At 53.2% G+C, this 60,596-nt stretch overlaps 2 protein-coding genes and 1 pseudogene across 9 annotated transcripts; 2 read left to right on the plus strand and 1 right to left on the minus strand.

Annotated features, from left to right (window-relative positions):
• The first annotated feature begins 2,502 nt into the window (after positions 1-2,502).
• Slc12a3 (solute carrier family 12 member 3) lies at positions 2,503-34,368 on the plus strand. 6 transcript variants are annotated; one of them, XM_026395670.2, is made up of 26 exons: positions 2,503-2,784; positions 3,628-3,774; positions 5,026-5,101; positions 5,819-5,914; positions 6,175-6,314; positions 6,604-6,714; positions 7,867-7,978; positions 8,177-8,307; positions 11,536-11,620; positions 13,131-13,285; positions 13,431-13,538; positions 13,939-14,062; positions 15,539-15,640; positions 16,377-16,532; positions 17,007-17,106; positions 17,451-17,562; positions 17,949-18,089; positions 19,333-19,439; positions 20,597-20,679; positions 21,709-21,786; positions 22,448-22,549; positions 23,804-23,915; positions 26,724-26,810; positions 27,460-27,595; positions 28,921-28,988; positions 34,105-34,368. In XM_026395670.2, the coding sequence occupies exons 1-26, from the start codon at positions 2,503-2,505 to the stop codon at positions 34,244-34,246; spliced, it is 3,093 nt and encodes a 1,030-aa protein (XP_026251455.2). In that variant the 3' UTR covers positions 34,247-34,368. The 6 variants fall into 6 exon arrangements, with proteins under 6 accessions (XP_026251455.2, XP_026251457.2, XP_026251456.2 ...); XM_026395672.2 differs by having other exon boundaries at positions 21,709-21,757; positions 22,446-22,549; XM_026395671.2 differs by having other exon boundaries at positions 3,631-3,774.
• Positions 34,369-37,219: 2,851 nt separating this feature from the next.
• On the minus strand, positions 37,220-38,125 carry LOC113187735 (cyclin-dependent kinase 4 pseudogene; annotated as a pseudogene).
• An 11,270-nt stretch (positions 38,126-49,395) lies between these two features.
• On the plus strand, positions 49,396-59,724 carry Herpud1 (homocysteine inducible ER protein with ubiquitin like domain 1). 3 transcript variants are annotated; one of them, XM_026395684.2, is made up of 8 exons: positions 49,396-49,649; positions 52,464-52,541; positions 52,635-52,709; positions 54,178-54,308; positions 56,329-56,451; positions 56,978-57,328; positions 58,567-58,669; positions 59,443-59,724. In XM_026395684.2, exons 1-8 carry the CDS (start codon positions 49,503-49,505, stop codon positions 59,605-59,607), a joined length of 1,173 nt encoding a protein of 390 aa, XP_026251469.1. In that variant the 5' UTR covers positions 49,396-49,502; the 3' UTR covers positions 59,608-59,724. The 3 variants fall into 3 exon arrangements, with proteins under 3 accessions (XP_026251469.1, XP_026251470.1, XP_077649022.1); XM_026395685.2 differs by having other exon boundaries at positions 52,638-52,709; XM_077792896.1 differs by lacking the exon at positions 59,443-59,724 and having other exon boundaries at positions 56,978-57,171; positions 58,567-58,662.
• The last annotated feature ends 872 nt before the right edge of the window (positions 59,725-60,596 follow it).

Raw genomic sequence — 60,596 nt, forward strand, 5'->3', positions numbered from 1 at the left:
TTCTGCCAGTCAATGGCAGTTTAAGGGCCACAGGGCGATAAGATCTGCTCCCCATCAACGCCCTGCCAGCCCCAAGGGAGGGAACGAGAACCAGCAGGCAGGGGACCCACAAGTCCTCTCCCCCCAGACCAGGGTGGAGCCTGCCCAGAAGGTACAAAATTGACCCTAGCCTGGAGTCCTAGGCCTGGAGTCTTTGCTTTCTGGGCCCTTACCCCTTCCGCTGCTGGCATGGAGCTGGGGACACGTCCTGAAGAGGGAGGGGCTGGAAGTCCAGGGAAGGAGGGTGGGTGAGCCTAGGTGTTACCAAGAACCGGGAAGATTCGTTACAAACATCACGTGGTGAACATGAACTTTGCAAAAAGGCGCACAGTGCTCGTGACCTTGTGTCATGGAGGTCTGGTCTGGGTTTCCTGCGCTCGCCTCTTAACGGCCAACTCGAGGCAGGGTCCCGGGCCGGGGGACCCAGCAGAGCCTTTGCATGACCCCCTTTGGGGTGATTCTGTCAGCCCTGGTGTCCACAGCAGCTGCCCTTGGCCTCCTTGGCCCTGGGTCGCCTCATTGTATATTCAACCAGCATTTATGGAGCTGGTCTAGTTGCCGGGATTGTCACCCACACACCAGGCCAGGTCCTAGCGAGCTGGATGAACACTTGCTAGAAAGTGCGCCAAGGTGTGTGCACTCCTCTGCAATTCTGTGGGCCTCCTGGATCCTCATCCTGCAGAGTGACCCCCTGATCCAGTGACTCCAACATAGTCCCAGCACGCCACCTGCCCCTTCTGCCTGCCCCATGGCCAGGCGCGCCCATCCTGTGCCTCTCTGGCCCAGGGCAGCAAGGGGCAGCACAAGCCTCTCTAAGTTCCAATCAGTTCATACAGCTCATGGGGCTCAGAGTCCCTGGGAGCGGGGTGAGGAAGGGAAGGAAAGCGTGTCCCTCTGTCTTCTCCAGGGGATGAATGGAGCCTGAGTATGAGCAGAGTTCAGGTGACAGAGCAGGCAGTGGCCTTCTGGCCTCCCTCTGTCTCCTGCCTCTAGTAGGATCAGCTCATCCTCAGGTCAGGGGCCCCCTCCTCCAGGAAGTCTTCCCTGGCTGTCCCCACCCTGACCCTCCTCCAGGGCCTGTCGCATTGCTGTGCTAGCAGCACAGCTGGGCTGGACCGTATCCATGTCCAGTGTCTGCACTAACTCCCAGCACGGTGCCCCGTCCATGTCCCAGGCTCCCACCTCCGCCCATGAGGATGGTCAGTAAGGGTTTGTTGGAGAGGTGAACAAAGATCAATGGTTTTCTTGGGAGCAGCGAGCCCCGCCCCCTTCAGAAGCAGGAGGAGATAGGTCGAGCTCAGGGCCCCCACCAAGGAGGGCTCTAGGGTCAGATTGTGGGCAGAAGGAGGGAAGTAGCACCAGGCAGAGGAGAAGCGGGCTGCGGTGTAGACGCCACGCCTCAGCTGACCTGAGGGGAGCCGGGTGTCCTGGAGGGAACCAGTGCAGGGAGCCAGACCTTTCTGCCCCACATCCGTCAGTCCCTGGATGCCCTCCTGTTGGGGGAAACGTAGCCATGGGGGAGGGGAAGCAGTGGGGTGGACAGTCCTGCAGCAGCTGGAGAAATAAGTCCTTCATTTCTGGGGATGCACCAAGCCTCCATCCATCTCATCTCTTAAAACCCTGATCCACCTCTTTCAACCTGCTGCAGCTCAAATTCAACCACTGTCCCCCTGGTGACCAGGGCTTGCTTCCGTTGCCAATGTGCATCTAAGGTGTGGCCTCAGGGGACTGGCAAAACTGGACCCAGCCTGGCCCAGCCTGGCTCACCTCCCCCCTCGGGAGCGGGGGCTTGTGGGGAGGCTTTGGGAGGAAAGTGCTGGCTCTCCGGCTCCCACCTGTGCCCTGCAGGCAGCACCCAGGGAAGTGTGCTTCTGTGGTTGATGCTGACCGGCCCCAAGCCCTCAGGGCGCATGTGTCTGCTGGTGGCTGCAGGTGGTGGGGCTGCTTGCACACAATGACTTCTGGATGCTAAGACGTCTGTGGAAGGACAGACTTTGGTATTTGGAGCAGGGAGACTTCAATGTTCCACTCATGTATTAAGAATATTAAATACATCAAAATAAATACCACGCCCCACAACGAGAGGTTCGTGAGCCTGCTTGGTGGGATTCTCAGACCCCAGGCCATCTCTAGGTCCCCCGCCCCGGGTCCTCTCTGGTGGGTGCTTGCTCCTTCCTTGGTCCTGGCTGAGGATCTCACTGCCCCCAGACTGCAAAGAGCTGCCCCAGGACTCAGTGGGTGTCTCTGGGTGGCCCCGTCCTGCTGGTCTGGGCGGGGCCCTGTGTCTATGGCCGGGCGGCAGTGGGCACGTGCTCCACCTCCCACCCTGTCTGGGGACCCTGCTGGCCAGCCGAGGGCGGTTTGAGCCAACCTCCCCGCCCTCTCCCTGCCACAGCCCAGCCTATAAAGCCACCCCGTTTGTCCTTGCCGACCCTGGACCCCTCCCTGAGACCCAGAGCCACCATGGCCCAACTGCCCACCATGGAGACGCCCGGGGACCCTGCTCTGTGCAGAGGGCGCTTCACCATCAGCACACTCCTGGGGGGCGATGAGCCCCTGCCACCAGCAGCCTATGACAGTAGCCACCCCAGCCACCTGACCCATGGCAGTACCTTCCACATGCGCACCTTCGGCTACAACACCATGGATGCGGTCCCTGCCTATGAGCACTACGCTGACAGTGCCCTGCCCGGGGAGCCCCGCAAGGTCCGGCCCACACTGGCCGACCTGCACTCCTTCCTCAAGGTAAGGGCCGTCTCTCAGAAGATGAGCCACTTCCCTGCTGTGTGACCTTGACCCAGTTACCTAACATCTCTGAGCCTCAGTTCTGTCACCTGTGCTGTGGGGAAGGATAAGTGTCTTCCTCAAAGTCAGAGAGGTCCAAAAGAAATAGTGGGAGAGAGGGGGGTCGTGAAGCTCAGGGTGCATATTCTAATTCATCTTGTCCAGTCACTGGCCACCGAAAGAAGGGCAGGCTGCCTAGGGAGGAAATGGGCTTCCAGTCCCTGGGGGCACTCAGAGGGAGGTTGTGCAGCCTGGGAGGTGGGACAGGGAAGGGTGGAGGGCTGGGAGCTGGGCTGTCCATCCCCATGGGGTGTCCTTTTCCCATCTGACAATTGGGCAGAATCATTCTGGTTCTGGGCTGAGACTTGCTCAACTTGCAGGACTCCTTCTGTCCCCAGAGCAAACCTCCATCCTGGCCTCCGAGGTGGAGGCCCCATTGTCCCATGCAGGGCCTCTGAGTGGGGGGCTGGGAAGAAAGGCCCAGAGAAGAGCTGCCAGAGGGGGCACAAGCTGGGGGACCTACCTTGCCCTGGCCAAGTGGTTTCACCTCCCTGGGGTGACAGTAGCCCAGCCCACCCCTAGGCTGTGTGCAGCCTGCTCTGCCCCAAGGCCACTGCTCCCCAGCGGAGAGGAGGTGCCACCGTCAGGCGCGTCCAGAGCTTCCAGGGCTTTCTGTTTGGAGCTTTGTAAAATCCGGGGAGCAGCTCTGTGTGCAGTGAGCCGTGCTGGGGGCTGCTGGCCTGTGACACGTGGCGTGGTGGCACAGCTCGCTGCCCGCCTGACCTGTGGGCTCTGGGCTCCCAGCAGGAGGGCAGCCACCTGCATGCCCTGGCCTTCGACAGCCGGCCCAGCCACGAGATGACGGACGGGCTGGTGGAGGACGAGGCCCGCACCAACAGTGACAAGAGCCCCGGGGAGCCCGTGCGCTTCGGCTGGGTCAAGGGCGTGATGGTGAGTAGGGTGAGGGGGAGGGTGGAGCTCTGGGCCTCACACGTGAGTGGCAGCAGACCCAGGGCCCAGCCTGGAGCTCAGTTTCCCTAACAGGACAGCGACCTCAGTTTTTCTCTGGGTTTTCCTCCCCCCATTTCTGTCCCAGGTCCTGGGACCCAGATCTACACTTGGCCACAGTAGTCGTGTGGCCTTGGGCAAGTTACTTACCCACGGTGCCTCAGTTTCCTCATCTGTGAAATGAGCCTTAAATGAGAACGTGATCCATGCCTGTGGGAGTCAGTAGGAAAAAACTATGTCCCCCACCCGCCACCAGATGGCAGCACGAACACAGGCCACAATCGTGGGTTTTGTGTTTGATTTTTTCCCACTCCCCTTCCTGAGGAGGAAGGAAAGGTTGCTGCAGTTTACAGCACAAGTCAATCTGCAGGCGCAAAATAACCACGCTGACTCTGCCTTGGAGGACACTACGGGCTCTGCAGAGGGGACCACACGGGGTCTGCAGGAGAAAGTTCTGGCCTGGCGCTGGGGGCTGCAGGCCAGGTTCTCCTCTTAACCCTGCCCACTGTCACTGGCTGTGACTCTTTCTCCATCTAAACCCCAAGCCCTCCTCCGACCCCCAGAGAGGTTCAGAGCCTGGGTCTCCTTCCTGAGCTGGGTCGGCCAGAGCCTGGTGTGGTCCTCTTTAGCATCTCGCAGCAGACCCAGGACCTGGGAAATCTCCCCAGTTGTGCAAACCGCATGTCCCTACCCGCCCTGCAACCTGGTGGAACCGAAGACGTACCAGGCGCTCCCACCTGGAACTTGGGCCTCCATGGGGGCCTCTGGCTGGGCTTTAAATCTCGAAGCGGAGGTCACTGCAGCAGGAGCTTTGATTTCTGTTGTGAGCGGGAAGCAACTCAGCCGCGTTCGCTGGGCTGGCCTGGAATGTCAATCCTGGGCCAAGAGCTGGCCACTGGGGCCAAGGCTGGGCTGGGGGGCACATGCTCCTGGGCTAGGGATAGGGCGAGCAGCAATCATGCTGTAGCCCAGTTCAGGCCCTGATGGGCGGGGGACAGGAGTGGGCAAGAGGAAGCTGGATGTCCCCTCCTGCCCTTCTGCCCCACTGAACCTGCTGAGTGGGAATAGCACAGGAGGGATGCAGGTGTCCTGCAGCCAGCAGCCCAGGGCCATGCCATGACCGGGGACAGGGATTCGTGTGTTGGGCCTTGGGTATCGGCTCCCCGGGGTCCTCTGACCTGACTCTCCTCTCAGATCCGCTGCATGCTCAACATCTGGGGTGTGATCCTCTACCTGCGGCTCCCCTGGATTACGGCGCAGGCGGGCATTGGTGAGTGCCCCTTGGGGAAAAGGACCCCGAGGGAGTCCTGGTCCTCCACCTCCCAGGCCCCTTGGGAGCAGGCTTGAACGTGTGCTGCAGAGACCACAGGCCAGGCATGCTCCTCCTGGGCACAGCCTTGGACCCCTTCAGGGACCAAAGCGAGGATGGCATGGCACAGACTCAACAGACCTGCAGCCAGCCGTCCCAGGGCTCACCCTGCCCGGCCTCAGTGAGTCACTTCACCTCTCTGAGCCAATTTCTACAGCGCAGCACGCAGATTCGGGGCTTGCCTTTGGAAGACAGAGGTTCGGAAGCTAGTTCTGTACCATGCTGTGTGATCTTGGGCAAGTTTCTTCACCTCTCCGAGCCTTGGTCTCCTTATTAGCAAAATGGAGCTGATGGTAGTACCTGTTGCAGAGCCACTGTGGGGTTTATAGGGTGCAGGAAGAGCAGCCTAGGATTTGGCACCCAGAGGTGCTCATCAAGGGGTATGGATCACTTCCTTAAAGGAAGCTGCCTTCCCTTTCCTACGTAGCAATCCCTTCATGTGGATCCTGAGCTCCCTGACTAGTCAGAATAGGCCAGAAGGAGAGACCCATCCTTCAGATGACAAAACCAAGACTCAGGAGGAAAGTGACTTGGGTGGCACTGAGTAGTAGGCAGATTCAGGTCCCCCCAGAGCTCCTCGCCTGGGAACCCCACTGAGCTCTGGGGCTCCCCCCACAGTGCTGACCTGGGTCATCATCCTGCTCTCCGTCATGGTGACCTCCATCACAGGCCTCTCCATCTCGGCCATCTCCACCAACGGCAAGGTCAAGTCAGGTGGGTCCGCGGCTCCTCTTCTCCAAGGCTGCCCCAGTCCCCACCCTGGGAACGGACTCTGAACTGCTCCCCACCCGTGGGATGCCCCAGGCCGCTCCTGAGGTTCCAGGTGGGGGCTCGGGAGGGATGGCCTCGGTTACTCCTGCCCTGGGAGCCCCATGTCACCTCTCCTCAGCCTCGGCCTGCCCTAAGCACACCCCACCCCACCCCCCGGCTGACTCTTCTGGTCTCCTGGCTCCTGGCTCGGCCCTCCCTGCCAGGTGGCACCTACTTCCTCATCTCCCGGAGTCTGGGCCCTGAGCTGGGGGGCTCCATCGGCCTCATCTTCGCCTTCGCCAATGCTGTGGGTGTGGCCATGCACACGGTGGGCTTCGCAGAGACCGTGCGGGACCTGCTCCAGGTGAGGTGGCGCTGGATCCCCAACCCCGCCTGGATCCTTCCTCCCCCCCCCCCGCCCAGTCTCACCCTGCTGGCCACTGTGGGTGACGATGATGACCATCCCCACAAGTGCCCTCTTGGGGCATGTGCTGCCTTGGGGGCCATGTTGTCCAGGCCCATGCAGAGCCACCTTGGGGGACTGTGGGCCAGAAGGAGCTTGTATGGGGATTTTGCTATCAGGGGGCACCCACACAAAGGGGAGGGGTCTGGAGCAGTGGGGTGTTCAGAGGGCAGCCTGTGCCCCTCCCCAGGAGTACGGCACACCCATCGTGGACCCCATCAACGATATCCGCATCATCGGCGTGGCCACCGTCACGGTGCTGCTGGCCATCTCCCTGGCTGGCATGGAGTGGGAGTCCAAGGTAAGGAAGGCCCGGGGGAGAGGGGCTGGAGAGAAGCGGGTCAGCCCTGGTTCTGGCCCTTCTTATCTGTATTAGCTGGGCTCCAAGTTCTGCTGCTATGACAAAGAGACCCAAGTCAGCAGTGCCTCCAACAAGAGGGACTTTGATTCGCTTTCATGCAACAGTCCTGGTGGACGTGGTCCAGGGCCAGCATGGAGGCTTCCACGGGGGTAGTTGGACCCCCAGACTCCTCCCCTCTGTGGCCTCTGCATCCCTGGAGAGTGGCTCTCCTGGTCCATGGTGGCTGCCCTCACACTGCCCACAGTCCAGGCAGAGGGAGGGGGAAGAAGGGCGAGATGGAAGGGAGGAGCCCCTTCCCTTCCTTGATGGCTCAAGCTGAGAGCTGCCCCTGTTGCTCCTGTGTGGCCAGAACCTGGCCTCAGGCCACGTGCAGCTGCAAAACAGGCTCATTTGAGTCTCCTGTCCAGCCATGAGTCAGGGGCTCAGTATATGAAATAAGGAAGTGTTGGGTTACAGCCTGGGACTCAGCCAGAAGGGGCCCACGGGCAAGGCAGGACCCTGCCCTGGGCCTCCTGTCTGTGGCCCTCTGATCCCTTTCTCCAAGCACCAACTTAATCCCAGATCAGGCTCACTCATCCTTCTCCTTTATGCATCTGCTCAAAAGTCTTCTTGAGCCTGGGGCAGTGGTGCACGCCTGTAATCCCAGGACTCGGGAGGCTGAGGCAGGAGGATCACAAGTTCAATGTCAGCCTCAGCAACTTTGCAAGGCACTTAGAAACTAAGTGAGATTCTGTCTCAAAATAAAATGTAGAAAGGGCTGGGGATGTGGCTCAGGGGTGAAGCATCCTGGGTTCAATCCCTGGCACCAAAAAAAAAAAAGTCTTTTCCTTGGCGTCACCTCCCCAGGCCACCTTGCTCAAGTAGCCCCAGCTCAGTCCCATCACACTCCTGTTGCTGCTCTAAATTCATCCCACCCATCAGCCAAGACAAGAGGCCGGGGCCACCTTGCCCGCTGCTCTATCCCAGCTCCTCCAACAGGCCTACTGCGGAATGGCCGAGAGTGTCTGCTGGGGTGAGGGGTGGGCACATCCCCCCGTGGGGCCCCCGGAAGATGCGGAACTGCAGTCTCACCTCGAGGTCCTTCTCCCCCAGGCCCAGGTGTTGTTCTTCCTTGTCATTATGGTCTCCTTTGCCAACTACTTGGTGGGGACCCTGATACCCCCGTCAGAGGACAAGGCCTCCAAGGGCTTCTTCAGTTACCGGGGTATGTGAAGTTTGGGGTCCCTGGCCATGGCTCTGGGGACGGGGACAGTTTGTCCACAGACCTGGCCCACTGTGGGGCACCAGGAGGACGGGCTCCCCTTCGCCCACAGCTAGAAGCTGCTGGGGAGTCGACGGCCTGCCTGGCTGGTCCTATACAGCCACGCGGTCCAGGCAGCCCTGACTCAGGGTTGTGTTCCAGGGGACATTTTTGTTCAGAACTTGGTGCCCGCCTGGAGGGGCATCGATGGCAGCTTCTTCGGGATGTTCTCCATCTTCTTCCCCTCGGCCACCGGGATCCTGGCAGGGGCCAACATCTCTGGGGACCTCAAGGTGAGCAGAACACCTGTTCCTCCTGCATCCCGCCACTGCAGGGGGCTGTGAGGACAGTCTTGCGCCTTGTCCCAGCAGGATCTGCTGCCGGGCAGCATGGAGGTTGGCATGAGCTGGGGCAGGGAAGGGGGTCAGAGCTTCAACCAGCGCAGCCCAGTTCTACTTGGTCCAATCCAAACCAGTCCCTTTCTATTCTATTCTGAGGCTGTTGTTGATACACCTGGGCTTGAGACCTGTGCAGCACCCCAGTATGTGCTGGTCCCCCGCTAGTTCCTGGGTCTCTGGGCCTTAGGGAAGACCCGCCCAGCAGCCACATTCTGAAACTCAGTCTTGAACGTGAACACCTGTGCTGGGCTGACCTCCCGGGATCTCTGCAGCTCCTTGGCCTGGTGATCCAGGCTCCAGGCACCTGTCCAGCCTCATCCCCAAATGCTGTTACTGTCCCCGTGACCCTTGCTCTACCCCAGGATCTGCTGCCCTCAGCCCCACTGCCCACGTGGTTTTGACTGTGCTGGACTCGCCACCTGGGGATCCCTGGCCTGTTTCTTCACCTCCCAAGTTTCCGTTTGTCTCTGGCCGTTCTCCCAGGGGTCGTGGGTCTCCTAGAGTAACGTCGTCCACCCATCCGTGTGTCCCTGTTCCCAGCTTTCAGTCAGACTGTTTGTTGATTGAATTGTGGTGGAAGGTGGTGTGGGAGGAGAAGTTCGAAGCCATACCGTGGGGAGGACAGAGGATGTCAGCAGAGACCCCAGGAAACCTTCTGGGTGGAGCAGGGGCTGGGGCTGGGCTTTCAAAGCTGAGAAGCAGAGGCGGTGGGGCAGGGAGCTTTGCTGGCAGGAAGATCCAAGGAGATGGTGCGCAAGAGGGGGTGACCGGCGGAGGCTGGTGCCCTGCTGGAAATCAGTCGCCCTCCCTGCAGTCTGCAGCCCCCAAAGGGTTCTTGAGTGGATTAAGACAATCCTCAGATCAGCCCAGCTCTAACTGGCTATGCCCCGGGCGTGTACCGTGGGGCCGGATGTGGGAGCCTTGTCCAGCCCTCTCCTTCCCCTGGACAGCAGCCAGCAGAGGCCTGGTCAGCCTGCCCTGAGCTCCCGCCTGTGCTCAGATAAAGCAGTTCATCTAGCTGCTGTGTCAAGCTTCTCGGTTACTGAGTGGCCCAGGGTGCCAGCAGTTGGGCCGGGCCGCTGCCTCTGAGCCGGTAAGGGGTCACCGTTGTGCTGTCCCAAGTGCTGCCAAGCCTTAAAAGGGACACTGGCTCCTGGTTCTGTTCACTCAGCAGCAGAGGTCCCATTTATGGCCTCGCTGTGGGACTTTGGGCAAGTGTCCCTACATCTCCCTGGGCCCAGCTTCCCCAGATGTACAGGGGGCAGGGCAGGGTGACAGCGCCTGGTCCCAGGAGGACGTGCTAAGAGCTAGCTGCAAACATTGTCACTTCCTGATGCCACAGACAAGCAAGCCCTCAGAGAGGTGCAGTGGTGGCCCAGCCACACCGACAGCACGGACTCTGGAGTGCCAGTGTGTAGAGCAGAGCCCCAATTCAATCACAATCATTTTGTCACTCGACAGACATTTTTTGTGCTGTTCCAAGACCTGTCCATGTGCGGGATGCTGCCCCCGCCTCTAAGAACTCCCATTTAGGGTCCTTGCTGGGGCAGGTGGTTTTGTGTTTCATAGATGAGGAAACTGGGGCTCAGAGACAGGAAGGGGCTTCTCCCAGGTCACACAGCTAGGACGGGACGGGCTGGGACGTGGACCCACCTGTGCCTGACTTGTGAGCCACCCCTGAGATCTCAGACCGAGACATGGGGGTGGGTGGGGGGTGAGAATACAAAAGTGTCTCCTCTCACAGCTCAGGAGTCTAGAAATTGAAAACCAAGGTCATGACAGGGCCACGTTCTATGTGAAGGCCCCGGGGAACTTCCTGTCCTCATCCTAGCTCTGGTGGCCCCTGACCATGGCGTTCCCTGACTTGGAGTCCCTCGCTCTAGGCTCTGCATCTCTGATGACGTGGCCGTCTCTCCTCTGTGTCTCTGGGTCCTTTCCTCCTCTTACAACAACTCCGTTACTGCATCTGAGGCCACTGTGATCCAGCCTGACCTCACCTCAGCTAATCACACCTGCAAGGGGCTTGTTCCCAACCAGGCCACGTTCTGAGGCTCCAGGTGGATGTGAATTTGATGGCGTGGGAGGCTGGCCTGGCCTTTGGGGCCAGGACTCCATGTCATGACCCAGTCAGTCCATCCAGACATTGGGTCGGGCTGGCAGGACCAGGGCTGCAGAGCCCCCAGGTCAGAGACCCCAGCAGAGACCAGACCTGGAGGCCCTGAGACACCAGCCTCCCTCTGGGCCTCCCCTCCCCTTTGCTCCGGCCTGCCACACCTTTCTTCCTCTTGACTTATCTCTACTCTCTGGTTCCACCTGTTGACAGGGCAAACTGGGGAGGTCCCAAGTAGGCAGACCTGACACCCGCCCCGCTCTGTGTCTGGAGCACGGAGCTGGTTTTGAAGTCACTGTAACAGTCCCAGCCTCTTGTGCTCTGGATCAGTGGGCAGATCCTGAGGCTGTGGACACCAGTGTCAGGGGCAGGATGGAGCCACCAGAAGCCCTGTGACTGGGTCCCCTCACAACCCTGCCCTCAGTTCCCCAGGACCCAGGTGCAGGGGCGCAGGCCACTTCTTAGGAAATTATGTTTGAGAAAGTGCCTGGGAGGGGGACCGCACAGGGGAATCCGTCCCCACTGTTGGGAAAACACCAGCAGGAGGCGTGAGTCTGGGGCTTGTCCTCACTCCTGTTTACTGGACAAGTCAGTCACGCAGGATGTCACATGTGGTGGCAGCTGGTGGAGCTGGGCCGGGTCAGGAGCTTGGTGTGGGTCCACTCATTTTCTCATATGTTACAGACGAGGCCAGGCATGGAACAGTAGCCACTGCCCAGCCGGTCACCTGGAGTCCACCCCAGGCAGGCTCACCCAGGGCCTGCCGTCCTGGCCCCTCCTCCCATATAGCCAGGGTCCTCCAAGCCCAGGTGTGGAGCTGTGGGATCTTTTGTCCCACCCTGGGCTCCCTATGCCTTAGATGTGGCCCTGTCCCCTGATTGTGGTCACATCCCTCCTGTTCGAGTCCTCAATCCCAGGTGTCTCTCTGTGCTGAAAGGGGGCTCTGAGGGGCCAAGGTCAGGGGTTGACCTTGACAAAGGGTGGGGCTGCCTGACGCACCCCTCCTGCTGCAGGACCCTGCTGTGGCCATCCCCAAGGGCACGCTCATGGCCATCTTCTGGACCACCGTCTCCTACCTGGCCATCTCAGCCACCATCGGTGAGTGGCCTGCCAGCTGGTTGGGGCAGGGAGGACCCTGGTGCCACCCTGCAGAGTTGGTGAAGCCCAGACACTGGAGGGGGCCCCAGGGTGGGGTCTGACCCTAACAGGAAGACATGGCAACCCAGGAAGTGGGTCCCTGAGTCCTACCTCTGGGGCATCTGTCACCTTGGCAGTGACCAGAGCAACTTCATAGCGACTGGGGCCAGGCCCGGTTCTTCTGGTCCCGTCAACGTTAAGGTTCTGGACTTGCGAAGGTGAAGACCCTACAGGTCCAGTCGTGCTCTGGGCCTCCCGTGGAGCCCGTGGTGATGATGCTAGCAAGTGACTTGCCACTGCCCAGCCCTTTGCTTGGCTCACCACACTTCATCTGGTCCCAAAGGAGAAAATGAGGGGCTCAGAGAGGTGGAGGGACCTGCCCAAGGTCACACAGCCTCTGAGCAGTGGAGCCAAGCTTTGAATCCAGGCCAGGGCAATACCTGACTTGAGCGGAAGCCCTCACAGAAGGAACCCTCCTTCCCAGGGACCACCTGTGAGGCAGGTGTCCACAGACGGCCAGGGGATTTGGCCTAGTTTATGACCACTCAGGGCTCGAGATCCAGGTCTGTGCTTTCAAGAGGACGTTGGGCAGAAGCTCTCTGTGCCTCTGTAAGACAGGAGGACAGCGGAAGGGCAGCACCGCTCTCCCAGGGTGGTCGTGAGGGGCTGAGTGCAGTGTCCGGCATGTGGCGGTTCACTTAGGCCTTAGCTGTGCAGCCCCCTCCTCCCCCTCTCCCTCCTCCTGATCCCCCTCCCCCTCTCCCTCCTCCCACTCCTTCTCCCCCTGCTCCCCCTCCCCCTCCCTCATCTCCCTCATCTCCCCCTGCTCCCTCTCCTCCTCCTCCTTCCCATCTCCCCCTGCTCCCCTCCACCCCTTCCCCCTCCCTCATCTCCCCTTGCTCCCCTTCCTCCTCTTTCTCCCCTCCTCCTCTCCCCTCCTCCTCCTCTCTCTCCCCCTCCCCTCCCCATCTCCCCCTGCTCCCCTCTCCTCCCCACTCCTCCCCTCCCCCTCCCTCATCTACCCCTGCTTCCCCTCCTTCCCCTCCCCCTCCCTCATCTCCCTCTGCTCCCCCCTCCTCCTTCTCCCCCTGCTCCCCCTCCTCCTCCCCCTCCCCTCTCCCTCCCTAATCTCCCCCTGCTCCCCCCTCCTCCCTTCTCCCTCCTTCATCTCCCCCCTCCTCCCCTCTCCCTCCCTAATCTCCCCCTGCTCCCCCCTCCTCCCTTCTTCCTCCCTCATCTCCCCCTGCTCCCCCCTCCCCCTCCCTCATCTCCCCCTGCTCCCCCTCCCTCTCCCTCATCTCCCCCTGCTCCCCCTCCCCCTCCCTCATCTCCCCCTGCTCCCCCTCCCCCTCCTCCTGTGATAAAGGGAGAGCTGACCGCCCACAGCTTCTCATCCCTGCAGCCGTGGCCAGCATGCTGGGGGCAGGGGAGTTGGGAAGGGAGACCACCTCACACCCCTGCCTCCTCTCAGGCTCCTGTGTGGTGCGTGACGCCTCCGGGGACCTGAACGACACGGTGACCCCTGGCTCTGGTGCCTGTGAGGGGCTGGCCTGCGGCTATGGCTGGAACTTCACCCAGTGTGCCCAGCAGCACAGCTGCCATTACGGCCTCATCAACTACTATCAGGTACCCGCTCTGGCTCTGGGGGACCGCTGCTGGGACTGGACAGGTGGACAGGGGACGAGTGGGCCTCCTGTGCTCCCTGAGAGGGCACCAGGAGCCCCAGGTGAGGTGGCAGCCGTGGCCCCAGCTCAGGCCCTCGTCCCTGCAGACCATGAGCATGGTGTCGGGCTTCGCGCCCCTGATCACCGCCGGCATCTTCGGGGCCACCCTGTCCTCTGCCCTGGCCTGCCTGGTCTCTGCTGCCAAGGTCTTCCAGGTGAGGCTGCAGACAGGGCCCAAGGTAGGGACAGACCGGGCTGGAAGACCCAGGAGGAAGGGTCCCCAGTGATTGCTGAGGGGTCACGTGACAGGGACGTCTAGAGGAAGGAGAAAGGGCCAGGCAAAGGCTCCTGCAGGGAGCGGCCCCTCCCAGTGGGTGGCCTGAGGCTCACCTGCCCTCTGCCCGCTGCCCGACCCCCTGGGTTTGGCCCTGGTCCTATCTCCATGGTGACAGGGAGGGCTCACCCATTTAGCAGAACTAGAAATGGGGACCCAGATGGAGGAGGTGCCCTCTGATACTACAGAGGGGACCAAGCAGGAGCTAGAGCCCAGAGGGCCCTGGGAGGCCGGGGGGCACGTGGCAGCCAGGGAGTGGCCACGGTGTCCGGTGCCCACAGTGCCTGTGCGAGGACCAGCTCTACCCACTGATCGGCTTCTTTGGCAAAGGCTACGGCAAGAACAAGGAGCCGGTGCGCGGCTACCTGCTGGCCTACGCCATCGCAGTGGCCTTCATCATCATTGGTAAGAGGCTGCCGAGCCCGGCTGCCCCCTCCCAGCCCGGCTCCTCTCCCCGCTTCTCCCCCAGCCAGGCCTGGTCCGTGAGCACCCAGAGAGGGGCACTTTCTTTGCTGCTGGGCGTCCAACCTGGGGCACGCCACACCTCTGAGCCAACCTGGAGAATGGCCCCCGAGTGGGCTAGCCCCGCCTGGAAGGAGCCCCCCTCCTCCAGACAGCGAGATGGCCCTCATGCCAGCGTCCTGGCAGCTGGGATCCTCTTCCCCTGAATTCCCAGGCTTAAATGAACCCCCAGGCTGCCTTGGGAGCCAGGCCACTCTGACGGGTCCCTGACTGGAGCTGATACAAATGGCCTGGTCGGTGTCTTTGTGGGTTATGAGCTAGAAAAGCCACTTTCTTGGCCCTTGGGCTTCACGGTGGGAAACACCTGGTACATCAATCAGGTAGATCCATTTTTTGCCCTGGCTTTGCCAAGTGGTGGCTGTGGGACCTTGGACACATGACTTCACTTCTCTGGGCCTTGATTTCCTCATCTTCAGAATGGGAGCAAGATTGTGTAACAGGTGTGCCACAGGTGGGCAGGAAGAGACTTCGAGTAAGCACAGCACAGCACACACACACTCATATGCACACTCACACACTCACACACACACGTGCACACACCCAGTACTTCCTGATAACTCAGCTAAGGAAACACCAGGAGAGAAGTGGCCACACCCAGCATGGACAGTGGCCAAGTGGGGATGTCCATAGTCCTTGCTCCCTATGTCGCAGCTTGTGGGGACCTTCCTGCCACAGCCAGACCCCTGCCTCCCAGCCTGGCCTCACCCATTACCAACCGGAGACCTGCCCTTCTGGTCACTGCTACCGAAGGGAAGCTTTCCAGGGGATGGAGGAGTCTAGACAGGGCTGCCATGGCACGAACCCACCCCTGCTGCCTGCTCACCCCGCCCCTGGCTCGGAGCCCATGCCTCTGCTCTGGGCGTCCAGGCTGGCTAAACTGCAGACCATGATCTCAGGTGCTCTGGGGCCTGGGTCTCGCAGCGATTAGATGGGATCATGGGCAGAAGGACCAACACATAAGAGGTGCTTGCCTTGTTTGGGGGATCCCCAGAGAGGCCCTGTGCTTCACGTGCACAGGTTTATCTGGGGACAGTGACAGGGAAGGGGTGACAGTTCTCAGGCTTCCTGGGTGTATTCCTTACCGTAATTTGTGGTCAAAAATGTCCCAGCCACTGCCGCTGGTCATCCCGTAGCCTGACGGGAGCACTCCCACGCTGCCCTCGTCCACTTAAAAGTTGACAGCTTTCAGCTTAGAAGACTCCATCCCTTGGAGCTTCCCAAGAGGAAGGACCCACTTCACAGAGGAGAAGGTTGAGACTGACGGAGCCGAGCAGCCTGCCTGGGGTCCCATCTCTGAGGGAGGGTACCGTGGCAGGTGGGTTGCCCGACAGATCTTCCTTTCTCCCCGGGTCCCTGAAGCTGAGCTCAACACCATCGCGCCCATCATTTCCAACTTCTTCCTGTGCTCCTACGCCCTCATCAACTTCAGCTGCTTCCACGCCTCCATCACCAACTCACCGGGTGAGCAAACCCTGCGCCCTGCACCCAGAGGCTCCCGAGGGCTGGGGTTGGAGGTGGGCTGGCAGGCGGGCAGCCCCGGGACCCTCTTCAGGTGGAATGGTAGAGAGAGAGCTTCCTCTACCAGCACCAGCAAGGAACCTCATCCCCAGAGAGGGAAGGGAGAACTTCCCAAAGTCAGACAAGGTCGTCACATACAGTGCTGTAGGTTGCGCACTGCACAGCTCTGGTTACACCGCTCATATCCCGGCAATGGGACGTCATGGATTTATATGTTTTCGATGAAAAACTGCTGGCAGATGGCAGTAAAGAGAAGTAAAGAGGAAGCCCACTTAGCCCCAAATTGCCACCTTTTACATCACCCACAAGTGCATGGTGCCCTGGGGCAGCTCTCCACTAGCAATGGTTCTGGCCTGGGGGAAGGGGTGTCAGGCAGAACCATGCCTCCCCCTCCCTCTAGCCTCGGGAACCTGGGGAGCTGGCACCCTTGCTGTTGTCAGATGTCCTGTGGCCGGAGTTGGCCAGAGTTGGATGCCTCCTCCCCGGTGGGCAGGCGTGCGGTTCTCCCCAGAGCCTCCAGGCCCAGCCGGGAAGAAAGGCCGGTGGGGCCCCTTGAGTCCCTGGCTAGCAGGCACAGTCTGGGACCCAGGCCTTGGGCACTTTGGACGACTGCTGCCCAGCGCTGTCCTGAGGAGGCTCCTTAGTGCAGGGCATGCTGCTGACCCCAGCCCCCGCCCAGGGTGGAGACCCTCGTTCCAATACTACAGCAAGTGGACGGCGCTGTTCGGAGCAGTGGTCTCCGTGGTCATCATGTTCCTGCTCACCTGGTGGGCAGCCCTCATCGCCATCGGCGTGGTCATCTTCCTCCTGCTCTACGTCATCTACAAAAAGCCAGGTACGTGGGCACAGGCCATCTGCGCTCAACCCTGCCCAGGGGCCAGGTGCCCTCTGCCCACCAGGAGCCCAGACCTCTGCATTAGAGACCCAGGACCAGGGATCTCCAGCACAAAGGGCCCTGGGTGGGCTTGTAGGGCCTCCCACCTAGGCCTGAGGGGTGGCCAAGGGGTGACTGTTGGAAGGACAGGTGGACCAAGCCTGGACTTGGAGGTGTGTCCACGTGTATGCAAGCAGCGATCCGGGGTGACAGGGATCCAGGACACACAGCTCCAAGAGAGAAGTCTGCGCTGGCACCTGGGCTCTCAGGGTCACGAGGTCTCTCCGGGCAGGAGTCCGTCTCCTGGAGTTCCATGCCTTGATGCATGGTGGGCCGCCAGCCCCGCACTCATTGGGCACCTAGCAGCCCCGCTGACCTGCCCTCCTGCCACAGGGATTTTCTAATCTCGTTGTCACCCCACACTCCCTCCCTCAGAGGTCAACTGGGGCTCGTCGGTGCAGGCGGGCTCCTACAACCTGGCCCTCAGCTACTCCGTGGGCCTCAACGAGGTGGAAGACCACATCAAGAACTACCGGTGAGCAGGGGTTCCGGGACCCACGGGGAGCTGGAGCCAGGGTCGCTTTGTTCTGTCCACCTCCATGGGCAGCTGGTCTGGGCAGGGCAAAGGAAGAGCACTGGGCGGGGTGTTTGGTGACCTGAGCAACAATGACAACGTAGATGAAGTCTGATGGCCTTCCAAAAATCTGGACCCGACCTTGACCCAGAGTCAAGAAGAGAAGTGGGAAAGTGTGCAGGGTCTTGTCTGAGGCCACACTGGGGCTCAGGGTGACCTAGGAGGTGGCAGAGCTCCCGGGGCACCTGCCGTCAGCGTCCCCGCGCACGCCCTCCTGAGCTCCTGCCCTTCCTGCTCCTCCTCAGCCCCCAGTGCTTGGTGCTCACCGGCCCCCCCAACTTCCGCCCGGCCCTGGTGGACTTTGTGGGCACCTTTACCCAGAACCTGAGCCTAATGATCTGTGGCCATGTGCTCATCGTGAGTGTCCCCTGTCGTGAGTGCCCTTGCGCTGCTGGGGGAGCCGCCTGGCTGGGGTGTCCATGCAGGGGGCAGGGGCAGAGGGGCCAGGGGCAAGCAGAGCCTGGCTGGGCGGCCCCTCTCTCGGGCTCCTCCCCGCCCGCCTCTCCTCTCCTTCTCCCTCTCCCTGCCTGGTTTCTTCCCCCAACTCTGTAAAGGAGAATGGGCCTCCCCAGATGCTCCTGAGGCTGTGGGCCAGAGGGGGACTGTGGGCCAGGAGGGGGACCGTGGGCCAGGAGGGGGACTGGATCCCAGGCCAGAGGGGGACTGTGGGCCAGGTGGGGGACTGGTTCCCAGGCCAGAGGGCGAAGGCAGCCCCTGATATCACCTGCCCCACCCGCCCACAGGGACCCCGAAAGCAGAGGATGCCCGAGCTGCGGCTCATTGCCCAGGGGCACACCAAGTGGCTGAACAAGAGGAAGATCAAGGCCTTCTACTCTGACGTCATCGCTGAGGACCTCCGCAGCGGCGTGCAGATTCTTATGCAGGTGTGGCGGGTCTGGGAGCCTCCCTGCCCGGCTTGTTACTTCAGGTGCACCCCGAAAGGCAGAGAACCCTGGGGATCTAGTGTAAGGCCTGTTTGCTGCAATAAGAAGCCCCCCCACCTTCTTGCACCTCCAGATCTACTCGCACGGGTGGGCACGTTCTGAGCCTCGGGACTTGGGCAACTGATATGGAAGCCTGTGGGGGTTCTGTGACCTTGGCCAGTTCCTGTTTTTTGTTTTTTAGTTTTTTTCCTCAGGTATAATTTACATAAAGTAAAGTGAAAAACAGTTTAGTGAGAGACCAATAGTGTCCGTGGGTCTAGGCCCCACCTGGTGCACCTGGCTGCCACTCAGCTCGAGATCTAGAGATCTAGGATGCCTTTGCTCAGGGTGCAGCTCCTGGGCAGAGCAGTTGCCCTGCATGTGTACGAGGGAGGCCCCGGGTTCAATCCCCAGTACAGAAAAAAAATAAATCTAGAACATTCCACTTGGCCATTCATTTACTGCTCAGTTTTCTTATGTAATATGAGACACAAAGATTAAATTATAACAGTTGCTAATTCTAAATCAACATATGAGCATCCTTCTCAATAGTTATAACTATTTTTCAAAACAACAACAACAACAACAACAAAATAAAATGCCTGGGTCTTTTTGTGGGGTTATGAAAATATTCTGGAAGTAGAGGTGATGGTTTTATGAATTGACTCAACATGGTGAATGTGCTAGATCCACTAAACTGTACCTTTTGTATTTTGTTTTGGAGTTTTTTAAATTCTTCAAAATTTATGTTTTTGAATTGTACACTTAAAAATGCTTTTATTATGTGAATTTAACCTCAAAATTTTCTAAATCTTAAAATATTTTTTTAAAAAAGAAGAGAAGTAGAAAAGATGTGTGGATGAAATGACCCAGGAATACTCCAAATCTGACACGCAAACTCAAGTCTTGCACTAAGAGAAATAATCTTTTAGAGAAGCAGGAACCGGCACATTCCCAGGGCTTGGGACAGTGCAGGTGGCTTGGCTCAGAGAAGGCCCTGGGGCCGCCCTGGCTGCAGCTCCACCTTCTGGGGCTGAGCCCAGGTGGACAGGCCCCTGAGGGGGGGATGCCTTTCCTGAGCCCCCACAGCATGGACAGAGGGCAGCTGGACTGAGAAAGCCCACCCTAGTCGCAGGACAGAGCCCCACCAGCTGCGAGGCCTGCCCTCTAGCCCTGCCCATTTGACCAACACTCCCTCACACAGGCCGCAGGTCTGGGGAGAATGAAGCCCAACATCCTGGTGGTCGGATACAAGAAGAACTGGCAGTCTGCTCACCCAGCCACGGTGGAAGACTACATTGACATCCTACAGTGAGCCAGGGCACGGGCAGTGGGGCCTGGGGTCTGCTGATTTGTGCCACTGGGGGCTCCTGGACCTGGGGAGTGGACCAGACTCAGTGGGGACTGTAAGAAGTTGAGTCCACAATGTTCAAGGCTTAGGGAGGGTGAATTTTGGCAGGGACCAGGCAGGTGTAGGACAGTAGGGAGCAGTGGGGACTGTGGTGAGCTGCTCTAGCCAGTTGTACCCACACAGAAACATGGGCCCCACCGTTGCCAGATCTTTAATATTTCAGAGTAGCCGGAAGTGCAGGTCTGAGCTCGAGGTGTGGGCTTCAGAAGGCCCAGAGGACTGTTAAAGAGATGGTGTCGCTGAGAAGGAAAGGGAAACCAGACCAGGACTGAACTCCCTGGGGATCTCAGAGTGGACTCCACCCCCTGATTCCTGCAGCCTGAGGTCTTCGCTGCACAGAGGCCCGAGGCCTTGCGTTCCTTCAAGAGCCAAGGCTGAGAGCTGACGCCCTGGAACACGCTCCCTGCTTCCCCGTCAGCTGTTGACTGGCTGCACAGCTCAGGGGACCCTCCCACTGCCTCTAATGAAATTGCAAGAGAAGTTGGTGCAGAAACTGTGCTAGGCTGCCCCGGCTCCAGGGTCCTAAGACAATCCCGAGGGTGTGAGTGGGACAGTCCAAGGACGCAGTGCTCGGCCTGTGGCCTCACACTGAAGTGGTGGGTTTTGCACACTGTGTCAACAGAGCAATCAATCGGGCATGCGCAGGAGTCTTCTAGACACTCGTTATAACAGCCCACGGCTTGAGTGAGGCCAGTCCTGGGGGCACGCCTGCCCTTCAGTTCACAGTGACCAGCTGGTCCCTTCCTTGGTTGTGTGCTTGTGGACAAACCGTTCCATTTGTGTACCTGTAAGGTACATCCCCACCCTGTGGCAAACCTGTGAGGGTTCACCCAGCACTCCAGGGGGAAGCCAGGCCTGACTGAGTGTCCCCCAAGGGGTCCCTGGCGACTCTCCGGTTGTGTCTGCATACTTTACAGACAGGGAAACTGAGGCCCAGAGGGGAGAAGGAGGATGGTGGGAAGCAGGGCCATCTTGGACACCTGGTCTCCCGGGAGCCAGGTCACCTCCTGGGTGGGAGCTGGGGCTGAGCCGAGCCTGACCCCGCTCCTCTTTCCAGCGATGCCTTTGATTTCAACTACGGCGTGTGTGTCTTGAGGATGCGCGAGGGGCTGAACATCTCCGAGACCATGCAGGCTCACGGTGAGCACACACAGCGCCGGTTCAGCACGCTGTCCCAGACCAGAAGGGGATCCCAGAAAGTTCTGGAACCCAAGTTCTTTAACCAGTACAAAGAAGAGAGGGAAAATTCGTAAGGAACTAAAGGTCACAGGCTCATAGAATGTCGGCCCTGGATGGTCACTTAGAGACCATCAGGTTTCCAGGTGGGGAAACTAAGGCCCAGAGGGGGACGTGACTGTCCAAGAGGATGCTTCCACCTGGGCAGCTTGGAGCTCCCCCAGTGCTTCTGTAGCCAGCTGGGAAAGAAAGACCTACTAGAAAATAGGAAAAGAGGGCGGAGGAGATGTCACATAAAGGCCTTGGGGTAGGAAAACTCTCACCTCAAGGCCATGGAACCTGGATGTTTATGTCCTCCAAGGACACCTTTGGGGGCATGAAACAGGATTGTGTTTTCCATTTAAAAGTCCAACTCTGCAGACTCTGAATTACTAGTATTTAGAAGTGTAAAAGACATAAAATTCATGGAGCCAGAGGGAGGGCAGAGCTGGGAGCCTGGTGGGTGGGACTTGGGAACATGTCACTGAGGGCTGAGGGTGTACCTGGCCCAGGGAGCTGGCCAATAAATATTTATCCAACCAATAGTGACCAAGTCGGTAGCCATGCTCCTGTGCTGCTCTAGGCACAGTGGGTACAGCAAGGGCCAAACAAAGCCCCTGTCCCTGGAGCAAAGCAGATCTGTACAAGCGGACACTCGGTCATCTAGTGTCTGGCAGACAGCACAGGTGTCCAGGGCAGGCCTTTGGCTGCGAGGGGCAGGGCTGGGGAAAGCTGCCCCCAGCACAGGGGCATCCTCACCCCCAGGTGGGCATGAGCTTAGCCTGTTGGAGGAGCAAGAGGGGCCAGGGCAGGGCCAGGGCAGAGGGAGGCGGGTCTGGGTGTGGTGGGGCCGTGGGACTCTCCTCCCAGTGTTCAGGGAGCCCTGCTAGATGGAGAACCCAGGGGGCCCCAGGTGAGGGCACCCTGCAACCCCAGATGCCCCCTCTTTTACAGTTAATCCTGTGTTTGACCCGGCGGAGGACAGCAAGGGCACCAGCGCCCACGGAGCCAGGCCATCTGTGTCGGGCACACGTCAGTCCCCACTCACTGGGAGGCTCAGGGTGTTCTGGCCTAGCAGGGGCTAGTGGTGGCCACCTGGGGACTCGGTCAAAGGCGGATGGTTCTTCCTAGTGATAGCAGCGGCTGACTAACTGGGCTGAGTAACCCGATGGGCGAGGCCCCTATTCAAGAGCGCAGGTCCTGGTGGAGACGCTGGGCCTCCAGGACCCAGGTCCCTGCAAGGCCCCTGTGGGACCTGAGTGTAGGCTCAGGGAGGGGTAGAATGGCAGTCTTCGCTGATGCCCTGGGAGGCAGGGGAAGCTGCCACAGGCACAGGGGACTCCTGTGGCATTCCTGAGGGGCCCAGGAGAGTGTGCAAGGGTTGGAAGAGCATGCATCCTCCCAGAGGGCCACCCCGGAGGGCACCGGGTCCCCCTGGCTGGAGCCTGGGGATGGAGAAGCTGAGAAGCAGGGGGGGCATGCGGCAGCCTGTGTTCCCAGGGTCCCCGCTCCTGGTCCGGCCGCCTGAGAATCCGAGTCCTGGCACCAGGAGGGAAGTGCACTGCCCCGGCCAGGCCTGCTCAGCTGCGTCTGCTGCTGCGGGCACAGTCTGGGCCTGAACGGCAAGCCCACCTCTCAGGGCGGCGAGCCGTTTCCAGGAGGCTGGCTGCTCTGACCCCCTCCCCTCCTGCAGTGGACCCTGAGGCCCTGGTGCGGGAGGAGCAGGCCAGCACCATCTTCCAGTCCGAGCAGGGCAAGAAGACTGTGGACATCTACTGGCTCTTTGATGATGGAGGTCAGGACTCCTCAGATGTGGCTCCCTCATGCCCTGGGATGTGTTCCCTGCCCGTCCCTGCATCTCTTTCCCTGTCCTTCCTGGCTGGCTTTTGTCAAGGCCTCTGCTTGGACCTGGAGTCCAGCAAAGTGGGCAGGGGCCCAGACCCCTGGATAACTGGGTTGAGTAATTGGATGGGCTTGGCCAGGGCCTCTAGCTTTTTCAGTTGTGAAGTAGAGAGAGATGGGGGCAAGGCTGAGGCCAACCCCAGAAGAACCTTCTCACTGGATAGTCCTGGGGGTCCCAGCCACAGGCAGAGTTGGGGACAGGGGCCAGGGCCCAGGACAGCCATAGGAATACTCTTCACAGAACACACCTGTCCTGTTTTCCCTAAAACATGACTCTTGTCTTTATAGTTCCCACCTTTGACAGAGTCATAGAAAATACCCCTCTTCAAAAGAGGACAACCAAGCCTCCGGGTCCCCAGGTGCCACCTCCACACTTCTGACCAAGCACAGGTCGAAAATGTTCAGGAAAAACACTGTGTCTGTATGGACCCTGTACAGACTTTGTCCTTGTCATTATTTCCCAACAATAAAGTGCAACAACTATTTGCACAGATTTACATTGTAGCTGGCATTCTAGGAGATGGTGTAAAGTACAAGGAGGATGTGGGTAGGTGACATGCAAATACTATGTCCTTTTATACAGAGGACTTGGGCACAGGTGGATTCAGCACAAAGGGGGCCCTGGATGCAATCCCCTGCGGACACAGAGGAGGACTGTATATTCTATCAATGACAGATAACTCAGGCTGAGCGCCGACTACCTACCTCTGGCCAGTGCTCTAATCTAACGTTATCTCTTTTACAAATAAAGAGACCAGAGCATGGAGGACCAGGCCTTGAACTCAGTGGCTGGTCCTTGGTCTCACATGGAGGCATGACATAGAGGGATGCAGGCTCCCACCCATTGGCCAAATGTTCAATTTTCCAGAAAGGCCCTCTCTCTAAATGTCCATATGCAATCCCCCCACCGTTCACTACCAACTTGTGGTGAAAATTAAAAATATTTAAAAACACCGCTGCCAAGTAGACCCTAGACACCAGGCACCACGGCCACCGGGGTTTAGCCAGGTGAGTTATGAAGCAGGCAGGTAAACCAAGGTCCAGAGAGGGGGAGGGGTCTGTCCATGGTTGCAGGAAGGGACAGGAACCCACCAGGGGCTGTCCCCTGAGCATTTTCCTCTTGGTTTCTGGGGACCCTCCTTGCCAGGCCTCACCCTCCTCATCCCCTATCTCCTTCGACGCAAGAAGAGGTGGAGCAAATGCAAGATCCGGGTGTTCGTTGGGGGCCAGGTCAACAGGATGGACCAGGAGAGGAAGGCGTAAGTGGGGGCCCCTCCCGTCCCCTGCTCTCCACCGCCACCCTCAGGTGGGCCTTGGAATTGCCCAGAGCTTGGGCAGGCTCTCTCCAGGCCACAGTAATGACAAGGGGGGTTCTGGCCAGGAGCCAAGTTCAGAAGTGACTTCTTGTCCCCCTTTAATCAGATACCCACACCCTGGGCTTTGCTCTGACAGGGAGGGGTGTTAAGATTCAAAATCCCAAACTCCTCAAGGAGAAACCCATGTGAAACGAAGGCGGGAGGGGCCCCTTCCTCCCGAGAAAGGAGACAGGAGATAGAATCTTTGAGGGCGATGTCTCCAGAGTATAGGACATGGGCTCTGGGAGGTGAGAGATGACCTGAGTGGCCAGGAGATGGAGCCACACCATACCACTGATTCTTTCCGTGAGAAGTGATTTTTAATCCCCCTTCAACTCTGTGGCTGATTTGGTGGGAGAAGATCTTGGTTTAGTGTTGGTTTGTCCTTCCCCTCAGTAGCGATGCTGAGCTCCCTGTCTAAGCAAGAGAGCAGGTCTAAGCTCACAGACTTGGCCAGAATTTAGTGACACTGGTTTATTTACTTGGATTTTAAGTATCACTTCTTTCTGCCAAGACATGTTTATTTTCTGTTTCAAATTGTAATATAAAAATTCCTTTTGAAATGTATCTAAGTGTGTTAGTCGGTTTTCATTACTATATTGACATACCTGAGGCAGTCTACTTTATAGAAAAAAGAGGTTTGTTTGGGCTCATGCTTCTGGAGATGCAAGGTCCAGGGGTTCTATCTGGTGATAGCCTTCTTGCTGGCAAAGTCCCCAAGTGGCTCAGGGTTTCACATGGCAAGAGACAGGGAAGGAAGGCAAAAGTGGCTGTGTGTATCTGGTCTCTCTCCCTCTTCACATAAAGCCATCAGGATTCAATCTTGGGGCACCTTATCCAGCCCTAATCACTTCCCAGAGTTCACCTCCTCCCCACAAACAGCACAGCCAGATTAGGTTTCCACCCTCCTTTCGCTGGGGATTGGACTTCACCGTGAGTTCAGGGGACAAATCATATTCAAATCACAGCCCTCATTCGGAACACGTGTGGGTTTGTAAACAGACAAGGAGGTGGACAGTGAGGCAGGTGGCCGGAGGTGTGGACTTGGCAGGAGTCGGGCAGGTGGGGTCGGGCAACTGCTGCTTCACAGCAAGGTCACGGGAGGTCGGAGGTCGGAGGTCGTGGGGTGGGGGTCTGCAGTTTAATAGGCAGAGGGAGGAACCCTTGCACTAGGGTCTGCAGTGCCCTCTGCAGCAGCCCTGGCTGTGACACGGTGGTCAGGACAAGAGGGGAGTCCTGGCCGCTGCCCTGGTCCATGCCTGGGCCACGCCCATGAGCCCCCCCTCTGCTCACCCCAGAAGCCCCATTTCCTTGTTGTCATCCCACTGAGGACTTTGCCACTCAAAGGTCCCTTCTGTGCAAGGCCGAGGAGGCACTGCTTGGGAACAGTAGCTCCTGGCCCCTGGGGTGTCTGAAAAGCACCTGCGCCGTCAGGGCCTCGGCTTCTGGTTCAGGCCAGGGCAGGGGGTGGTCAGTACAGCTGGCTGAGCCCAAGGCCTGGCACTGCACGCCCTTCGCACAGAGGTTGTGAACACTCACTCCTCTGCCACCCAACCGTGACCTTCATGGGCCATGTGACCTGCTCTCTCTGTGACCCCAGGGCAGGCCTACGCTGCCACCTACCCAGGTGCTGCCCAGGCCTGCTGGCCCCGGCCACTGCCGCACACCAAGATGGACCTGCCCACAGCTCTGCTTTCCAAATCCCGCTCCCCCAAGTTCAAGAACCAGCCGTTGCCTGACTGCTGGGCCCAGCTGGTCATTCAGGCTGGTCTTCCAGAGGCTCCAAGCTATCCCAGCTGGCTCTTTGCCATCGCTGCCCTGCCCATTCCTCCCCACCAGTGAGTCCAGCAGGCCCTAACCCAGGGGGCACACTGGGACCCTGTGTGGCCTTACCAAGACCTGCCCTGCCCGGGGAGTGTGACTCAGCAGGTGGGCTAGCACCAGGCTGTTCTGAAGGCCCCTTGGGCGGTTCCAGTGTGGACTCTGGCCTGGGGATGCGTCTCGGTGGTAGAGCGCTCGTCCAGCAAGTGCAAGGCTCTGGGTTCAATTCCCAGGACTGAAAAAAAATGTCATTATGGACATCCCCCTGCCCGAACCCCTTTGGCCTTCAACCATCTCCACGATGCACTGTCCAGCCAGATCGCTACCCGCTCTGTGTCATTCTCCTGACATCTCCCACCACAGTGGCCTCTCCTCCCCTGTTAAATCCAAAGTGGTGCCCGAAGCTGCCCCTCCTGCTTCTCTGCCCGGTTCTCACATTTCTTTGGTTCCCTCAGGAATTTTAATTTCCTCTTTTCCAACTGTCCTGGCCCCGGTGGCCTGGCAGCGTTGGATCCCCTGGGAGTTGGTTAGAGATGCAGAATCCCCGGCCCCAGCCAGACCAGTGAATCAGAATGGACATTGTCACAAAGTCTCAGCAGAGGTGTAGACACGGGCGTTAATGATTGCCAGGCACTAAGACAGAGGTGGCCACCAGACGCTTGGGAAATCCTGGTCATGCTTTTTTGCGTCACTTGTCATGAGCTGACCTGCTTCATGGGTGACCCTGATTGTCCCTCCTCCTCTGTTAGAATGGCAGTGCCAAGGGGCAGGATGGGGTCTGTTTGGCTCACTGCTGTCAACAGCAGAAACTTAATAAAATGTCATCGAATGAATGAATACATGAATGAATGAATGAATGAATACACTTAAAAAGTCTCCCCTGCCCTCCAGGATCATTTCTCTGTTGAGCAAGTTCCGACTGGGATTTCATGAAGTTCATGTCCTTCCTGACATCAATCAGAAGCCGCGGGCGGAACAGTGAGTTCTCTGTGTCAGGGGATCCAAGCAGAAAGGCCAGCGGTGTGCCCTGCAGACCTGCTGTTGGCTGCGACCTTGTTCCAGCCCCTTGGGCTCTTTGGCTGCACTTCATGCAGGCCGCCTACCACACCTCAGGACCTTTGCACATTCAGTTCGGTTTGCTCTAGCCACTGCTCCCCACCTCCACCTGTGCATAGCTGGCTTCAGGACAGACTCCTCAGCCCTCTCGAGGCCTCTCCTGACCCTGATTTTCTCTATACCAGGACTCGGTTTATACATTTATAAATCCCCCACTTTGTATTTATTTGCCTCTTTACTTACTGCTCAGAGCACAGGATCCAGGAGGGTGCCCAGTCTGACCTAGAGTCTGTGTGGCTCGAACCTGACACAGACCTGGCCAGTGACCGCCTGCTGAGTGCAGGGGCGGGTAGAGTCCGGGCCCACCACTGAGGATGGCTTGGAGAAGTCTGGTGGAACTCCGGGTCTAAGCGTCCGAGCCTAAGTCCACACTGGGGCCATTCCCACGTAGATGGCAGCATTGTTGGGCCCCACTCTGTGTCCCTGTGGCCTCCCCTCTAGCTCCCTCCAGGGTCCTGGTTTCTCTGGAGATGGGGCCATCTCACGGGCCTCTCCTGCGTTCTCTCTCCAGCACCAAGCGCTTTGAGGACATGATTTCGCCCTTCCGCCTGAACGACGGCTTCAAGGACGAGGCCACCGTGGCCGAGATGAGGCGGGACTGCCCGTGGAAGATCTCAGATGAGGAGGTCAACAAGAACAGGATCAAGGTGCCAGAGAGGGCAGGCCTTGCTGGGTGGGGACGAGCTTCCTGAGCCCAGCTGCCCTTGACTCCCAGCCTCTGCGGTATCCTCAGGCCACAAATGCTTGGGCTCACAGGTGACCGGCTGTGAACCCAGTGCTGTCCTTGGCACGAGAGCCTGATCCTTCTGCCCATTAATGTCCCCAGCAGTGGGCAGGGACTGGCAGGAGTCCTCCCTCTCCTCCCCCATTTCTCCACATCTGGTGGAAGGATTCGTGACTCAGGTGTGTGGGTTGGAGTATCACTGTCCCATGATGTCATCTCCCTCAGCCTGTGCCCGAAGCCTAGATGCAGGCAATGCCGCAGCCGCCCCTTCCCAGACAGGACAGTCAGGAATCTGGTAGGGCTGAGAGAGGGCGTGTGCGCGGTGGGGGCTCTTCTTCAAGGTGGGGTGAGCAGCTGGAGGCCCAGGGCCCTGGGGACAGACTGCAGTGGCCCAGGCTCGTCAATCCTTGAGCTCTACTGCTCTCCACTGGGGGTGATGTTGTCCCCTTGGGACATTTTGAAACATTCTTGGATGTCACACCTGGGGAATGAGGGTTGCTCTCAACACCCTACAATGCACAGTCCGGGTCCCATAACAACAACAAAAAAATGTCCACCGGAAATGCGCATAACGAGAGGTTGAGAATCCCTGATGTGGGCTAAGTCACCGCCCCTCAGTTTTTCATTCTCTAAAATGGGGTGTCCACCTGCTCTCAGATCTTGACGTCAATCACTTCTGAACAATGTAAAGACAGCCCCCCCACACACTCTGGAGAAGCCCCTGACCCCAGGACTTATGCAGCCAGCTGACACTTTGGAAAATTCTGGATAAAGTGCACAGGAAGTCCCCCCAGGGTCTGTGGCAGGGAGTGGACCCTCCCAGCTCTGCGTTTCCTAGTCTTTCATTCAGGGTTTCTTTGTGACCAACCAGGCCCTCTGCCTGGTGCTCTGCGCGGTTATCTCACAGGACCCTCCCCGCGTCCCCCACCCCAGGACATTTCATACCTTGTGAGGCTCAGGAAGCCACAGTGCTCTCTGCTGCCAAGTGCCAGGGCTGAGTTTTGTACCCAGTCAAGCTCCCTCTTCCCACTCTCCTGCTGGACATGGCCAGAAAGTCAGGCAAGGAAAGCCCCGGTGGCTTCTGGGAGCAGGCGAACTTGGTGCTTGATTGTGACAAGGGTCCCCTTCCTTCCTGGGGGGGGAGAGTCTAGTCATTTAGGAGAGTCAGTCACAGTCTGGTGGCCTTGGCAGGGGTGCTGCTGCTCCCAAGGACGTGGGAGGTGACCGCCCGGCTTCCCCTTGCCCCAGTCCCTTCGGCAGGTGAGACTGAATGAGATCCTGCTGGACTACTCCCGGGAGGCGGCCCTGGTGGTCATGTAAGTGCAGCCCACTGGCGGGAGGAGCGGGAGGCGTGGCGGGAGAGAGGCTCAGGAAGCGGGTGCCACAGCATGGCGGGGCCCCAAGCTCCTGTGTACCCGGCCCGGCCTCGCCTGAGTGCCAGCTGGCCGAGGTCTAGGCCCTCCCCTGTCCCAGGCCCTGCTGACCGCTGTCCCTGTTGCCTTTTCCTGCCAAGCCCAGCTTGCCCCCGAGGGGCCCAGCTAGTCCTCTTTGGCCATCGGTCAATCCTTCCTGGTGTTGGTGCCCAGTCTGGGCAGCAGAAACAGAGCCTGCCCCAGCCCCCACTGTCCCTATTGGACCTACATCCAGTTCCAAGCTGTCCCTGCTGGGTGTCAGCCCGGGCTAAGCAAGTGGAAGGTGACAAAGGCTCAGTGTGGCTCTGCCTGATCTGAGACTAGTAGGGAAAACGCAGTCCGCCAAGCTCCCTGAGCCTGCAGCCCAGAGCAGGGGTGGGGAGTGGGGTGGCGGATAGGGCGGCTGGACAACCACCTGGGAATTCTGCAGGATGGACAGGAAGCCTGCAGAACCTGTTTGTTCACACCTGGGAGCTGGGCTCCACCGCATAATTTGCAGGCCTTCTGATAAAATGAAAATGTATGGCCCCTGGTCAGGGTGCTGGGCTGCGGGCCTCCTTTCCAAAGCAAGCTCTTACATTCCCACACAGGATACATGGACTTTCTTTTTTTTTTTTTTTTCCTCTAGTACTGGAAATTGAACCCTGGAACATTCTCTCACTGAGCTACATTCTTTTTATTTTTTATTTATACATATATATTTAAAGCTAAATATTTTTGACACAGCATATTTACTTGTTTATTTATTTTTATGTGGTGCTGAGGTTCGAACCCAGTGCCTCACACATGCTAGACAAGTGCTCTACCACCGAGCTACAACCCCAGCCCTTTTTTATTTTGAGACAGGGTCTCACTAAGTGGCCCAGGCTAGCCTTGAACTTGCAATCCTCCTGCCTCAGCCTCCTGAATTGCTGGGATTACAGGTGTGCATCACCACACCTGGCTAATATGCTTTTTTTTTCCCTAAAAAAGTCTCATGGTGCTGGGAAGGAGGGGACAGAGGTGGAACATAAATGATCACAGGAAGAATGTCGTTGTAGATGGAGGGTGTGGGCATACAACTGCGAAGCAGGTATTTCAACACTCATGTGTTTGAACATTCCCATAAATCTGCAAAGTAAGGGCTGCCTTGGAGAGCAGCCACCATATCGTGAGTAGTAAATGTCCATGGAGATTGCTTTTCTCTGGAGAGAAGGCCACCACACACTGTGCTTGGAGTGTGTGCTCATGTAGAGGGTCCAAGACTCTGGGCGATGGCCCCGCCCACCTGTGATATGCCAGGTGGTGTGCACCAGCAGTCCTGCTACTCAGAGGCTGAGGCAGGACGGTGGAAGGATCCAGGGAGCCTCCCAGTGCCTCCCAGAGCACAGATTCCCCTCATGAAGGCTCGGCTCTCAGGGCCTATTCACCTAAAAGTCCTGCCTCCTAAAACCTAATATCTAATGCCAGAGTCCTGGGAGTAAAGATTTCAACAGGTGAGTTGGGGGGCACCCATATTCAGGCCATAGCCCATTGTTAGGACTTGCTAACTTTGTCCCTCCAGTCTCTCCATATGCACCTGTATAGTGGGACCTAGAGAATTCTTAATGATTCTAGCACCCTATGCTGTGTGGAAGTCGCTGTTTGGGGCAGATTAGCATAAGAGCACAGGAGTCCTTCCCTGGGCCCCAGGTGCTCTCAGGACGGCCTGTGCTTTGCCTGGGGGTGAGCTCCCTGCGCTCCCTTCTGGAGGGCGGTTATCTTTTGCAGCACAACCATGCGAGAGGAACTCCCCCTCGCAGCACTTTCCTGTGCCATTCAGGCATGTCAAAATGATGACAGCAGAGCCTTAAATCAAGCGGAAACCCTTCTGAGCTTGGGCCCCCGAGTGACCACCCAGGTTGCATGCCCAAGAAACCCATTCTGCCCCCAAACAATAGATCCTGCGGCGTTTAGGGAGATGATTATTCTGCAAAGAAAGAAACAGTGATAAAGAAAGGGACCCTGTTTATCTCAAGCCTTCAGCCCAGCAGAGCATGTTCTCGGGCACAGATGACCCAGGGTGTGGACGGGATCAGAAGGCAAGACAGCAGCTTCATCCTGTCTAATGGCTTCCAGACGTTTCCTTAGGTGGGGAGCCGGGTGGGTGTGTCCCCGCTTGTGCACGGGTGTGCAAATCACAGCTTTGTGGTACCACCTCTGTTCAGAGTAGCAGGTTTGCACACTAGCTCACTGTGTGACTGTGGGTAAAGTGACCCCATTTCTCTCTGGCCCTGTTTCCCTAATGATCAAAAGAAGACTTAGGGGCTAGTATTTCCAAGATGCTCTTTCTTGCTAACATGCCATGATTCCAAGTTTATTGGAATGAGTCCTTCTCTCGGGTTATAAGATGAGGAATTTCATCATGACAGGCGACCTGGGCTGGTGTCTCTTCTCTCCTCTCCCGCTTCACCCCAAGGCTGCATAGGGAAAGCCCATCCTGGGCCCAGCATCCTTATGGGATTAGCTGATACAAATGGCGAAGGGTCCTGGCGCCTTGGAGAAGCCAGCTGCACCCACCCGCCCACGTCACAGCCACAGTTGTTGCCCACAGCGGCCCTGGGTTCTTGGGTCACCTCCATGGGGAGGACAGACAGCTGCATCTGTGCTAGTGATCTCCAAGCTGGAGGCAGGCCGGGGTTTCTGAGCCGCTGGACAACGGTAGGAGCCCAGGATCCTGCATTCCCCAGAAATTCTGTTGTTGTTGGATTTTTTTTTTTTAAACTGGGCATTGAACCTTGAGCTCGGCCATACTAGCACAGCTGCCAAAGCCTGGTCAACCGCCCAACAGCCTTTTACTGTCCCAACAACCTGTTGCTGTTGGGGTCAGACACCTCTTTCTTCTGTAACGGCCTTCTCCTCAAAGTGGGACAGTGCTCATGGACATTGCACTTTCTGAATCGGACCTCTGTGGTACTCAAGGCACCGGGCCTTACTAATTTTCAAAACTGTGTTTGAATCAACCTCTGCAGTCTCATTTCAGAGAGGAAGAGCCGCCTCGGGAATTAGGCAACTTGCCAGGGGCCTCGTGGGTGGGGAGTGCAGATCCGGGTTCCTGTCCCTAGGTCCTGTTGCAGGGCAAGCCTTCCGCATCTAGTTAGCTCCAAGAGATGTGATCGGGAACACAAAGCCCCTTTGTTTTGGAGCGGCTTTGTGTCTGAAGATTAGTAGCCTAAGATGGTGCCTCCTGTGCAGAGGGATAAAGGGTGTCATTGATTGGTGCTGGGAGTGGTAAAGGCATCCGTCCCTTGGACAGTTGGACAGTCCCCTATGGGAAGGAACCTTGTTCTGAAGCTTGAAAGGAACCGCGGGAGTCATGGGTGTCCGCTGCCCCTCACCTTGCAGGGACCAGTTCCTCATGGGCTTTGAAGTTTGTGAGTTTGTTCCCTGAAAACAATGTGACCTTTCGGGACAGCCCCTTTGGAGAGCCTGGTTTTACATTCTCCTGGGTCTTTTTCCTGGAAAGTCAAAGGAGGATGGCAGTGGCTTAGTGAGGTGCCCTTGTTCCCACCACTTCTCCAGTCCTCGGGACCTTGCTTGTTTAAAGGAGGGTGGCTTTGTCCCTAGCGAGGCTTTGATGAGGAATTCTAAGTATGAGGCAGCAGCTCTCTGGGCTCCCAGCCACCCCCTCAGCCTGCTCAGGGGGGCGTGGGAGTTGCGGTGAGCAGAGTCAGCGGCTGGAATGATCCCAAGGCCCTGGCTGAGGCCCTGCTCTGCCGGTCAATCGTAAGTGGGGACAGCAGCTGCTGATGGGCGGATTGCTTCCATTGTGCCAGGTGCGGCTCCCCAGCCTGTGAGCGTCTCCTGGAGGGCCCGACCTGTGTCCCCAAGGATGTCAAAGCCGTGACTCTGGCAGCTTCTCTGAGCCCAGAGCCTGAGCTCTGGTCCCCACACTGCTCGGCGTTGCCTGCCTGTTGCTGCCCCAGCCAGGGGGTCAGTGCTGCAGGCCAGGCCCGCCCTCGGGGCTGTGTCCAGGTTGATGAAATGATCAACCAGTGAATGGACTTTAGGGAGAACAGACACCTGCCAAGGGCAGTCCTGGGTAAGGACGGGTGGCCAGCTGGGTCTCTGCCAGAGCCATGCACCCAGCTGTGGTGGCCATCCCGAAACATTTTTGGAATTCTCAAGATGAAAGAAAAGTCACTTCCTGAAATAGCCACAAAAACATGACTGAACAGAGTTCCAGGGGACATCTGGGTATCTGCTCAGCACAACACAGATAAGGGCCTCCAGAGGCAGCGGTGGGATCCGCTCCCAGGACTTAGCAGGGTGGGGGCAGGGCAAGGACACTCTGCTGCAGCCCACGAACAGGACACACTGGGTGGCCACAGGCAGGCATGTGGCTGAAAGCCAGCCTGGCCTGATGTGAGTGGCAGATGGGGTGGGACCTCTCACTTAACAAACACACACTGGCCTAATTGTGTCAGACCGTGTTCTAGAACAGGGGAAAGGGCAGGGAACAGGACAGACCCAGCCTGCCTGCAGACCAACACACAGTCCAGTGGGCAAGGCAGACAGCAAATCAATACATCCACAGATGCTTTTGAGATTGCAAAAGTCTACGAAGACAATAAAGTAGGGTGAGAGGATGAAGAGGATGGGTGGCCTCCTTTGGGGAGGATGACCAGAGGAGAGGCATGTAAGCAGAGAGCTAAGTGGTTCAAGGAGCCAGCACGGTGAACAGCTGGGACTCTGCCTTCCAGGTGGGTCATGTGCAAAGGCCCTGAGGCAGGAGCACACTTGGGTAATTTTAGGAAGGAAAGAAAGCCTCTGTGGCTAAAGAGGTATGTGTGAGGCTGAGGATGGGAGAAAGTGAGATTGTGAGCCTTGGTGGGGACTATGGAGCATTCCCCACAGGGGACATGCAGGCCATGGTTTTGTTTAGAAATGCCTCATGGCTGAAGGTATGTTTTGAATAATGCCCTGAAGGGTGGCAGGAAGGTCTTTCTCAGGGTGGGAAGACCCTGGGTGATTCCCCTCCTGCCCTCTTCCTGCCTTGCAGCACCTTGCCCATAGGAAGGAAGGGGAAGTGCCCCAGCTCGCTGTACATGGCCTGGCTGGAGACCCTGTCCCAGGATCTCAGGCCTCCCGTCGTCCTGATCCGGGGAAACCAGGAAAACGTGCTCACCTTCTACTGCCAGTAACTCCACGCTTGGCCATGCGCCCGTGTTAAGTCCTAGCATCTGATGATCCGACTGCAGAAGGTGGAAGATTTCCAAACTGAGGCTGGACCCCACCTCCCCTGGGCATGTCCTCGGAGCCTCCTTTTCACAGACTGGAGAAGCAGCAGCTGGAGTTGTATGGAAAATTCCTTGGAAGATCCTATCTCTTTAAAAAATTGTCTTTTGATCTTTATGATCCTTACTTAAGATTTCAGTCTTTCATTTGTGTGCAAATTGAGTCAAGGAGCTGGGTGTGCTTCTTGGCCTCTCCACTCACCTTCCTTGGTAACCCCCTGCCTCCGACCACCAGGACAGCCTGGAGTCCACTGTAGGGGCCCTGGGAGCTCTGAGCAAGGGGGGCCCTCTGAGCCTACACAACATGCAAATTTCCTCAGCCACCTCCCTGAGACTAGAACCCACACACAGAACCCACCCAAGCAGAAGGACTGGAGAAACAACACTTCTTGCGAGGGCTGGTGGCCTCCATTCTTTTCTGTTCTGTTTCTCTCTTTTTGATGCGGGTTGGGATCCACTAACATGATTTTTAGACCCACTCATGGGTACTGACCCACAGTTTGAAAAACAGGCTGGACTCTCCTCTGGGCCCTGGGCTTGTTCTCACCCAGGGTGGCTGGCTGGCTGGGGATAGGTCATCGCTGCCACCTGCCCTGCTGGGCCTGCAGGGGAGGAGTAGGGTCTGACGGGGGGGGGGGGGGGGGGGGGGTGGGACACGGACACGGAAGTGGAACATGAGCCCCCAGGCCGGGAGAGAGGGGAGGAGTCTGAGAGGTGCTGGCCGCAGGTGTGGGGAAGGAGGAAGAGTAGAGGTGGGGACACCTGGGGGGCAGGGTGCCAAGAGGCAACGGATCCGAAAGGAAGGGGCAGATCTAGTCCCTGGTGGGTGACAGGACCCGCCAGGGAAGGATGGGAGGGCAGATGGGCTGAGCCCTGAGCAGAGATGGGAGAGAGGAGGAGGATGGAGGTGGGACTTACACCTGGCTCAGGGAGGGGCACTCCAGTTGGCCCAGACTGAAGCCCTGGAACGCTGGCACCCACAATGCTGGAAGGAGTGGGGCAAAAATGAGAGGGCATCGCCGCTCTGGACTTATCTGCTCGGTGTGTGACAGCTGTGCCTTCTCCCAGTGCCACCAGGGCGGCCGAAGGGATGGAGCGTCTTCAAGTGTAGTCTACCTCCTTCAAGGTCACTCCAAGGTTACTTAGTCCTGGAGCCTGTCTCCTTCTTGGGGTTGGAACCCAAAGCCCTTCAAGCACTTCTCAGACGCCCCCTCCACCCCCACTGCAAAGCTTGAAGGCTCAGGAGCCCTGGAAGTTGCCGAGCCCCCGCTGTCCTTGAACTGCCACCGCTTTGCCAAGCTAGACAGAGGACTGGCCGAGTCCCTGGGGACCTGGAGGCTGGCCTGCCTTTGAGCTTGCAGTGGGCCCCTGGCCCCGCCCCAGCTCCGGGAAAGGCCAAGCTGTCAGGGAAGCCTGCTTTCTGGAGCCTCGTGGAAAAGGGTTCCCTGGCAAATGGGGCCCTCTGTTCAGACCTCTGTCCAGGGCAGAGAACCTTTAGGCTTTGAGCATTTAAAAAAAAAAAAAAACCTCTTTCATTCTGTTGGAACCTATAGATTTTTAGCAATGTGAGTAACTCTGTGTTTTTTTTTTTTTTTTTTTTTTTAAGTCTTTGCAGTGAGGCCCAGAACAATGAAAGGAATAAGAATATGTTTGCTCAGTCAACAGAACTTACTTGTTTTGGAACACACTGTTTTTCAACTCTGCCGAGTGTTTTGAAAAAATTAACTCTTGTTTCCTCAACACTGAGTTGGACTTCTCTCCTGGCTCTCCAGGTCACGCTGCTGGATTTCCACACGAATATTCACAGTGGCTACTGATCTTCTCTTTGCTTCTCTTACATGCATTTGCAAACTCGTGGGAGCCTGTTTTCCTCAGCCTTTATGGAAGTCTCCAGGCATTTTGGATCTTATCTCAAAAAGAAAAGTGGAGAGGTTGGGTGGAAAGGCCTAGGTATAGCCAACAGGAGAACTGGATTTGAGTTTCTGCCTCTCTCCAAAATTGGCTGTTACCTCAAATACATCCCTTGACCTCTCTGGGCCTCAGTCTATGGAATGAGAGAATTGGACAGGAACAGGTGTCGCCAACTAGTTGGCCTGTCTGATGGCGGTTTGGCCCCCGGCAGGGTTGACCACAATCGTTGATGTAGCGGGGGATTGGCATGGGGTGGGGAAAGGGGTACACATTCTTCAGTCCCTTCCCAGTACCCCTCTTCCTACTACTTTGCTGCAGGGGCCTTTGGCTTGGGGGATCTCCAAGGTGCTCCAAGGTGTGGTTTTGAAGTGGCACCCCCTTTCTCCACAGAAAAGACTTAAGTGGGCTTCTCCAGAAATCTTTACCCAGACTGGCTTTAGGACTATCAGCAAAAGAGTCTCTGAAAAAGAGTTCAATGTAAATAAACTTCCTATTTTCGTGTTGCCCTGTTTTACTTGGCCACTGGCTGAGAAGGTACCAGCACTCCAGGTGCTGGACACCCCTTACTAGTTTTTCACAAACATATCCAGTATAGTACTTTGTAGAAATGTGCAAACAAGGCCTCTGGCCTTGAGCTGGGCTTCACAGAGATGTCTACAGTTTTTTTCTTTGTCTTGTTTTGTTTTCCTGTATATAAAAAAAAGGACCCCAATATCAAGGTAGGGAAGGGGAGGAGAGATAGACCCCTTAGTGTATAGAAATGGGGGGGGCAGGAGAAGGATAAACCTCAAAAGGAAGGGTGGGTATAAAATGTCATTAAGGCAGCAAAATATTCTCTGTAAAAAGTTGGAGGAGTCAGCCTCAGAGAGAAAGGCAGAGGTCGCCTTCTCAATGGGGTTTTCTCCACTCAAGTGTCCAGAAGAGGGAAAATGGCAGCATCTCTTCCCTCTGTGGCAGCTACTCCAGTGCTCACTCTGGATCATCTTCCTTATGTAGATAAGAGGGCTGCAGGGCTCGGAGGGCAGAGATTCGCTGTGTGGGTTAAAAGTCAGCATTTCCAGCAGCAACTGAGCTCCAGACTCCTCCATCTCAGGCACCGCTGACTGCACCGGGCGAGGTCCTCTTGGAGGAAAGGGTCCCCGGGGTTGAGACACATCTCGGGGCCAGTCATCCTCTGGAGGCAGCCCCATCAGGTCAAAGATTTTGCCCAACTGGTCAGCTTCAGGGTTTCCACAGAAGAGAGGCTTCCGTCGAAACATCTCTACAAAGATACAGCCAACGCTCCACGTGTCCACAGGGGTTGCCTATGTAGACTGCAGAAGAACTTCGGGAGCCCGGTACCAGGGTGTAACAACCACAGGTGTAAGGGCCATCTGGTAGCTGTATATTCTGGCCAGGCCAAAGTCAGCCAGCTTGACTGTCCCACCACTTGTCACCAGAATATCTTCTAGCTTCAGGACCTGATGAACGATGCAATTGGCATGAAGAAAATCTAGGCTCTTAGAAACTGGTGCATCAGATCCTTGATGGTCTCGGCTGGCAAGCCTGGGGGTGGTGCCTTGTCTAAATAGGTCCTTAAGTCTTGGTCAACATGCTCAAATGCTAGGGTCACCTTGATTTCCTGGTCCGTCCGGGAAGTGGCACAGACATCCATCAGCCGGACAACATTGGGATTTCAAAAGCCTCCAGGCGCCTCAATAAGGCCACCTCACGAACTGTGCTGATGGGAAGGCCCCCTCCAGCTCCTCCTCCATTGGAGACTCTCATACTCTTGAGGGCCACAGAGTGGCCACTGTGGGGATCACGGGCTTTATACACCGTCCCATAGGCACAGACACCAATTTCATCCACTGGCTCATATCGTGAGGTAGCCATTCTCAGATAAGGGGAGACCCTCCCTGCAGGCCAAGAGCTATGAGGGCAGGCCCATTATCGGGACCCCGGAGCTGGTTCCTTTGGCGCCATACACTCGAGCTCTGTCCGGGGTGGGACCATAGACACAGGCCGCAGGCTCGATGTCTACATTTTTAAGATAAGTTACTACCAACTGGGCTCCATGGTAACAGCTGGCAGGGGGAGGAAAGAAAGGGGAGAAGAAGCTCTCCCTTGCTCAGGTGTGGTCCTTGAAGGGTTAACTTGCCCAAAACAGTGAAAGAAAAAGCTGCTCTTATGTGAACTTCTGCAGACTGTGAACTTCTGAGCCCCTCCCCTTACATGCTGGGTATAAAACTCTGAAACTCCCTGAACTCGGGGTTCAGGGGATTACAGCAAAAGCTGTGCCCTCTGAACATGGCTGCAGCCAAATAAAACAGTTTCCTGCTGTCTTTCCTGCGTTGCCTCCTTTGTCCCCACAACAGTTTGGCCAATGGGGCAACAGTGGGGATAGGAGATTTCCGTCCACACTGCACTCTCTCTCTTGCCTTTGGATGACAAAGTGCTTCACATTATTGAGTCTAGTGGTGGGAAGTGTGGGCCCCGAAGTCTCCCTTCGGCTAGAAACCCTGACCCCCAGGGATGGGTCCTCAGAGCCCAGGCCCTGCCCAGCCCCTGGCAACCCCCTAGCTTAACCCCCCTGGCACCCCGTGCCCAGTTCGTTAGCTCCCATTTCCCCTTGGCATTTCAGCCTTGGCTTTAGTGTCCTCCTTCGGTTTCCTCCCAGACTTCTTGTGGCTTTAAGGTGACTACACTGTGGCTCATTTCCCACCAGAGGGTTTGCTGCCTCCCACTTCCCTGGGCAGAACGGTGGGCCTCATGAGCACACGGAGAGTCCCTGTTTAGACTGAGTGTCCTTTCAGACACCTGCCTGGCCTCTCCAGTGAGGCCAAGGGAAGGGGGGAGTGTTTCAAAAGGAATGAGACCAGCTGGAATGTTCCAGAAGAACCACCTGACTGAGAGGCCCCCAAGAACATGCAAAGCAGCCAGGTTTCATTTGTCACTATGTACAGCTCAGCTTGTCAGAGAGGGAAAAAAAAAATTGCTGCTGACCTCAAGAACATTCACCAGAAGTGTGACCCAGGAAAGTCCGGCCTCGCTGCATTGGTAATTCCCCACTCAAGAGAGTTTAGTCCTAGGACTGAAAGAGTGAGCACCACCCAAGTAGCTGCTTCCTGAGAGGCAGCCAGAAGACATGCCGAGTCTAAAAATACCCGAGAAGAGCCACCTGGCTGGAGGTCGGAGAGCAGCATGTCTGAGGGACGAACGACAGTGGAGAGAGAGCCCAAGTGCGACTCATGAGAGTCATAAATAAGCCCTGGCAGGTTGCGGGAGAGGAGCCAACCCCAAGTCAGGGGACTTCGCAACATCTCTATTTAGAAAATGGTATTTAAAAGAGGTTTCAAGGAGCCAGGTGCAGTGGTGACGCCTGTAGTCCCAGCAGCTCAGGAGGCTGAGGCAGGAGGATTGCAAGTTCAAGGCCAGCCTCAGCAACTTAGTGAAACACTAAGCAACTCAGTGAGACCCTGTCTCTAAATAAAAAATGAAAAGGGCTGGGGATGGGGCTCAGTGGTTAAGTGCCCCTGAGTTCAACCCCTGGCACCTAAAAAATAAAAATAAAATAAAAGAGGTTTCAAAGACTGGTAAGATTCAACAGAAAGACAGACATGAGAGGTGGACTGGGAGAAGCATTCCAGGTGGCGGGAGTGGCTTGAGCCAGGGCCAGCATAAGGACAGCTCTCCTCAGGAGGGGGACCAGACATCAGCAGTTCTTCAGCCAGGGAGAGTCAGTCGAGTCGTATGCAAAGGCCCGGGCTCCCAGGCTCCAGGACTCCTAGGCTCTGGGACTCCCAGGAAATCCAGGGGTTCCAGCCACTAAAGGTGAAGGGCAGAGCCAAGCCTCAGGGAACCAGGCTGGACAGGGAGGATGGGGGTGGAAAGAGAAAAGTCAGGAAGCCCAAGGAGGAGGCCATGCAGAATTCTAAATGTCCAACAAGGAGACTCAGCCCCCTAAGAGAGGCAGATGGAATGGAGAGGTGGGGAGATACAGGGGAGAATCAGAAGAGACAGAATCTTCCAGAACTGGGAACTGCCTGGATATATGCTTGGAGATAAGAGCCCCAGAAGTTGAGGCTGGGGAGTTATAAGAATAAAGAAACCACGTACTGTGGGGGCCAGGGTTGCCGGCTTAATGTGGGAGGGAGAGGGTAAGTGGGTTGGGCGTGGTACATCCATCCAGGACCAAAGCTGTGGTCCTGAAGCTCAGGAAGAGCGCCTGGCACTCCATTGTGAGCCTGAAGCACTGTGAGAGCAGTGACCCTAAGTGATTTGAGGGTCACACTTGGTCAGGAATACTGAAGCCATTGGCTTAGGGGAGATGGAGAGGAGACGCACCGAGGATGGAGAAAGCTGAGCTAGACCTTGGGAGGGGCTCTCATTAGGGGGCAGGAGGAAGGAGAGGCAGCCATTGGAGTGGCCTTAGAAAGATCTGAAGGGGCAGGAGGAAAATTCAAATAACAGGAAGGTGCCAGAGAGGGGGCTGGAGCTGCACAGAGCAGGCCCATGTGCAGCTGCAAACAGCTGAAGCCACAGGAAGTGCTGCTCTGGGGCTCTGGGTGTCACTGGGAGCCTGGCCAGGAATAATTTGGTAAAATTGTGTGTCAAGGACAAGGCACCTAGCTGCAAAGGATGCTGGGAAATCAAAAGGAACATAAGAATGTCCCAGCTACAGGATGGGGATGCGTTAATGGGGACCAGAGTGGACCCACAGGTCGGAAGGGAGAGATTTAAGATGCAAGGAAGAGATTGCAGAAGAGGAAGGAGGCCGAGCGAAGGAAGAGGAAGTCGCAGCCCGTCAGGATGTGGGGAGGCGTTGCCAGGCACCAGGAAGGCCCCCCTGGGTCTGTGGCACGAGGCTGAAAAGCCCTCAGGACATCTGTCCTGTGCCCTGCCTGGGGGACTCCTGGGGGACTCCTGAGCAAATGTGGAGAAAGAGGGCGACCTGTTCTCCAACAACCGTGCTGGCCAAGCAAGAGGGATGGGAGGACGATGGCACAAGGGTTTCCAGGACGATGGCACAAGTATGTGGGAGTGGCCCCGTGAGCTCCAAGCAAGAGTGAAGGAGAATCCAAGGGCTGGGATGTGCCCTGGGCTGGGGAAGGAGGGAGATGGAGAGGAATAAAGGACCACTGTGGCCAGTGTGCTGGCACCTGAGTCCTGCATTCTGGGGGAGGTGACTGGTTTTGAACACTCTCAACCACTGAGAAGTCGGCCATTTGACTACGGGCTCTACACAGGTGGGAACTAAGATGAGCCTTTTATTTAATGGGTGGTAGGGAGACTTGGAAGCCTCAGGGGAGGACCCAGACCACGGGAGGGCCTCAGAGCACGCACAGGGGCACTGTAACAGCTTAACTGCTGGACTGACTGGGTGGCCAAGGGCCGGCTCTGCTGGTGAGCAAACCAGAGGCACCTTTAAGCCCCAGCACCCAGCACAGGGTAGGCACTCAGTGAATGTTCTGGCTGTGAATGAATGAAGGATAAAAGTGAATTCTACCAGTGGGCGAGGGCACAGCAGCAGACAAGGTGAAGGTCATGGAGCTGAGCATTGTGGGAGCAAGAGTGAGTTGCATGCTGGGATTGTGAAGAGGAGCAAGAGTGGAAAGGAGGCTTGGGAGCCAGGATCCAGAGGTGCTGAGTAGGTCTGTGGCTCAGAAAAGGCTGCTGAGCTGTAGGGTCTCCAGGCACCAGCAGGGGAATGGGGATGGGGTTGGAGCCTCCCTAAGGGTGACATTGGAGGGTCCTTTCCTGGGGAAAGGCAGGGTTGGCTACTGTGAGGAAGGAGGTTTGGGGTCGTGGGGCAAGATACAGGGGAGGAGGCTGTGAATCACTCTCACAAAGGGCTAGACCCAGGGTTAATCTCTACAATCAGAATGACTGATACTGGGGCAGGAAAGGGCTGACCTGACCTGTCAGAGATGAGAGAGCCTCAAGAACGACTGGAGCTGTTTGCTTGGGCTGGGAAAGACAGAGGGAGAAGTCCAGGATGGGAAGACTGAGCAAGCAGAATTAAATTCGTGGGAGAGACTGAAAAATCCCATCTTCACAAGAAGATTGCTGTCAGCTGTATCTGCGGTCTCTGGCATCTTTGTGGAGTTGCCAGGTCTAGTCTGAAACCACTCTGGGGAAGGTGGCTTTCTTTGTTTTTGTTTCTTCTTGGTGCTGGGGATGGAACCCAGAGCGTCACGCAGGCTAAGCACATACTACCCCCCGGAGACACTCCCCAGCCATGGTGGGTGCTGTTGCTGGAAGTGGAGGGGGTGTGGGGAGAAAGAAACTAACACAAGCAAAATCCCACCTGGGGGTCCAGAGAAGTGTGCTCTGTGCACAGGAAAAGATGCATGAAGTTCAAAATGAAAAAGTTTTCCTCTTTAGTAAAATGTTGGATTGTAATCAGAACACTCACAACTTAGCAAGACCCTGTCTCAAAAAAAGTGGGAGATCGGGACATGTGGTTCAGTGGTGAAGCACCCCTGAGTTCAATCCTTGGGACCAAAACAAAACAACACAACACTCAGCAGAGGGCTGCACAGGGCAGGAGGCTGTTATGGGAGGAAAAAGAAAGTGGGCTTCTAAGGTTACCTGAGGCCTCAGTGTTCATCTATGACCCTTCCCTCCATGCTGGCCAGAGGGCAGGGTCCACCTGACTCTTAATTGCTCTGAAGTCAAACCTAAGCAGCCCCAGGAGCCATAAACCTGGTCTGGATACTCAAGAAACCTAGAGCCAAGCCAGGCTTTTCCTCCAGAGATTATATAATCAGGTAGATCCGCCCACCTACGTCTAACCCCTCTTTGGGGGAATCACTAAGGATTTTTGTTGTGCTTGGTTGTGGTAGTGGTTATTTTATTTGGGTTCCTCTCTCCACTGGAGGAAAGTCTTGGACATAACATTCAATGGAGCAGAACTGTCTGAGTAGTTGGGGGATTTTTTTTTTCTGGTTTTGGTACTAGATGTTGAACCCAGGGCCACTATACTACGAGCCACCTCCCCAGTTCTTTTTATTTATTTTTAATTTTGAGACAGAGGCTCACTAAGTTCCTTAGGGCTTTGCTAAATTGCTGAGGCTAGCCTTGAACTTGCGATCCTCTTGCCTCAGCCTCTCAGGTCTCTGGGATTACAGGTGTGCACAATCACACCCAGCTTTGTTTTCTCAATTGTGGTAAATGACATAACATAAAATTCACCATTTTAACTACTTTCAGGTGTCCAATTTGGCAGATTTAGTACAATCACACTGTTTGTGCCACCACTGCCACTGTGCATTTCCAAATATTTTTGTTGCCCCCAAGGAAATCCTGGATCTATTAATCAATCATTCCCCAAACCGATACCTGGCGACCACTAATCTGCTCTCTGTCTGTGGATCTGCCTATTGTGGAGATTTCATAGACGGATGTGGCTCGAAGCCTGGCTCTTGCACTTGACACACAGCATTCTCAAGGATCGCCCATGTTTTGCGTGCATCAGTCCTTCGTTCCTGTCCACAGCTGGCTAACACTGCATCACTGTGGATGGGTCATGCTGTTTATCCATTCCTCAGATGATGGACATTTGGGTTGTTCCCACTTTGGGGGGTGTTGTACATAATGCTGCAGTGAGTATTCATACACAAATTTTTGTTTAAACTCCTGTTTTTGGATCTTTGTGATATATACCAAGGAGTCAAATTGCTGGGTCATATAGTAGGTCTGTGTTTAACATACTGGGAAACCCTGGGTACATTTTAAAACCTTGTGAGGACTAAGTTTAAGTTTCCTTTCTTTTCTTTCTTTTTTTTTTTTTTTTTGGTGCTGGGGATTAGAACCCAGGGTCTTGTGTATGCAAAGCAAACACTCTACCAACTGAGCTATATCCCTAGCCCAAAGACCAAGTTTAAAAGTGCACTTTAAAATTAACCATCAGTCCCTTTGTTCTGCTGCTGTGGCTTAGCCCTGATTGTCAATCTTGACCAGTCACACACCTTGGGGTCTCCTATTTGAGATACATGCCGAGGTTTAAAAAATCAATTCAGTTTTAATTTCCTTTGATTGAAAAAAAAAATCTATGTAAAAAGCACTGTTAAGAAACAAGTAGCTTAACCATGGAATAACAGGGAAGTGTCACATAAAGGTGTCACAGAACCTCAGTCCCAGACTCCCCCTCTTTCATATTCTAAAACATTTCCCTCCCACTGGCCACGACTGAGAGGGAGCATTCGCCTCCAGGGCTGCTTCTGGTAAGGAAAGAAAGCTGCTCTGGCTCAGTGTGGGCCCGAGAGTGGCTGTGGGATGGATTTCCTGGGTACAGGGCAGGAGATCCACTTCATGGGCTAAAGAAGATGGCCTCTGTGCATGACCACACTAGGACTTCAGAATTGACCATAAAAGGCAAAGTTTATGGCTTGGCATTTAAATTATTTAGGGGATCTCTAGAAACCAGATAAAAACAAGAGTTCCAAAATCAAGATGCAGAAGTTCAAAGGGCCTAAGACATCAGTTTGTCAACGATCCTTAACTGGCTCTGATTTTGCAAAGGCTCCTTCCAGATCCTCAAGGCCTGACTAAAGTAAGACAGGCCTTTGGCTCCTTCAGCCCTCTTCCCTTCTCAGAATGTGGGTGTGAATCAGGCTGTAGCACGGGAGAGCACTGCTACAGGACGAAACCAGCAAGTTAGCAGAATTTTCCCAGCCAGTGCTTTCATTTCCACATTTTCAGAAATCCCGTGTAAGATTCAGATTTCCTGCTGCTCGCAGCCTTTGTTTTCCTGATCTGCTTGGATGTCTATCTTGGAGAGCCATAAAAGAATCTGTACTTTGTGATTTCATTTATACCTGATGGGCTGAAATGACAGGAAGCAGATCAGTGAGGCCAGGAGTGGCAGAGGCCAGGGAGGTGACCGCGAAGGGGCACTAGAGAAGTTTTAGGGGGATGGGACCGTTCCATATCATGACAGAGGCCTGGGTCACATGGGCGAACACACCTGGCAGAACTTTTAAACCCTACCCTCAAGATTATGTAAATTATACCTCAGTACTAGTTGATAACAATTTCAAAAAAGGTTACTAGCTCCTGTGGGAGTTACTTAAATACTTGGTGCCTCAGCTTGCCCAGATGCAGGGTGGAGACGCGATAGCCCTCCATGAAGCGGCTGCGGGGATTGAGTGAATGAAGCCACAGAGGTCCTTAAAGCTGTGTGTGTTTCGGGGAGAGCTCTGCATCCCTCTAGCCTTGATTTCCATTTACAAGCCAGGCCCCCATCCCTCTGCGTTATTCCTGGGAGGTCATTTATCCTCATTTATACGACTTTTCCTTTTTGAGTCCATCCCAATGCTGATCCACATTTCCTCTTGGATGAACCCATCAGGCCTCCAGGCCCCAAGTCTCTCCCCCTCTGTAATGACTTGGATCCACTGACATTAACATTACTGCTACTATCTAAAAATAAACCCTGTCCCTGTCACACTTGACCAGTGGTTCCCAAACCCAGCCCTTGAACTAGTACCCAGCTGGGTCAATCAGAACTTGTTTGGTAAGCTTGAAATGGTGTACACCCTCTGTCCTTCTTTCTTTCTTTTTTCTTGTTTTCCTGTATTACATTTTTAGATTGAAGCATCATATAAATGGAGTAAAGTGCAAAAATCCTAAGTGTACAATTGGATCAATTTTGACAAGTGCCGATGCCTGTGTTACCCGGCTGTAACCAAGACAGAGAACATTTCCTCACCTCCAGAAATTTCCTTCATGCCTAGTGTCATGTTGGTAAAAATTTAACACTGGCTCCCTGGGGAAATGCTTGGACTGATAGCGTCTGTTATCTCCTTGGTATAGACATTCCTATCACAGTCATCTAGAACTGTCAGGGTGATGTCCCTAAAAGCAGAGTTGGGCAGAGAGGCTCACAATGAGTCAGTGATGAAACAGGATAAGCAGCTTCAGCACTGTACCCCATGCCCCAGCCAAGCCCACCCCTGCATCCCATTCCCAGCCCCAGTCAACCGCTGTTTTTTGTCACCTGAAAATAGTTTTGCTTGCTCTAGAATGTCATATGAATGGAATGATATAATACATATAGTTGTCTCTTGGTATTCACAGGGAATTTGTTCTAGGACCTCCCCCCACACCAAAATCTTCCGATGCTCAAGGTCTTCTATAAAATGACATAGTATTTGCATAGAACCTATACATATACTTCTATATACTTAAATAGCCTCTGGATTACTTAAAATACCTTATACAATGTAATGCTATGTAAATAGACATTATATTGTATCGACAAGAAAATGGTTTGTAGCTGTTCAGTACAGGTGTACATTTTTTGAATATTTTCCATCTGAAGTTGGTGGAATCCGTGTATATTGAAAGCTGTGTGTACAAAGGGCTGACTGTGCTCATTTTGTCTGGTTCTTTTGTTCAACATGGTTTTCAGGTTCATTCACATTGTTACATGTATCTGAGTGTTTTCCATTGTAAGGAAACATTATAATTTATTTAGTTTCCTGTTAATAGACACTTGGACTGTCCCTAGTGTTGGGTACTGTTATGAAACAAGCTGCAGTGAACATTCTAGGGGAAGTCTTTGTATTGACATGTTTTTTTCTTTCTCTTGAGTCAATTCCTATTAGTGCAATGACTGGGTTTGTGTATTGGATATTATGTTTGTGTATGTGTGTGTTACTTGGGGCTGAACCTAAGAATGCTCTATCACTGAGCTAGCCCCTTTAAGTTTTTTTTTTTTTTTTTTTGAGGCAGGATCTGGCTAAGTTGCCCAGGTTGGTCTTGAACTTGTGATCCTCCTGTCTCAAGTCTTCAAATGGCTGGGATTACAAGTGTGCGCTGACACACCTGGCTCAAATTTCATCTCTTTCATGGAGTTTTCTAACTTCTTCACCTCTTCTTCTTCGTTTGGTGTGATCATAAGTCCCTTAGAAATGTATGAGACTTGGAGTGTCTTTTTATTTCTGTATTTTTGTTATTGCCCCCATTATATTTGTAGGGTCACTGAGATCAGGGTCATGCTGTGTGTATCTCCTGGCACATTCTTTGATTTGAATCTAACGTTTTTTCAAACATGTTATAGGAAGAGTCACCAAAGTCTTCTAAAAGGAGCTATCCCTTTGGGAGATAAATCAAGAGGGAAACAAACTGGATAGCCTTTTCCCTAGGAAAAAACCACAGCAGCTCACTCCCTGACATTTCTACTACTGAGCAGAAATGGATGAACTGTCTTAGGGCCTCTGAGGCTTGTCACAACAGGACAAAGGAAAGCATGCTGTTGGCAGTCTTGCTTTGGCAAAGAAGCCCTTATCTCTTGCCTAGCTGCCTCCCCAAAAGCCTCTGTTTGTCTTGCCTCACTGGCTAGCTTCTAACCAGTAGCAAGACTGCCAGATCATAATCAGTCATTTTCCCCTGTCCTGAAGTATGAAAGCTACACCATTTTCAGAACTCAGTGCAAAATGAAAATGTAGAGCTTCTGTTAAAAAAAAAAAGTATTAAGAATTTTAAGATGAGAATAGCAGGGCATCAAACCAAGCCCAGGGCCTACTGGACCAACTGCATGGGTCCCTTGCCCTTGAAGCCAGCCTTGATGAAAGGGGACAGAACTGCCGGAAATAGACAAAAAGCAATTAAATAAGGTTGATAAAGAGATAATTTATCTCCAAATTCCTCAGCTTCCTTTCTTAATATAAAGATAACTGAGAAAGAAATCACCTCATTTTCTGTAATATATTGCTGGCAAATTGCCAGCAAACTCTCAAAAGTTATGAGTTGAGTCTTTCAAATGGATGTTGAAGTACTAAGCTCCAGTACCTATGAATGTGATGGTATCTGGAAACCGTCTTTGTAGTGGAGATGAGGGCATTAGGTTGGGCCCTATCCCATATGACTGGAATCCTTATAAAAGGGGACACTTTGGACACAGAGACAGATATGGGTAGTGGGAACATGATGTGAAGACACACAGAGAGATTGCCATTACAGGAAGGAGTAATACACTAGGAGCCAAAGAGCTCCAAGGATTGCCAGCCAACCACCAGAAGATAGGAGGTGGCTGGGAACAGATTCTCCCTACAGCTCTCTGAAGGAACCAACCCTGCCAAGACCTCCATCTCAGACTTGCAGCTTCCAGAACTGTGAGACAATCTATTTCTGTTGCTTAAGCCACCAGGTTTGTGCTACTTCATGATGGCAGTCACAGCAGACTAACCCGGGCCCCCAACCAGAGCAGGCGTCTTTTGCCTTGGACAAGCTCTTGCCACCCCTGGAAAAACAGCATTGGCATAGCATGTGCCAAGATCATAGGACGAGGATGGGACCAGGGCAATGTCACTTTTGTTTTCCAAGTCTCCTTCCTACAGAGGGAGGGAGGAAATGCCTCTGTGGGCCTTGGTGGCCACAGTTCAGCAATCCAGATGCTGCCCTCCTGGACTCTGTCCCAACTCAAAGCACTGGCTGATGCCTAGAAACGGCCGCCCCTAGCGAGTACGTGTGACTTGGCCCTGTGGCCGGCTTGTCCACACCTGAGGGTGCAGCGTGCAAGTCTCAGCCGGGGCGGGGGAAACTGGCCGCAGGTGCCTCACGCCCCTCAGCCCGGGAACTCCGGGTCTGCTCCCTTCCAGGCCCTTCTAAGGCTAAGGAGCCTCGGCGCCCTCCGGACGGGCTCGCACGGGGCCCACTCAGCCCGGAGGTTCTTCGAGCCGAGCCGCTCGGAATGGGGAGGTTTCCCGGGTGGAGCGGCGGTGGGGCCGCGGGGTGCGGCGGGGAGGAAGCGGGCCCGGCGCTGGGGTCAGTAGGGCGGGGGAGCAGCTTTGTGAGGAAACAATTTGCAGAGGCTGCCAAACTGGGGCCGGCCTGGGTGACCCTGGCTCGGGGGCCTCACGCACCCCAGCTGGGAAGTCCCGTTTCGTCAGGGCCGAGTCCCAGCTCGCGTTACCGCGCAGCCAAACATGGCCACCGAACCCCGGCTCCCGGGCCGCAGCCGCGACTCGGAATGACGCAACGGCCGCAGGTTGCATCACCCGGCGCCTACGTGCTCCGCCCGCCCCTCGGCCGCCCGGATTCGGACGCTGATTGGGCCACGTTGGGCGGTAACCTCTGCCTCAGCCAATGGACAGCAGCCACAGAGAGGTCCGTCCTCAGAGCCTGGGCGCGGGGCGCCTATAAAAGGTGCCCGAGGCTGGGGCGCGAGCCCTGGAGAAGCGAACCGTCGTTGCGGAGTCTTAGGCGGTGGCGACGCCGCCTGCTTGGCATCTCGGACCGCAGCCGAGTCTACAGCGTCGCCGACATGGAGCCCGAGCCGGAGCCCGAGCCTGTCACGCTCCTGGTGAAGAGCCCCAACCAGCGCCACCGCGACTTGGAGCTGAGCGGCGACCGCAGCTGGAGCGTGGGCCACCTCAAGGCCCACCTGAGTCGTGTCTACCCCGAGCGCCCGGTGAGAGCAGCCCCTGGGGATGCCACGTCTGCCTTCCACTTCCGGTAGCCTGTCCCTTTGCTGGCGGGTACTCGCCTGGTCACCCACCGCAGGGCTGTGGTCACCTCTCTTCCTGCCCTGCCGCCCTAGGCGCCCCCACTTCTTACCCAGTGGCTGTCATCTCCTCGTTCCTGGCCGCCAACAGCCCACTTTCCTGACGGGTTGCCTACTCCTGTCACTTCGCCTCTCCAGGTCCCCAAGGCTGTCCCTGTCCTGCCCCACCTCCCAGACCCCTTCCTCATTCTCCACGCGTGGTTTCCGGCTTTAACCAAAATAGGGAAGCAGCAGTGTGACCTTGGGTGAATCATTTCACCCTCCATGCCTCAGTTTCCCCAAAACAACTGGCGACGAGTAGGTGTTCCTAATTAGGCTTGTAGCCAATGGAGAAACGTAAGAAAACCAAACGCTGAAAACGAGTGTTCTCAGTGGGAAGAGGGGAGAACAGCCCTGCCCAACTGGACAGTCAGGGAGAGCGCCAGTCACTGTGTACTTAAGGTCCCACGCCCAGAAGCAAGACGTGGCTCTCCCCTCCCTAGCCACCTTCCCCTGGCTGTTCCCTCCCTGACGCTGAACTCCCGAGTGGAGTGGAGTGGAGTCCTTGCTTAGTCCCAGGGAGGGGCCCTGGCACTTTCTAGCTAAGAGTAATTTAGGAGGGAAACGGAGTTGCCTTGAGTCTACTTTTAAGACTCTGGTCCTTCAATTAGAGAGACTTCCTTGCTTTGTTTTGGTGGACACAGTTGTCAACAGCACCCTTAGCACCGCCCTCCCTCCCTCCTCACCACGTGATGAGGCTGTGCTCTGGACCTTCCTGTATTTACTTTGTACTCTGATATTATGTAAGTGTCAGCAGTGTTCTTTGCAGCCCAAGAGTGTAATTCTTGGTTAAACAGGAAAGGGCATCTGGGTGGCAAAAGGTGGGGAAATTGTCATCTGAAGACTGCCAACCTGTGTAGTGCATGTGTCAGTTTGGTTTTGCTTCTTATTGTCAAGAATTGTAGACATGAGTATTCCTTCTGAGTTGTTACTTTGAAGTTTCCTTATTTATTCAGTAGGCTTCTATTCTGGTGTCCTTTAGGATTCACCTTGGCACTCTGATTTCACCATAGGTGTTTTCTAGAAACTAGGTGGCCTTGTTGCTGGGAGAATGACTGTTGGGTACACAAATAGGCACAGCAGGTGTAGTGTAGTTGCATCATTTGTAAAAGGCCCCATTTTGAGAAGTGTTTTCCTTGGTGGCCTCAACATTACTCCTATATGTTGAGTCCAAGATTGTAAATGAAAGGTCTCTCAGATATGCAAATCTGCATTTAAAATTGTTATAGTGGAAGTGTACTCATCATTTATTTTCTATAGTATAAAATAGCGTATCCTTTATAATAGTTGTTTGCTTAAGACTCCCCCCTACCAAATCAACCCTCTGGGTAAGGACATAATGCCAGTTCAGGTCTTTAGAAGAGAGGAAACACTTCAAATCCACAGGCAGCTGTGGTTTTCAAACCTTTTCTGGTTGTTGGCCCACATTTACAAAAGTATTTTGCAGTTCATGTGAATAGCACTCACCTCTTAAGTCAGTGAGACCAATAATGAACACAGCCATTTTGTTGTTTTAGGTAAAGTGTCAGAAGTCCTAATGTATGTTGATAAGTAGATACAAATTTTCTGTTTTGTTTTAAACAGCTAACTTTAATGTCTTGGGTTTCTTGGCCAGAATAGCTTTATTCCATGTTTTACGTAATTGGTTATTCTGGCAAGAGCAGGTTGACAAGAGCAGGTGACCTCCAATGTAATGACTTTGATATACCTTACTTGAGGCTATTACTTTAAAGTTAAGTTTAAAATGAGTTTAAAATAGATTTTAAGGGCTGGGGTTGTGGCTCAGTGGGGGATTGCTTACTTAGCATGCGTGAGGCACTGGGTTTGATCCTCAGCCCACATAAAAATAAATAAATAAAATAAAGGTATTATGTCCATCTACAACTAAAATTTTTTTTTTAAAAATATACTTTAAAAGTGAGATTTGTGTAAAGTGTGTGGAGTCCCTATAATTGTAAAGTCACTAGTGTGTAGGGAGTAGGAGTTAGAATCTTGCAACAGGTGCCCTTGGATGAGTCAATTTCTCAGACTTTCCTAAAATAGGAATAACAGCTCTGGGAGGGTCGTGGGGTATTTTTTCCTCTTCCTCCCTTCCCACTCATTCCATTCCACTCTTTCTCTAACTGGGCCTTGAAAGCATTAGGCAACCCCCTTGCCGCTGCACTCTACCCAGTCCCTAACAGAGTCAGGTGACCCACACATCATTTCTCTGACTGCATTTGTAAGTCAAGAAGCCCTTTGTGGGGCTTAGGTTTAGAATTGCTTCTGTTATTTTGAGGCAGTGCTTAGGTAGTTTTGATGAAGGCTGACCTTGGAAGTCTTGAGTTTTCTCTGAGGCCAAACAAGGTTTTAAAGTTAGTTGCTGTAGGAGCTCCCAAATTACTTTGTGTTTTTAGTGGCAGAGAGCAGTTTCCCCGGGGATTAAAAGATTAAGTATGTTGCCATAGTTTTTATGGATTGGAGATAATTTGCTATCCTAAATTTATTTGCATGTTCTACTATCAGTTTAAAGTTAAGCACGTTCTAGATAAAAATTTTGTATATGAGGTTGTTCAAAAAGTGTTTTCTTGTGATACTGGGAAAAAACACATATTCTGATTATTTGTATGAAACAGTTCCTCCTGTGTTCTGGAACTTGTGGACCCTCAATGCTGACCTATGTTACTCTCTTTCCACCATCAGTGTCCAGAGGACCAGAGGTTAATTTATTCTGGGAAGCTGTTGTTGGATCATCAGTGTCTCAGGGACTTGCTTCCAAAGGTATTTTGTGTCACTTACACATTAACTTTGCAATGTTTTTAAGCACTTAACAAGTTGAATTCAGATCCTGAGGTACCTCTTTATTGCTTTTAGCAGGAAAAACGGCATGTTCTGCATCTGGTATGCAATGTGAAGAGTCCCTCAAAAACACCAGAAACCAGCACAAAGGTATGCTTCTTCCTGATGATAACAATTTGTTTCCTTCAGTTTCTCAAGAAAGGGTTAAAGAAAGTTAGGTAAAATTCGCTTTTATAGCCTTTTTACCAAGTTGTATTTTGCTTCTTCCCTGGGCATAGCAGGAATTAGGAACTTTGTTATTATCAACACAAGTGAGAGTTTGCTCTAGTAGTAGTATAGTGTGCCTTGAGTGCTTGTGGAAATGTAAACTTACGTGTTGTTACACTGCTGGGATGTCATCTATCTACAGCTGCTGTGTACCCAGAAGCCTGAACTAGCAAGGCTCTTGAAAGTGTTTTTTGTTTTTCACATCTAGCTCATAGCAAGTTTCTTCTAAGGAATCATTAATAAAGAGGAAAAAAGTGAATATATTTCCTTTGGAAATTTTATCACGGTTATTTATTTGGATGGGAAAAGGCCACAGTGATGATCTCTAAAGAGCTGTTTGACAGTCAAAAGCATTTATTTTTCATTTCCCAACATTTATTTGAAAATATAGTATAAATCTTCACATTTAGAATGGTGATGCGTTCTAAATGTGTATTACAACTGGACTTCCTAAAAGAGCTGAATATAACAGGAAATTTCTTTCCTTTAGGTTGCTTGTATTTATAAGTTTTGTTGGTCAAATTTAATTTCTAGAATTAGTTAAGTTTAGCACCATAAGATGTACAACATGGTCAGAAAGCTTTCTGACCAGCTTCATTCATTGAACTGAATCTTCATTGGAAGATTTTAGTGAAACTGATGCATATTTACTCAAAGGAAAAAAGTCTGTATTTTTTCTCCAGTATCTTCCTACCTATCTGTAGATACTGGGGCCTTGTGCATGCTAGGCAGGTGGCCTACCACTGAGCCACATCCTAGGCCTACTCTCTGTGTTACCAGCCGCCTAACTCAGGGATCCTACCTGGATCCTTGCTGACTGGATTCAGTTGCCTGCCTGCCCACCTGCCCACATAAGAAATAGGACAAAGATGAAAAAGGAAAAATGGATTTTATGCTTTTGATCGAACTGTGGAGAAGCAGCTAGATTTCTTCTCTTTATGTTCCACAGAAGCTGTTAACATGTATAAACAAAAGCCATGTGTTATACATATGTAAATTTCATAAGCCTTCCTGTGCTAGACCTGTGTGGGGTTAGGGAGCAATGTCCAGTGTCCATTCTTGGTTTCCTTGGTATCCTCAGCCCAGGGTGGGCAGCCCTTTAGCCTTTATTCTGAGTATGAGGAAGTTGTCCTCAATTTCAGAGGGGTCCTTAATTTTAGTCTGCTTCACCTCTAAAAATTGTGTTGAACAAGTTTCAGAATATTTTTCACATATCATTGGCTTTTATTTAATTTGGTCAAGTTCAGAGGTGGAGAATGGGACATGTACCATTCACAACAAAATAATTCTTTCATCTAGATTTCACAGAGTTGCATCAGGTTCTTTGTTCTTGTGTTCATCTTGTACTTAGGTTGCTGGATCCTCAGAGCAGCCCAATGCTTCTAATCAGGGACAGTATCTTGGGGATTCCTCAAGTGATGGCTTAAGGCAAAGGGAAGTTCTTCGGAACCTTTCTCCCTCTGGGTGGGAGAATATCTCAAGGTAAGTGTTAATAAAGAGCCAGGTTTGCACAACATAAATGTATGTCTCTCGTTTGCATCAATTTAAGAATAAAGTGTGATTACATATGTGTAGTCAAGAGAACTTTTAAGATGTGTATAAAATTTTGCTTTGTAAAGGTTGTCACTTTAAAGATCTCTTGCTGTATTTGGTTTTTCTTAATATGCAGCCTTATAGGGACATATAAAAAAGTAGGAGATTCATGTACTGAGTGTGCAGGCATTTAGCTTCCCACTGAGTGTGCTTCCCATTATTTTGACCACTTGGGTTGCCCTCATGGTGGGAAATTAGAGCTGTTGCAGAAGACAGTTTTTCTAAGCATCGTGCACTGCTTTGCTGAGTGGGTTTGTGCTTTTTTTCTATCATAACAGAGACAAAAAGTGAAGAGACTAAGAAGTGCTTTGCCAAGAGCTGTGTTGGAGGTGCCAGGGAAAAAGGCCATTTCTTTAGGGCAGTTAGAGCTTTTCTTTAGAGCAAAGCCAGAAGTGATTACATGCTCTAATGTTTGGACTTTATAACTCTTGGAACACCTTATTATAAAAGTCATTTTCAGAAAAAATAGTCTGCTAACTACAAGTGAAATTTTGTAACTCTAACCCTGTGCTTCTTTTCCTAGTACTTTTTATATTTAATTCTTGAAAAAGCCAGGTGTTTGAGGAAGAGTACTTTTTTCCTTAATGGAAGTTTCAAATGCAAAAATAGTAACAATTATATAATGAATCCTTACCCCCACCATCCAGTCCCAATAATGATTAGAGTTTTGCCATTTTCTCTCTCCCATACTTCAGAATATAACTGTAAAAACTTTGTAGTTATCTTGCATAGCAATGACATCATTATCAGATTGAACAAACATAAGATTTTATCATCTTTTTTCCATGCACTGTAACTTTTTAGGTGATCAAAAACAGTATTATACCAAGACTTGTATTGGAATACTATTAGAAATACTCTGGATCTGGAATTTGTTTAAAAAAGACTGTCCGCATATACATTGGATAATTGGACACATTATTGGATTAAAAAAACAACAACCTTAAAACTGTTTCCTTTATTCTGGTTGTACAACTTGAGAATTGGCTTGTATCTGACTACTTGAATTTCACCATGTTTAAATGTGTTGATTTCATTTAGCAAATATTTGTTGAACAGCTAGTGCATTAAAATTTTGCTTGATGACATCAGCTGACCTGCAGGAATGAAACATAACTGGTCATTTTCCCACAATTTATGCTAATTTCAATTTTGTGAATTGCTGCCAAAAGAGTTCACTGTACAAGCACAAAGCCCAAGGTGACTCCCCCAACCCCTGCTGAAAAGCTGTTGCATGGTTGAAGAAGTTTGGGTCAAACAGGATGTCTCAAGTTCAGCCCTGCTTCTTACCTAGCTCAAGATCTTGTACAAATTCCTCATCTTTCCTGAGCTGTACTAGGGCTCCCCTCTAAGATGGGGTGCGGTCCCTCCCCATAGGCCATTGGGGATCCATCAACCTACACAGGACACCAAATGTTCACTACTGTGCAGTAAACAGTGCCACCTGCACATATAACTGCTCCAGGATAGATTCAGAGAGAGGAGTGGGAAGAAGTGGCATCGGGAGGAAGGGAGAGATTTTTCCCCCCCCCAGGAATGATTGGGGGAAATGTGGCTTTTGAGCTGCTCTCTAAAAGGTGATCAGTGAATGTAGGTCTGCTGTGAGACTCAGTCAAAATGGGGCGGGGTGGGGGGGAGATCTACTTAACCTAAAAAGGTTTAGCTTGTTCGTATGTCTATGTACAAAACAAGAATTCTTGTTTTCCCACGGGATGTGGACCATGATAGGAAGGCTTTCACTCAGTATTCTGTGTGCTTGTGTTACACAGGTGCACCATGCATATAGTCATCTCCAGTGTGACCACTTAAGGCCCATTCTTCTGTCTCTTTGATTTGAATTCCTGATTGTAATTTATTTTTCTTTATTGCAACCAACTCAAAATGAGTGTTTGTTTTCATCTATATTTAGGTCTGAAGCTGTCCAGCAGGCATTCCAAGGCCTGGGACCTGGTTTCTCTGGCTACACAACCTACGGGTGGCTGCAGCTCTCCTGGTTCCAGCAGATCTATGCACGACAGTACTACATGCAATAGTGAGTCTTTCCTGCCTTGCTCAGTGTGACCTTGGTCCCCTGGGAGCTAAGGGAAACCCATCTGTGCTGTAAAGTTTATAATGGAGGATGAGTGTATCTTCCTCAGCCCTGCAGGGTCGTGTTCTTTGTGGTTCTGAGGGTGGAGTAGAGTATGAGCAATAGCTGCTGCCTGATTTGTGTGTTGGTTCAGGGGTGCTTGTGTCTGAGAGTTTAATGCCTTTATTTAGAATGTTACCTCCTTTTAAATTAGCAGTATCTTTAAATTTTTTTGAAAATTTTAATTTGCTAATATTTTAGTGGTCTTGATATTTAATTCCAGATGAAATATACCATGTGGCTTTTCTTAGGAAAGGCATTTATAGATACGACTGTTAGTAAAGAAGTTCTTCACTAAGTTGTAGAGAAACCAAGTGTGTATGTGCCTACTTACAGTTCTTAACAAAGATCCCTAAATAAGTTCATGAGCGCCACAGTCTTCAAAGGACTTTGGTCTCAGCAGTCTCTGCCTCTATTATTTTTATTTTAGTTTAGCTGCCACTGCTGCCTCGGGAGCTTTTGTCCCATCCCCAAGTGCACAAGAGATACCTGTGGTTGCTGCACCTGCTCCAGCCCCTATTCACAACCAGTTTCCAGCGGAAAACCAGCCAGCCAATCCGAATGCAGCTCCTCAAGTGGTTGTTAATCCTGGAGCCAATCAAAATTTGCGGATGAATGCACAAGGTGGCCCTATTGTGGAAGAAGATGATGAGATAAATCGAGATTGGTTGGATTGGACCTATTCAGCAGCCACATTTTCTGTTTTTCTCAGTATCCTCTACTTCTACTCTTCTCTGAGCAGATTCCTCATGGTCATGGGGGCCACCGTTGTCATGTACCTGTAAGCACATGATTTCTGTCTCTCTTTTTTTCTGTACTGCAAATTACACTCTGTTGTGACTGATTCATCAAGTCCATATTTTCTCTTTCAAGCAGTTTCAGTCGTTATTGGAGGAGGTGTATTTAAATAGTAGGTCACTGTGGCACTTTGAATTTAGGGAGTTCACAGCTTGGTTGGCTATTGCTCAGAACACATTAATTATGTGTTAATACAAGAAGAATATTCTTCTCTTGATAAATTACCTTCCAGATCACAGACCACAAAAACATAGCCATACTATGGTATGGAAAAGAAAATTGTATTTATTTTGAATAAGGACATACAGTTCTTTGTATTTATCAAGCTACATCTGCCTTCTAGGATTACGGTTGCAGCCCTGTTAGCACAGCCCTGAAGGGTCAGGGACCTTCACAGGCCTGATGTTTGGCTTAGCTGTGGTCTAGAGCAGTGGTTTCCATTGGGGATAATTTTGTTCCTCCCCCATTCCCAGGGGACATAGTAATGTCTGGAGACATTTTTTGTTGTCATAACTATAAGGGGTGATCCTGCTGGCATCTAGTAGGTAGAGCAAGGGCTGCTGTAAATTTCCTGCAAGGCCCGGGACAGTTCCCATGGCCCATGCAACCCTGTATGTCATTAGCACCTACAGTGAGAGAGAGGTGTTTGTGATTGAAATTGAAAGAAGTTTTTGCTTTATAATTAAAATGGATTTTTATTTGAGTTTTTAAAAATTGAAAAAGGAAACATTTAGAATAATGTAATAGACACTTATAATATCCACATTGTTAATATTTTGTCATGTGTGTTTCAAGACTTGGATTTAATTGGATTTTCCAAATAAAACTTTGAAAAATCATATACTAAAGTGACCTACAATTATAGTCCCTAAAATTATATATTAAAGTGACCAATGTAGGTAATTATAATGCTCTAATATTTACAGCTCTGTGTGTGAGTATATCATCTGTTCAGGTTTTAAATGGAAGGTTTAGTTTATAAACAAGCATCATCTATTAAGTGCACACTGTGTGCCAGCTGCTGTTTTGTTTCTGATGAATAAAACAGCCCTTATTTCACTGACCCATGTGAAACCTCGGGGCCAGTGGCTTTGCAGATTTTCTTGCCATGACCTTCAAGTTGGGGTGCCATCATGATTAAAGGAGCAGAGACTTAGATTATTGAGTAGGTCTCACTGTGATGTTAGCTAAGGTAGACATTTTTATGTGCTTCCTTTGAAGGCATCATGTTGGATGGTTTCCATTTAGACAGAGGCCGGTTCAGAACTTCCCGAATGATGGTCCTCAGGAAGCTGTGAATCAGGACCCCAACAATAACTTACAGGTACGGAGCCTCTGCGGGAGCCCAGCCAGCTGTGCGCGCTGCACCAGGCCCTCCAGTCCTCGGCCTGGAAGTTTCCAGCTCTGTGTGTGGTTCACCATTTTATTAGCCTAAGTATTTCATGTTGTTGGGGTTTTTTTTGTTTTTGTTTTTAATCAAATTTATTCTTAGAATAGTAGCGGGGTTTTGTTGAATATGCCTTAAAATCCATTTGGCATTTTTCTTATGTGGAAAGTGGCTTTTTTTTTTTTTTTTAATGTAAGCAGTATTTTTCTAGACCCACATTTTGAAATTCAGGGGTCTATAGCTATTGTAGGATGGACATTGTTAATGGATGATGGGCATAAGCACATCTCATAGAGTAGACTTTCTGAAAATAGAATTTTTTAAAGGTGGATTAATGCATGACCCTTCAGGGTATACTTTAGTAAGAAAACTCTGCTTTCAGAACTCTGAGTTTCCATTGTGGGTTTCTAAACTCGGAGCATTGCCCAAAGTAGAATATCTATATTTAATGAAGTGGTTAATTGCTACTTTAATAATAGTTGAAGATCAGGTTGCTTCATTTGCTGTGACACATGCTGCCAGGAATATTCAAAACCATGAAAGGTCATCAGCACAGTTGTGTCATGGAAGCCTGGAAGAGCCTCGGGCAGCTGAGGATGTCATTCTGGGGGTCTGGCCCTTTCTAGCCTCCATGTTGCTCTGCTGTCTCCTAACTTACTGGTGTTCATCTTGACCCCAGTGTTTTTCTTCTTGTGCTTCTTGACCTGTAGGAAGGCGCAGATCCTGAAACAGAAGACCCCAGCCTCCTCCCTCCAGACCGGGATATGCCCGATGCTCAGCAGACCAGCCCTTCATTCATGAGCACGGCCTGGCTTGTCTTCAAGACTTTCTTTGCCTCTCTTCTTCCAGAAGGCCCTCCAGCCATAGCAAACTGATGGGGCTTGTGCTCCGCAGCCAGAGGCATTGACAGGCCTGGACTGGATCAGCTGATCCAGCTGGACGTCCTCACCTGGACACGACATGACACAGTCATTAAAAACCCACAAGGACAACGATAGGCTTTTGCGCTGAAGCAAAAGCAAAAGCAAAAGCAGAAATAAGACATGAAGCCATGATACAATTCGATGAACAAAAAAAATGCCCAGGGCTTCTCATGTCTTTATTCTGAAGAGCTTTAATATATTCTGTATGTAGTTTAATAGGCATTGTAAGTAGAAGGCATTAGGTGTCGCATGTTTATGCCTGAGGAACTTTCCCAGATGTGTGTGTCTGCATGTGTGTTTGTACATAGAATTCATAGATGCAGAAATGGTTCTGCTGGTACGATTTGATTCCTGTTGGAATGTTTAAATTACACTAAGTGTACTACTTTATATAATCAATGAAATTGCTAGACATGTTAGCAGGACTTTTCTAGGAAAGATGTATGTATAATTGCTTTTTAAAATGCAGTGCTTTACTTTAAACCATGGGGAACTTTGCAGAGGTGGGAACCTTTGCTGGGTTTTCTGTTCAATAAAGTTTTACTATGAATGGCGGTGGCGGAGACTCCTGTTATCCTCGCAGTTTACCCTGTGTCCATTGTGGTTGGATGGCCAACAGTTGAAGTGCTGATTTTTAAGTAGCCTGAAAAACTTAGTTTTAATTTACCAAGACTATACCAGTATCTGCCTCCATTTCCCAATTTGAACATTACTAGGAACCCACCAAGGTTAAATTCCCACAATTTAAAATCAGTGTCTTCCACTGTGGCAATTCTGTAGTCGTAGTTTCACTTCAAATGGCAGCTTTTGTAAGCTGACCTTTTATGATTTTAATCCTTTATTAATTTGTGACTAATTAATCTCAAAAGCACAGTTCTAAGTATTCCCACAGGGGTAATGTTTCAGGTAGAATGCTAAAGCCCCAGTCATGTTCTTTTGGG

This window comes from Urocitellus parryii, chromosome 15 (assembly GCF_045843805.1).
Source record: "Urocitellus parryii isolate mUroPar1 chromosome 15, mUroPar1.hap1, whole genome shotgun sequence".
Taxonomy (NCBI): domain Eukaryota; kingdom Metazoa; phylum Chordata; class Mammalia; order Rodentia; family Sciuridae; genus Urocitellus; species Urocitellus parryii.

What these genes read in the sequence shown, in the direction of transcription:
- Slc12a3 (XM_026395670.2), top strand. Translation starts at nt 2,503, where the DNA reads ATGGCCCAACTGCCCACCATGGAGACGCCCGGGGACCCTGCTCTGTGC. An exon ending in CTCCATCACCAACTCACCGG is followed by an intron (nt 15,641 to 16,376) that starts GTGAGCAAACCC and finishes GCCCCCGCCCAG; the next exon opens with GGTGGAGACCCTCGTTCCAA. An exon ending in GAGGCGGCCCTGGTGGTCAT is followed by an intron (nt 28,989 to 34,104) that starts GTAAGTGCAGCC and finishes CCTGCCTTGCAG; the next exon opens with CACCTTGCCCATAGGAAGGA.
- Herpud1 (XM_026395684.2), top strand. Translation starts at nt 49,503, where the DNA reads ATGGAGCCCGAGCCGGAGCCCGAGCCTGTCACGCTCCTGGTGAAGAGC. An exon ending in TCAGGGACTTGCTTCCAAAG is followed by an intron (nt 52,542 to 52,634) that starts GTATTTTGTGTC and finishes TATTGCTTTTAG; the next exon opens with CAGGAAAAACGGCATGTTCT. An exon ending in GGGTGGGAGAATATCTCAAG is followed by an intron (nt 54,309 to 56,328) that starts GTAAGTGTTAAT and finishes ATCTATATTTAG; the next exon opens with GTCTGAAGCTGTCCAGCAGG.